This window comes from Hyla sarda, chromosome 8 (genome assembly GCF_029499605.1).
Source record: "Hyla sarda isolate aHylSar1 chromosome 8, aHylSar1.hap1, whole genome shotgun sequence".
In the NCBI taxonomy this organism is placed as follows: domain Eukaryota; kingdom Metazoa; phylum Chordata; class Amphibia; order Anura; family Hylidae; genus Hyla; species Hyla sarda.
Window position 1 is genome coordinate 80,995,725 of NC_079196.1, and position 72,089 is coordinate 81,067,813.

The following is a 72,089-nucleotide window of genomic DNA, read 5'->3' on the forward strand; positions in this document are numbered from 1 at the left end:
GAGTCTCAGCTTGTTTTTTGCAGAAAACATCCGCGAAGTCCATATAGGCCTTAGGGAGACCGGTTACTGGAGGAACCACAGAGTTACGGCAAGGGTTACTGGGAACCGGTTTTAGACAGTTCTTGGAACAAGAGGACCCCCAACTCTTGATCTCCCCAGTGGACCAATCCAGGGTTGGGGAATGAAGTTGAAGCCAGGGAAGTCCAAGGAGAATCTCCGAGGTGCAATTGGGGAGGACCAAAAGTTCAATCCTCTCATGATGAGATCCGATGCTCATAAGAAGGGGCTCCGTGCGGAAACGTATGGTACAGTCCAATCTTTCATTATTTACACAATTGATGTAGAGGGGTCTGGCGAGACTGGTCACTGGGATGTTGAACCTGTTGACGAGAGAGGCCAAAATAAAATTTCCTGCAGATCCAGAGTCCAAGAAGGCCACTGTAGAGAAGGAGAAGGCAGAGGCAGACATCCGCACAGGCACAGTAAGACGTGGAGAAGCAGAGTAGACATCAAGGACTGTCTCACCCTTGTGCGGAGTCAGCGTACGTCTTTCCAGGCGGGGAGGACGGATAGGACAATCCCTCAGGAAGTGTTCGGTACTAGCACAGTACAGGCAGAGGTTCTCCATACGGCGTCGTGTCCTCTCTTGAGGTGTCAGGCGAGACCGGTCGACCTGCATAGCCTCCACGGCGGGAGGCACAGGAACAGATTGCAGGGGACCAGAGGAGAGAGGAGCCGAGGAGACGAAACGCCTCGTGCGAACAGAGTCCATATCTTGGCGGAGTTCCTGACGCCTTTCAGAAAAACGCATGTCAATGCGAGTGGCTAGGTGAATAAGTTCATGTAGATTAGCAGGAATTTCTCGTGCGGCCAGAACATCTTTAATGTTGCTGGATAGGCCTTTTTTGAAGGTCGCGCAGAGGGCCTCATTATTCCAGGACAATTCTGAAGCAAGTGTACGGAATTGTACGGCATACTCGCCAACGGAAGAATTACCCTGGACCAGGTTCAACAGGGCAGTCTCAGCAGAAGAGGCTCGGGCAGGTTCCTCAAAGACACTTCGGATTTCCGAGAAGAAGGAGTGTACAGAGGCAGTGACGGGGTCATTGCGGTCCCAGAGCGGTGTGGCCCATGACAGGGCTTTTCCGGACAGAAGACTGACTACGAAAGCCACCTTAGACCTTTCAGTGGGAAACAGGTCCGACATCATCTCCAGATGCAGGGAACATTGGGAAAGAAAGCCACGGCAAAACTTAGAGTCCCCATCAAATTTATCCGGCAAGGATAAGCGTATCCCAGGAGCGGCCACTCGCTGCGGAGGAGGTGCAGGAGCTGGCGGAGGAGATGACTGCTGAAGCTGTGGTAGCAACTGTTGTAGCATAACGGTCAGTTGAGACAGCTGTTGGCCTTGTTGCGCTATCTGTTGTGACTGCTGGGCGACCACCGTGGTGAGGTCAGCGACAACTGGCAGAGGAACTTCAGCGGGATCCATGGCCGGATCTACTGTCACGATGCCGGCTGGCAGGTAGTGGACCCTCTGTGCCAGAGAGGGATTGGCGTGGACCGTGCTAGTGGACCGGTTCTAAGCCACTACTGGTTTTCACCAGAGCCCGCCGCAAAGCGGGATGGTCTTGCTGCGGCGGTAGTGACCAGGTCGTATCCACTAGCAACGGCTCACCTCTCTGGCTGCTGAAGATAGGCGCGGTACAAGGGAGTAGGCAGAAGCAAGGTCGGACGTAGCAGAAGGTCGGGGCAGGCAGCAAGGATCGTAGTCAGGGGCAACGGCAGAAGGTCTGGAAACACAGGCAAGGAACACACAAGGAACGCTTTCACTGGCACTAAGGCAACAAGATCCGGCAAGGGAGTGCAAGGGAAGTGAGGTAATATAGGGAAGTGCACAGGTGAAAACCCTAATTGGAACCACTGCGCCAATCAGCGGCGCAGTGGCCCTTTAAATCGCAGAGACCCGGCGCGCGCGCGCCCTAGGGAGCGGGGCCGCGCGCGCCGGGACAGAACAGACGGGGAGCGAGTCAGGTAGGGGAGCCGGGGTGCGCATCGCGAGCGGGCGCTACCCGCATCGCGAATCGCATCCCGGCTGGCAGCAGGATCGCAGCGCCCCGGGTCAGAGGACGTGACCGGAGCGCTGCAGCGGAGGGAGTGAAGCGAGCGCTCCGGGGAGGAGCGGGGACCCGGAGCGCTCGGCGTAACACCAGTTGTATAGATAACCAAAAATTTTTTATATAAATGGTCTCAGCAGTGCCCTTGCTAGAGACCAGTATTAAAAAACTAAATAATATAGCACTATTGTAAAAAGGGGTCTCCCCGAAACGCGTCTAGCTTTGTACCTACTTCACACAGACCACCTCTGGAACTATTAACCACTACCAACATTGGCAACAGCGGGACCACTGTTCAGGACGTACGCACGCTGCTGCGCATGCAAGCATCCCCTGCATCCACTCACCAACCTGCCTGTTTGTCGTGATTCCATCCGTAAGACCGAGCAATCATCTGTGCCCCACCGGAGGAGGTTCGGGACACACCGCGCAGACACATCTATCTATACACCACCCAGCCGAGCCAGCCTGCGACGAGGAGCCCAGCACACCAGGGGCTACCATCCCGACCCAAACGGAGCGGTGAGTGGTGCAGTAGCACCAACAATCATTACTTGCTACAGTATCTCTGGATCCATAATTGTTACAATATTTCCTGGATTACAACACCTATTGCTACTGTTATTCTAATTACTACTGTTATTCTAAGACTGCCGATAATTGCTACTGTTATTCTATGCTAAGACTGCCGATAATACAAATCAGATTACAGAAACGGCTGGATGTGACCAAATATAATCCAAGTAATACAGAAGTGGCTGCTATAAACTATTATTTTATCTTACATCATTGTTTTAATATTATTTAGTTTTTTAATACTGGTCTCTAGCAAGGGCCCTGCTGAGACCATTTATATAGGCACCTTGGTTGGGAAACACTGGCCTGGGGTAACAATGAAGCATCACACATCCACAATAAAGCAATTTAGATTTTTTTTTCCTGGTATACAAAGTTACCAAAAATACACAATTCTGGACTTTGGTATCTGTTTTTTAACTTTACGCCATTAACGTTATGGAGGAGATTTATCAAAACCTGTCTAAAGGAAAAGTTGCTGAGTTGCCCATAGCAACCAATCAGATCGCTTCCTTCATTTATGAAAAGTCCTCTGAAAAATGAAAGAAGCAATCTGATTGGTTGCTATGGGCAACTCAGCAACTTTTCCTTTAGACAGGGTTTGATAAATCTCCCCTTATATGTTAATAGTTTGGACATTTATGCACGTGGTGATAGCTAGAGATGTTGCGACTTGTTCGCCGGCAAACTTAGCATAATCACGTTCGCATCGCCGGGCGAACATATGTGAAGTTCGATTCGCCGCCTATACTTTAACATTGCGGTAAACTTTGACCCTGTGATTCAGAGTCAGCAGACACATTACAGCCAATCAGCAGCAGTCCCGCCCTTCCAGACCCTCCTACCTCCTGCACGGACGCCATTTTCCCTTCATTCAGCATGCTGCAGGCTTAGGAAGTGGAGGGTCAGAGAAGCTGCTCCTGCTGTATAGGGAAAGCGATAGCTAGGTTGCTGCTAGGTGGTGTATTCAGGGTCCACTTTACTCCTAAAGCACTAGTCTAACATCTGCTTTAAGGACAGCACCCAAAAAAGCCCTTTTTAGGGCTCAAATATCAGTCCGTGTGTCTTCAACAGCTGGAGGCAGCCTGGTTGGGAGGGAACCGCTGGTTAAAAGGGGTACTCCAGTGTAAAACTTAATTTCCTTCAAGCAACTAACTACAGTATTAAAAGGGCTATAAGTTCAGTCCGTGTGTCTTGCAACTGCTGGAGGCACCCTGGTTGGGGACCTCTGCTTAAAAGGGGAACTCCGCTGGCAACCTTTTTTGCTCATTGTCACACTAGTGCAAATCACATTTGGTGTGACAGTTGTTCAAATAAAAAAAAGGGGGGCTCTAACTATGTGCTGCCTAATATGGGGGAATCTATGTGCTGTCTAAAGGGGGGATGTAACTATGTGATGCCTAAAGGGGGCTCTAACTATGTGCTGCCTAACATGGGGGAATCTATGTGCTGCCTAAAGGGGGGATCTAACTATGTGATACCTAAAGGGGGATCTAACTATGTGCTGCCTAAAGGGGGCTCCATGTGCTGCCTAAAGGGAGGCTTTACCAATGTGCTGCCTAAAGGGGGGCTCTAACTATGTGCTGCCTAATATGGGGGAATCTATGTGCTTCCTAAAGGGGGGATCTAACTATGTGATGCCTAAAGGGGGGCTCTATGTGCTGCCTAAAGGGGGCTAAAGCACGTTATTCCAAAGAATTTAGGAATAATAGGTTATTTATGCCCTTTATGGATTAAAACCAGACTCTGAATCAACGATGTAATTTTCCATGGGAGTTTTGCCCTGGATCCCCCTCCAGCATGCCACAGTCCAGGTATTAGTCCCCTGGAAACAACTTTTAAATCACTATTGTGGCCAGAAAGAGTCCCTGTGGGTTTTAAAATTCGCCTGCCCATTGAAGTCAGTGGCGGTTCGCCCGGTTCACCAGTTCGCGAACATTTGCGGAAGTTCGCGTTCGCCGTTCGTGAACTGAACATTTTATGTTCGCGACATCACTAGTGATAACACATATGTTTATTTTTGTTTACATTGATTTATCTATAAAATGGGAAAAGGGGGTGATTCTAACTTTTTTTTAGAGAGGATTATACACATTTATCACCTGTACCTTCTCAATCTGACCCCCCCTCTGATCCCCCCTGTGCCAGGACAACTTTATCTAGGTGGGATGACTGATGTGTGGGAGGGAGAAAAGTGACCCCACATTTTATTTAGATTTAGTTTTATTTTACTACTTTAAAAAAAAAATGTTTTAACCCCTTAAGGACATGGCCCATTTTGGTACTCTAGTGGCAAACATTTTTTTATTTTTTCATATCAACTGGCTCCAGAAAGTTAAACAGATTTGTAAATTACTTCTATTAAAAAATCTTAACCCGTCCAGTACTTATTAGCTGCTGTATACTACAGAGGAAGTTGAGTTGTTCTTTCCAGTCTGACTACAGTGCTCTCTGCTGACACCTCTGTCTGTGTCAGGAACTGTCCAGAGCAGGAGAAAATCCCCATAGCAAACCTCTTCTGCTTCGGACAGTTCCTGATCTGGACAAAGGTGTCAGCAGAGAGCAGTGTGGTCAGACAGAAAAGAACCATACAACTTCCTCTGTAGTATACAGCAGCTGATAAGTACTGAAAGGGTTATGATTTTTAAATAGATTTTTAAAAATCTGTATAACTTTCTGGCACTAGTTGATTTGAAAAAAATAGTTTTCCACCGGAGTATCCTTTTTTTCTCCCTATCCTTTTAAAATTCATAACTCATTTATTTTTTCACCTACAGACCCATATGAGGGCTTGTTGGTTACATGACAAATTGTACGTTTAATGGCATCTTTCATTTTACTGTAAGATGTACCATGAAACCAAAAAATGAATATTTGTGGGCTTGAATTTATAAACTGCAATTTTGTCACACCAAACTCCAAAAAATGGCTGGACAAAATTATTGGCATTATTAACTTAATATTTGGTTGCACACTGTTTGGAAAAAATAACTGAAATCAGTCGCTATAACCATCAATAAGCTTCTTACACCTCTCAGCCGGAATGTTAGACCACTCTTTCTTCGCAAACTGCTCCAGGTCTCTCTTATTGGAAGGCGCCTTTTCTCAACAGCAATTTTAAGATCTCTCCACAGGTGTTCAATGGGATTTAGATCTGGACTCATTGCTGGCCACTTCAGAACTCTCCAGCGTTTTGTTGCCAACCATTTCTGGGGGCTTTTTGACGTATGTTTGGTAATCCTCAGATTTCATGATGCCTTGCACACATTCAAGGCACCAAGTGCCAGAGGCGGCAAAAGAACCCCAAAACATCACTGAACCTCCACCATATTTCAGTGTAGGTACTGTGTTCTTTTCTTTGTTCTTTTCTTTTTGATAAACAGTAGAATGATGTGTGGTGTCCCGGTACAGGAACTTGTCCTGTCCCCTCCTTAAGTCCCTTCAGGAAGAGTCCCTTGGGTCCATAGGGCTCTCCTGCAGGGCTCCCCCCTTGTTGCCTCATATAAATGTAATGTATTTGCATTGTGTACATATTGTCTGTATTTATAAAGTTGTATAGTTTGTATACCATGTATAGAAACTACCTTTGTCATGTGATATAGCCAGAGTTCCATGGGCACAGGAACCCTAGGCATTAGGAACCAATTGGCTTTAGTCCAGCCCCCTAGTATTTAAGGGGCTGTAGTCTCTCAGTTAGCTCTTGTTCCTGTACTCTCTTAGTTCCTGCTTCTCATCCTGTACACTGAAGCAGCATAAATTCCTGCACAATTGCATCTAGGCCAAAGCCTAAGGAACAGCAGCCACTTCTAAAACATGAGTTACAATTCTCTCTACAAATCCAGTGACTACTACTCAGCTAAGTAATATATATAGGTATCCTGTGTCCCGATTGCCTCTGAAGGAACTGCATAATTGTAAAGACTGTTCCCTAAGCATTTCAAGTAAAAGTTCCAGTTTATTCAGAATCCTTGCTGTGGACATTCCTTTATTACAAAACCACTTTTGGGTTGGTTGACAGCGGTAACCATACCGGAATAACCACATCCTGGCGTCACGAACACTAAGGGGTTAACAACATCTTTCCCCCAGGGTTAATACCACCAGACCCTGCTACATACTGCAACACCCCAGACACCACAGATGTGCTTTACCAAAAAGCTCTATCTTGGTCTCATCTGTCCACAAGACATTTTCCCAGAAGGATTTTTGCTTTCTCAAGTTCATTTTGGCAAAATGTAGTCTTGGTTTTTTTATGTCTCTGTGTCAGCAGTGGGGTCCTCCTGGGTCTCCTGCCATAGCGTTTCATTTCATTTAAATGTCGATGGATAGTTCGCACTGACACTGATGCTCCCTGAGCCTGCAGGACAGCTTGAATATCTTTGGAACTTGTTTGAGGCTGCTTATCCACCATCCGGACTATCCTGCGTTGACACCTTTCATAAATTTTTCTCTTCCGTCCACGCCCAGGAAGATTAGCTACAGTGCCATGGGTTGAAAACTTCTTGATAATGTTGCGCACTATGGAAAAGGGAAAATCTAGATCTCTGGAGATGGACTTGTAACCTTGAGATTGTTGATATTTTTCCCCAATTTGGGTTCTCAGGTCCTCAGACAGTTCTGTTCTCCTCTTTCTGTTGTCCCTGCTTAGTGTGGAACACACAGACACACAATGCAAAGATTAAGTGAACTTCTCTCCCTTTTATCTGCTTTTGGGTGTGATTTTTATATTGTCCACACCTGTTACTTGCTCCAGGTGAGTTTAAAGGAGCATCACATGCTTAAAACAATCTTATTTATCCACAATTTTGAAAGGGTGCCAATAATTTTGTCCAGCCCATTTTTGGAGTTTGACATTATGTCCAATTTTTTTTTTCTTCCTTTTTTTGTTTAATATACACACAAAGGGAATAAACATGTGTATAGCAAAACGTGTCACTGCAATCCTTTTCCTGAGAGGAGGAAGAGAGAGAGAGAGAGAGAGAGAGAGAGGGAGAGAGAGAGAGAGGGGGGGGGGGAGAGAGAGAGAGAGAATATAGTGGGACACAATCATGAAGTGGAACGAAATGTATTAGATATTTCAAACTTTGTTAACAAATAAAAAACTGAAAAATTGTGTGTTCCAAATTTTTCAGCCCCTTTACTTTCAGTGCAGCAAACTCTCACCAGAAGTTCAGTGAGGATTAGAGATGAGAGAATCGAATCTGATGAACCTGAATTTGTTACGGATTTCAGGGAAAATTCGATTCTGATCGAATACGAACTTTGTCGCAATTCGATCGCACGGATCGCTTTATTAAACTCCATTTTCCTGCGTTCTAGGCTTTTAGACCTAAGATGGCGGCGCCACATGTCAGTACATGGGGCAAGGCACCATGGGAGGGCGGGAAGCTGGCGCGGGAATCAAGGTAGGCGGGCTGACCCTGAATCACATGTCAGATGCAGCCTATCAGTGTTCACTGACCCCTGTGATGTCACAGCCCTATATAATCGGCGGCCCTCTTCCCTCTGGTCATATCTTCTCCACACAAGATAGGGAAAGGAAGTGATTGCACGTCTGTGTGCTGATCGCATACAACGGCGTTATTCAGCATCCGACCGCTACGAGTAGCGGTGACATCAGCATAAGGGAAAGACACAGGGCACAGTGTGGCTGCAGTTCTGACCGAGAATGATTCTAGCAAAACCTCGTATTCTCCTTACTCCATATAGCAGGCATAGAGGTGCTGCATAGCAGTCACCTACGTCATAGATCTCACAGCTGTTTTACCTGTATGGAGCATCTAATCTCTTTTTTCAGCCCAATTGAGTTTTTTCTGTTGCTCCACAAATCTGATTCTCACAATTGTGTGACAGAGTGCAATTTAGGGTTTAATCCCTGTAAAAAAAAAAAAATTCTGTGGTGCTGCCCAGTTGGGTCCTGCTGCTGTTCAGAAATAAGTCATATTAGTGTGGACTTTAGTGCCTTTTTACCATTTTTTCACCTGTTACTCTGTCTCTGTGCTAAATTCAGTGTTATACAAATACGCTTTTTCAGTGGCCTTATCATTGCAAAGGGCCTACATGCAAGCAAATAGCATGCCATATACTACCTTTTTTTCTGTCTCTGTGCTAAATTCTGTGTTATATCACACGTTACACACCTGCCGGTGTATGAAAGAAAAAAAAAGTTTTTCCTGCGTATAAATACGCTTTTTCAGTGGCCTTATCATTGCAAAGGGCCTACAAACAAGCAAATAGCGTACCATATACCACCTTTTTTTCTATCTCTGTGCTAAATTCTGTGTTATACCACACGTTATACACCTGCCAGTGTATGAAAGAAAAAAGAAAGGTTTTCCTGCGTACAAATACGCTTAACAGTGCGCTCATCATTGCAAAGGGCAACCAAGTAGTGTACTATTTAGTACCTGTATTTCTGTCTCCGTGCTAAATTCAGTGCTATTCCACACATTAGTATACACCTGCTGGTGTATTTAAAAAAAAAAAAAAAAAAATAGTGTTTCTACGCAGAAATAGTGTTTCTACTTTGAAAGGACAGCCGTAAGTAATCGCTTGCTGCTGTTCTATACCCTCATAAACGCACTAAGTATGTCAGGCAGGGAAGTGCCAGGACGTGCACAGAGAAGGGGCAGAGGCCTACATACGTCAGGCAGAGTTGGCAGCAGACTTGGGGCGAGTGGCAGCAGGAGTCGCAGCAATAGGCCTGAGCTCCAGTTAACACCCAGCGGTCGTGTCGTCGACCCATCTCTCCTCGTCAATTGGTTTGCACACTCATCCCCATCATCACAAGCGACATCTGACAACCCCAGTCAAGACTCGGTGGGTTCCTCAGACAGAACCCTCAGTTGGCATGGCCCGGGAGCAGTCCCTGTAATCCCATTGCCTTTGTCCTATGCTGTTCCCTCTCCCAAAGAAGTATCTCATGCTTTGGGTTCAGCTCCACTATTTAGTGAGGACGATGTAATAGAGGACAGTCAGCATCTAATGGGCAGCCATGAATGAGGAGACATACGTCCCTTGCTCCGCAAGGCGGGCAAGTAGTGATGAGGAGAGTGACGTGGGAGGCGGTGTTTCAATTGTTCAGGGTCCTGAGGCAGACACTGTTGTGGAACACGAGGAGGACATCAGTGACGTGCACACATCTTTTGATGATGATGAAGCCGATCGCAATTGGGAGCCGGGTGCAGAAGCCGGGGCTTCATCATCATCAGGAGAAGAGATTTGCTCTTTGTCTATGAAGCAGCAAGGCGGTAGCACGGTTGGCAATCAGCGTGGTGGTGGCAGTAGTGGAAATTCAGGAGTTGATGTTTGGGATGTGAGGTCGGGGTATGAGTTTGGGATGTGAGGTCGGGGTATGAGTTTGGGATGTGAGGTCGGGATATGAGGTCGGGATATGAGGTCGGGATGTGAGTTTGGGATGTGAGGTCGGGATATTAAGTTGGGATGCGAGGTCGGGATATGAGAATTAGATATGAGGTTGGGATGTGAGGTTGGGAATATCAGTTTTAAAAGTAGTAAAACAGAATATAAAGCACAAAGGTCACGTCTGTCATTCTGCACAAAGCGTAACACCCAAACCCACTAAAAGGTATAGAAAGACCCCGTAATGCAGTCCTCCTCAACCTATGGCTCTTGATCTGTTGCACAACCACAACTCCCAGCATGCCCATTTAGCGAGTTGTACTTTTTTCAGGAGATCAATGCCCTAGTGCAATTTTCCTAATCAGTATTCCCTCCAGCTGTTGCAAGACTACAACTCGCAGCGTGCCAGGACAGCCGAAGGCATGCTGTGAGTAGTAGTTATGCAACAGCTGGAGGTACGCAGGTTGGGAAAACACAGCTTTAGCGAGTAACTACTGAACGCGCAGAAGCATTACAACATCACGTGTTTGCGTTCCACGCTGTCGGCCAATAGGATGCAGCTTTCTTCTAACCAATCACGAAGAGACAGTCGTGACGTACCCTAACCCGGAAGCGGAAGTCGCGCGTTGGCGGTGCAGCACTGAGGCCCTGGGGGCCCACAGGGAAAATGCCAGTTGCCGTGATGGCGGAAAACCCGGTATCCTACCAAAGGCTCCTAGAGCAGTATGAGGAGCAGGAACTAGAGGTGGGCGCCGTCCGCGATCTCCTCCCCGTACAAGAAGCTGTTAGGTCGGCTTAGTATGTGTGAGCGCTGCTGTCTGTGTATAGGCTCCATGTGCCCGGCACACCGCTCCCCTCTGTATACTGGGCGGATGCACGGCACGAGGTTATCAGGCTGGTGGTCATGTACCGTGGTTCTAGAGCTCTTTATGAATATTGAGTTGACAGAAGACGTGTCCTTCCGCTGGTGTAATATAGTCCCTTAACACTGGCTGGATACAGCTCTGTAAATGTCTTAAAGGGGAACTGACAGCAGCAATGGCGGCGGACCTGGATAAGTAGTCATGGGGGAGGGTCCCTGCCAGCCCTGAGTGACACATTGTTTTGTATACACAGATAAGAAGAGGGGTGTCACTCAGGGCCGGTCTGTCAGTGAGGAGCCAAAGGGACCCCATGACTACTTGCCTGGGTACCGGTGGCTTTTTACACACTAAGATTTTTCTGAAATGGCCAAGCAGTGTAAAAGAGGTGACGCTGGTGACAAGTTCTCTGTAAAGAAGCACTCCAGGAATTAGTTTTGCTTACAAAGTGCAGCCTAAGCTATTAGAAAATAATGTAGAGGTTCTTGTGTAAGCCTTGTGCCTACCTGTTTTAGCAGAGGTGGCAGGCATGGGTTTTCAGCCATACTAATTACTCTTTCATGACTGAAATTATTTTTAGGTGCAGCTTACGTTTCCCATGCATCCTCTGGCTCTGGGTGTGTTGTGTTTGATCCCTGCACCTGGTCATCTCAAATGGCTGCTAGTGCTGAAGTTCTGCCAAGACACCCATAAGTGGGTTCCTGTCTGGCTACGTTCACATTGCTGTCTGTCTCCAGCAGTGTGAAGTCCATTATTTTAGGATAGAGCAAAGCTGGAGAAAAAATAGTGCTTGCACTGTCTTTTTATCCGCCATTTTTGTCCACAAATAATGGCTACCATTGAACACAATGTGGTACGGTATGCTTCTGCAAAATACAAAAAATAAATAAAAAGAGGGAGTTTGATGGCCGAATTTGCCGCCAGTGTGAAAGGGGCCTATGACATATCAAAAATATTCTTAAATGTTGGTACATTCATATCTCATATTGTGAATCCAGCAGCTGAATTTTGCAGGAGAATTTCTAGGTTATGTGGGCTGATAATCAATATAGGGGGAGGGAGGGGGGGGGGGGTGCAGATAAAAACTACAGATCACAGCACAAATAATAAACCCTCTTACAGCCCCATATATGAAAGAATGAGAAAGTTATAGGGGGTCAGAATAGGAACATTTTAAACAAACTACTTTTGTTAAGAAAGGTTTGCCTTCACTTTAATGGTGCATTTCCACCTGGAGTATACGCAGGGTATTTCATGCTGAGCAAAATTTGCGGCAGCAGTGGGAAATACACTGCATATTCCTGGCTCACTATACATACAGATCTTTCCGGCAGCAGCCCTATGTGTGCAGTGAGTTTTGGAGGTGGAGCCGTGCATCAGTTACACCGGCACATGGCTCCGCCTCTAAAACTCACTGCACACACAGGGCTGCCGCTGGAAAGATCTGTATGTATAGTGAGCCAGGAATATGCAGTGTATTTCCCACTGCTGCTGCTAATTTTGCGCAGTGTGAAATACCCTGCGTATACTCCAGGTGGGAACTCACCCTTAAAGCAATAAAATAATAGAAAACATGGGTATTGTTTTAATTGTATTGACCCACAAAATAGAGATCACATTCCAGTTTTTCCTAAAAGTGCATTGAAACCCCTTCCAGAAGCTGAAAATTTTCTGCGTACTCGAGGTCAAAATGGGCTGTTTCCTTTGAGGGTTAAACAGGAAGATAATCAAAAACTTTACACCTAAGATGGGGGCAGCATTGTGCGAAAGGAGTGTGGCCTCCCACTGCACAGTGTACTGCATTTTACTCCTTCTAGATCTTGCAGTTGATTCCCCCAGTCCCCCTCATGTTCAGACACTTAGTGGGTAAGTGTTTTAGAAAAATCTGTGACTCGGCTTTTGGAAGCTGTGCAGATTTTTCAGTAAGGTGTGGGAATTCCTATTGAAGTCACTGGGTGGTTGTTTTGCAGAACCATACAGATTCTGCCTCCAAATTACTGGGATTTTATCTGTATAAACATTCCAGTGTTTCCCAACCAGTGTGCCTTCAGCTGGTGCACAACTACAACTCCCAGCTTGCCATACTAGGAGTTGTAGTTTTCCAAAGCTGGGGGCACACTGGTCTGACAACACTGCCTTGAAGTGATACCTTGTGAGAAGATGATACATTAGCCTTTGTCTGGGATTTTTTTTCCAGAATCTCCATCACTTCCTTTTGCATTCTGTGGACTTTCCTTAGAGCGGTTTTCATCCATCAAGCCATTTTATCTCTTAGGGAGCTGGAAACATAAACTTGCAGAATACAGGCAAACTGTGGTAGATCTTTGCACCTCTGTGTAGTAGTGAATCCTGTAAACTGATTATGACGATATAACTACTTTGTGAAGATCTCTTATTAACCCCCACATTGTCTTTCTCTAGGCCCCAGGAGGTGTTGCTACTTCCCAAGTATACAGTCAACTTTTAGTCCTATACTTGTTGCATAATGACATGTAAGTATGTGTTTTTTATTTTTTTATTTTAGTGATGTTTCTGAGACTTCCTTTTTTGCAGTCATTTCAGGAAAGTTTTCCCACGAGATTCAGTGGCAACTTCATAAAGCCACCCAATGCCACTGGTGCTGTAAAAGCTACCCCATTCCATGATGCTGCTAGACATTATAGTCTATGAGCCTATCCTAGGAACAAAGGAGAACACCACATAGATTGTTTACAGTGGTCATACATGTAGCCTAAACTTTATTTATGGAACACACTACTTTACATCATGTATACTATACTACAGTGGTCTTAAGCTACTGGGAAACTACAGCTCCCAGCATGCAAAGTATTAGTCCAGACCAACTGTGCTGGAGATCTGTGGGTAGGATCTCAACATGTAACGGCCACGCGCAGAAGAGGGAGAGTATAAATATTAGGGGACGTGAATCAGGGGTTGTCTGGGAAGAAGAACCAGTGCACCTTGGGGCTAGCGAATGCCCAGAGTATACAAAGAGTCTAATTTACATGTTAGGATTCTAACTTATAAATTCTTAACAGCAGCACCTAGGAAAGTAAGGTAAACCACGATTTTGATCATTTCCTTTTAAGAATAATTCAGGACTTTCACTGGCATCACTAGGATTGAGTTCTCAAAATAGACTTATCAGATTATTGGTTGAGTTGGTTTTGTTAGTTGGTCATAGTAATAAGTGGTACTGTGAGGGTGGTACATTCATCTGAACGTGTTGTTGCACTTCCATGACTGAGGTTTACAAACAGCAATTATCCATTATTGTGTCTCTGAATATGAGACTTGTGCTTAGACATTACACATGAGCCCAGATTTCTCAAGGATCCTGAAACCAAAATGGTCTGGTTTTGCCCATAACAACCAATCACTAATCATTTTTCATATCTTAACGAGTTCTGGTAAAATTAAAGCTGAGCTGTGTTGGTTGCTGTGGACAAAACCAAACCATTTTTTAAGGCAGATTAACACATTTGTGCCTTGGTATACTTTATACTTAGTGCTTCTAAAACAGTTTCTTTGTTTCTTTTTTTTTTTTTTTTTAGGAATAATGCTCGCTATTTATGGAAGAGAATCCCTGCTGCTGTTAAATCTGTAAGTTTTATGTTTGCTTTCATTTCTGTTAAAGGGATACTCAGGGGAACTGAACTTATTAGACACTTATCCCTCATCCAACGGATAGGGGGTAAATGTCTGATCGCGAGGCTCCGACCGCTGGTGCCCCCCGTAATCTCCTGTATTTGGCCTGTCCTACTTACCCTTCCTCTGCGCGCTGTAGTTCTCGCCTTCCTGGACATGGGCAAATGATGGCTTCCTAAGCCAATCACTGGGCGAAACAATGTCCTGCTTCAGGCAGTGATTGGCTGAGTGGCTGTCACTTGCCTACATCCAGGGAGGCGAGGGCCAGAGCGCTCCGAGGATGGGTAAGTAGAATGGGCCCATACAGGCTATTGTGGGGGCCTCAGTGGTCAAACCTCCCACGGTCACACACGTGTCCCCCCGGATAAGTGTCTGATAAGTCCCCAGAGTACGTCTTTAATAAAAGTCACCACTTGACAAGACTTGTGTTTTCTGAAGTACCCCTTCTTCAGAGTCTTACAGAATTACTCCTCTATTTGCCTACTGTTAAAGATTCCCTTATGGTTTATGCTTTACCTGTAACTTTCGGAAAAACAAGTGTGATTTTCCTGATGCAATGTTCATACAGTGTATTTTTCACGCTTAAGGTATGTTTATACGTACATAATTGGCAGCAGATATTGTTTGCAGAATTTCCACAGCATAAAACCAGCAGCAGATTGTGTACGTGTGAACGTACCTTTATTCTGCGACACAATATTCATGAAAGCAGTGTGTAATAGAGTCGGGGATGTGGAAATCCTATTGCCTGCCTGACTCCCTGGACGTGACTCCCTGGACTCGAGCCCGCTCCATACACGGCAGCCCACAGCTGACTTTATTAGCTGGGACGCAGCTAATAGCCCGGCATACGGTGATCGCAGCGGACAGCTATTAACCCTTTAGATCGCCGCTGTCAAATTTGACAGCGCCTCTAAATGGATCTTAGAACCATCCCTGGTGGTCTAGTGATGTGGATTGCCCCCTGCAGTGCAATTGTGAGAGGCGATCCACTGTGGAAGTAGCCAATTCATCCATTGCTTCACCGTGGATCTGCAGTAGATTGAGCCAACCTTGAGCAGGCTCAACCAAATGAACACAGATCAATGAAGGTCAATAGAACTCCAAGGTGAGTGGCGGAAAAAAAAGAAAATCCCTGGTGGTGTCCGCGTTGAGGACGTCACTCGTCATTGTGCAGCGCACAGCAACAGCACAGGAGGCCGCAGGAGCCAGAAGTAGCGCGGACCCAGGGAACAGGTAATTAGAACACCAGAGATGGGGGAGGAGATGGGGCAGCGGCGGCAGTATGTGGCCAGAGGATGGGGGAGGCAATGGGGCAGCGTCGGCATGTGGCCAGAGGATGGGGGAGGCAATAGGGCAGCGGCGCATGTGGCCAGAGGATGGGGAGGCAATGCGGCGATGGCATGTGGCCAGAGGATAGGCAGGGGGATCGGGCAGTGGCGGTGGTTGGACTCAGGACCCCAGGACAGGCAGGGGGAGAGAAGCGGGTGGCTGCGGCGGTCTCTGGCACCACAAAAGCCGCTGCAGTTAATTGATTTAAAGCGCCGGCATTATCGGCAAGGTAATTACCGATAACTTAGAAAATCGGGAATATTGGCCGATAATCGGTCGATCCCTACATTGTAGTGCGCATGCAGTGCACTTGACGTCCACACATGGGGTATGTCCATACTCAGAAGAAATGGGGTTTCAAATTTTCTCCTATTACCCCTTGTAAAAATAAAAAGTTTGGGGAAAAAACAGCATTTTAGTGGAATAAAAAAAATTCATTTACGCATCCAACTTTAACAAAAAGTTGTCAAACCCCTGTGGAGTGTTAAGGCTCACTGTACCCCTTATGTTCCTTGAGGGGTGTAGTTTCCAAAATAGTATGCCATGTGGGGTATTTTTTGCTGTTCTGGCACCATAGGGGCTTCCTAAATGTGACATGTCCCCCAAAAACAATCTCAGAAAAACTTTCTCTCCAAATTCCCATTGTTGCTCCTTCCCTTCTGAGCCCTCTGAGCCTTCATTTCTGTTTATTAAGTCCCCCGTGCTGCCAGAACAGTGGACCCCCCCACATGGGACCCTATTTTGGAAACTACACCCCTCACAGAATTTAACCCCTACAGGACCCATGACGTAATGGTACGTCCCGACACCCTGGGTCTTAAGGACCAGGGACGTACATTTACGTCATGGGCAGTTTTAGTCCCCGCCGTGTGCCGGGCGGAGATCGGAGCGGGATGCCTGCTGAAATCATTCAGCAGGCATCCCGTGCAAATGCCCAGGGGGGTCATCAGACCCCCCCATGTCGGCGATCGCGGCAAATCGCAAGTGAATTCACACTTGCAATTTGCGCGATTCCGAGTCATTACGGGTCTATAGTGACCCGGTGACCCGGAATGTAAGGGGGATCGCGGGTGTCTAAGACACCCACGATCCCCCTGAAGCGATAGGAGTGAGGTGGCAGGGTTGCCACCCCTGCTATTGGTGGTCTAGACGCGACCACCAATAGCAGATCGGGGGCGGGAGGGTTTACTTTCGTTTTCCCCGTCCTGCCCACCCACAATAGGCGGGGCAGGACGGGGAAAGTGACGGGGACCGGCGTCGAAGGTCCACTTACCGATCCGGGCGGGCGTCGGAGGCTGCAGGCGACGGAGATCTGCGGGCGGCGATGACGTGCGGCTGGATCCGACGGAAGCCGGTGAGTTGCCTAGCAACATCTGGAGGGTACAGTTTGAGACCATTATACAGTGGTCTCTAACTGTAGCCCTCCAGATGTTGCAAAACTACAACTCCCAGCATGCCCAGACAGCTGTTTGGGCATGCTGGAATATGTAGTTTTGCAACAGCTGGAGGGCTACAGTTTGAGACCACTATATAGTGGTCCCTAAACTGTAGCCCTCCAGATCTTGCAAAACTACAACTCCTAGCATGCTCAAACAACTGTTTGCTGTCAGGGCATGCTGGGAATTGTAGTTTTGCAACAGCTGGAGGTCCACAGTTTGGAGATCACTTTGCAGTGTTCTCTAAAACTGTAGCCCTCCAGATGTTGCAAAACTGCAAATCCCAGCATGTCCAAACAGCAATCAGCTGTCTCGGCATGCTGGGAGTTGTAGTTGCGTACCTCCAGCTATTGCATAACTACATCTCCCACCATGCCCTTTGGTGATCAGTATATGCTGGGAGTTGTAGTTTTGCAACAGCTGGAGGCACACTGGTTAGAAAATACTGAGTTAGGTAACAGAACCTAACTGAAGGTTTTCCAACCAGTGTGTCTCCAACTGTTGCAAAAGTACAACTCCCAGCATGCACGGTCTGTCAGTACATGCTGGGAGTTGTAGTTTTGAAACAGCTGGAGGTTTGCCCCCCAGGTGAACGTACAGGGTACATTCACACGGGCAGGCTTACAGTAAGTTTCCTGCTTCAAGTTTGGGCTGCGGCAAATTTTTCGCGCAGCTCAAGCTTCTAGCAAGAAACTCACCATAACCCGCCAGTGCGAATGTACCCTAAAAACACAACACTAACACCTAATAAAGAGTAAAACACTACATATACACCCCCTTACACTGTCCCCCCAATAAAAATGAAAACCGTATTGTATGGCAGTGTTTCCAAAACGGAGCCTCCAGATGTTGCAAAACAACAACTCCCAGCATTTCCGGACAGCCACTGACTGTCCAGGCATGCTGGGAGTTTAGCAACAGCTGGAGGCACCCTGTTTGGGAATCACTGGCATAGAATACCCCTATGTCCACCCCTGTGCAATCCCTAATTTAATCCTCAAATGCGCATGGCGCTCTCACTTCGGAGCCCTGTCGTATTTCAAGGAAACAGTTTAGGGCCACATATGGGGTATCTCCGTACTCGGGAGAAATTGCACTACAAATTTTGGGGGGCTTTTTCTCCTTTTACCCCTTATGAAAAGGAAAAGTTGGGGCTACACCAGCTTGTTAGTGTAAAAAAATTTACACTAACATGCCGGTGTTGCCCTTTACTTTTTATTTTCACAAGCGTTAAAAGGAAAAAAAGACCCCCAAAATTTGTAACACAATTTCTCCTGAGTACAGAAATACCCCATATGTGGGCGTAAAATGCTCTGCGGGCGCACAACATGGCTCAGGAGTGAGAGCGCACCATGTACATTTGAGGTCTAAATTGGTGATTTGCACAGGGGTGGCAGATTTTACAGCGGTTCTGACATAAACCCCCCCCAAAAAAATACCCACATGTGACCCAATTTTGGAAACTACACCCCTCACGGAATGTAATAAGCGGTACAGTGAGCATTTACGCCCCACAGGTGTCTGACAGATTTTTGGAACAGTGGTCCGTGAAAATGTAAAATTTTATTTTTCATTTGCACAGCCCACTGTTCCAAAGATCTGTCAAACGCCAGTGGGGTGTAAATACTCACTGCACCCCTTATAAAATTCTGTGAGGGGTGTAGTTTCCAAAATAGGGTCACATGTGGGGGGGTTCCACTGTTCTGGCACCACGGGGGGCTTTGTAAACGCACATGGTCCCTGACTTCCATTCCAAACAATTTTTTTCCCAAAAGCTCAATGGCGCTCCTTCTCTTCTGAGCATTGTAGTGCGCCAGCAGAGCACTTGACGTCCACACATGGGGTATTTCCATACTCAGAAGAGATGGGGTTACAAATTTTGGGGGGTCTTTTCTGCTATTAACCCTTGCAAAAATGTGAAATTTGGGGGGAAACACACATTTTTGTGAAAATCTTTTATTTTATTTTTATTTTTTTTTAACATATGCAAAAGTCGTGAAACCCCTGTGGGGTGTTAAGGCTCACTTTATTCCTTGTTACGTTCCTCAAGGGGTCTAGTTTCCAAATTGGTATGGCATGTGTTTTTTTTTTTTTTTTTTTTGCTGTTCTGGCACCATAGGGGCTTCCTAAATGCAACATGCCCCCCAAAAACCATTTCAGAAAAACGTACTCTCCAAAATCCCCTTGTCGCTCCTTCGCTTCTGAGCCCTCTACTGCGCTCCCCGAACAATTTACATAGACATATGAGGTATGTCCTTACTCGAGAGAAATTGGGCTACAAATATAAGTATACATTTTCTCCTTTTACCCCTTGTAAAAATAAAAAAATTGGGTCTACAAGAACATGCGAGTGTAAAAAATGAAGATTGTGAATTTTCTCCTTCACTTTGCTGCTTTTCCTGTGAAACACCTAAAGGGTTAAAATGCTGACTGAATGTCATTTTGAATACTTTGGGGGGTGCAGTTTTTATAATGGGGTCATTTGTGGTGTATTTCTAATATGAAGACCCTTCAAATCCACTTCAAACCTGAACTGGTCCCTGAAAAATATTGAGTTTGAAAATTTTGTGAAAATTGGAAAATTGCTGCTGAACTTTGAAGCCCTCTGGTGTCTTCCAAAAGTAAAAACTCGTCAATTTTATGATGCAAACATAAAGTAGACATATTGTATATGTGAATCAAATTTTTTTTTATTTGGAATATCCATTTTCCTTACAAGCAGAGAGCTTCAAAGTTAGAAAAATGCAAATTTTTCAAATTTTTCATAAAATTTTGGGATTTTTCACCAAGAAAGGATGCAAGATACCATAAAATTTTACCACTATGTTAAAGTAGAATATGTCACGAAAAAACAATCTCTGAATCAGAATGATAACTAAAAGCATTCCAGAGTTATTAATGTTTAAAGTGACAGTGGTCAGATGTGCAAAAAACGCTCTGGTCCTGAGGTGTAAAATGGCCTGGTCCTTAAAGGGTTAAAGGGGTATTCCAGACAAAACCTTTTTTTTTTATATATCAACTGGCTCCGGAAAGTTAAACAGATTTGTAAATTACTTCTATTAAAAAATCTTAATCCTTGCAATAGTTATTAACTTCTGAAGTTTTCTGTCTAACTGCTCAATGATGATGTCAGGTCCCGGGAGCTGTGCATGATGGGAGAATATCCCCATAGGAACTGCATAGCTCCCGGGACGTGAGTCATCAGAGAGCAGTTAGACAGAAAACAACAACTTAACTTCAGAAGCTAATAACTATTGGAAGGATTAAGATTTTTTAATAGAAGTAATTTACAAATCTGTTTAACTTTCCGGACTCAGTTGATATATAAAAAAAAGTTTTGGCCTGGAATACCCCTTTAATAAGGGGTGCAGTGAGTATTTACACCCCACTGGCGTTTGACACATCTTTGGAACAGTGGGCTGTGCAAATAAAAAAAATTACATTTTTCATTTTCACGGACCACTGTTCCAAAAATCTGACACCTGTGGGGCGTAAATGCTCACTGTACCCCTTATTACATTACGTGAGGGGTGTAGTTTCCAAAATGCGGTCACATGTGGTGGGGGGTCCATTGTTCTGGCACTATGGGGGCTTTGTAAACACACGTGGCCTTCAATTCTGGACAAATTTTCTCTTCAAAAGCCCAATGGCGCTCCTTCTCTTCTGAGCATTGTAGTTCTCCCGCAGAGCACTTTACATCCACATATGGGGTATGTACTTACTCAGAAGAAATGGGGTTACAAATTTTGGGGGGCTTTTTTCCTATTTTCCCTTGTGAAAATGAATATTTTTGGGTAACACCAGCTTTTTAGTGAAATTTTTAATTTTTTTTCATTTTTCCATCCAACTTTGAGGAATTTTCATTAAACACCTTTGGGGTGTTAAGGCGCACTATACCCCTTGTTACGTTCCGTGAGGTGTTTAGTTTTCAAAATGGGGTCACATGTGGGTGTATTTTTTTTTTTTTTTTTTTTGCGTTTATGTCAGAACCGCTGTAAAATCAGCCACCCCTGTGCAAATCACCAATTTAGGCCTCAAATGTACATTATGCACTCTCACTCCTGAGCCTTGTTGTGCTCCCGCAGAGCATTTTACGCCCATATGGGGTATTTCTATACTCAGGAGAAATTGCGTTACAAATTTTGGGGGTCTTTTTTTCCTTTTAACGCTTGTGAAAATAAAAAGTATGGGGCAACACCAGCATGTTAGTGTAACATTTTTTATGTTTTTTACACTAACAAGCTGGTGTAGCCCCCAAATTTTCCTTTTCATAAGGGGTAAAAGGAGAAAAAGCCCCCCAAAATTTGTAGTGCAATTTCTCCCGAGTACGGAGAGACCCCATATGTGGCCCTAAACTGTTTCCTTGAAATACGACAGGGCTCCGAAGTGAGAGCGCCATGCGCATTTGAGGACTACATTGGGGATTGCATAGGGGTATTCTATGCCAGTGATTCCCAAACAGGGTGCCTCCAGCTGTTGCTAAATTTCCAGCATGCCTGGACAGTCGGTGGCTGTCCAGAAATGCTGGGAGTTGTTGTTTTGCAACAGCTGGAGGCTCCATTTTGGAACCACTGCCGTACAATATGTTTTTCATTTTTATTGGGGGCACAGTGTAAGGGGGTCTATATGTAGTGTTTTACCCTTTATTATGTGGTAGTGTAGTGTCTTTAGGGTACATTCGCACTGGCGTGTTACGGTGAGTTTCCCCCTAGGAGTCTGTGCTGCAGCGAAAAATTTGCCGCAGCCCAAACTTGAAGCAGAAAACTTACTGTAAACCTGCCTGTGTGAATGTACCCTGTTCGTTCACATGGGGGGGGCAAACCTCCAGTTCTGTTACCTAACTCTCAATTTTCCAACCAGTGTGCCTCCAGCTGTTGCAAAACTACAACTCCCAGCATGTACTGATCGCCGAAGGGCATGCTGGAAGATGTAGTTATGCAACAGCTGGAGGTACGCAACTATAACTCCTAGCATGCCGAGACAGCTGTTTGGGCATGCTGGGATTTGCAGTTTTGCAACATCTGGAGGGCCACAGTGATCTCCAAACTGTGGCCCTCCAGATGTTGCAAAACTACAAATCCCAGTATGCCCAGACAGCGAACAGCTGTGTGGGCATGCTAGTAGTTGTAGTTTTGCAAGATCTGGAGGTATACAGTTTAGAGACCACTGTATAGTGGTCTCAAACTGTAGCCCTCCAGCTGTTGCAAAACTACATATTCCAGCATGCCCAAACAGCTGTCTGGGCATGCTGGGAGTTGTAGTTTTGCAACATCTGGAGGGCTACAGTTAGAGACCACTGTATAGTGGTCTCAAACTGTACCCTCCAGATGTTGCTAGGCAACTCACTGGCTTCCATAGGATCCAGCCGCATGACATCGTCACCCGCCGATCTCCGTCGTTCCGGCGCCCGGTCCTCTGTCGTTTCCCCGTTCTGCCCCGCCTATTGTGGGTGGGCAGGACTGGGGAAAATGAAAGTTAACCCCCCCTGCCCCCGATCTGCTATTGGTCGTCGCTTCTGGGGACCAATAGCAGGGATAGGAGGGGTGGCACCTTCAGGGGGATCGTAGGTGTCTTAGGCAACCGCGATCCCCCTTATATTCCGGGTCACCATAGACCCAGAATCGCGCAAGTGTGAATTCACTTGCGATTTGCCGTGATCCCCGACATGGGGGGGGGGGGGGGGTCTGCTGACCCCCCCCCTGGGCGTTTGCATGGGGTGCCTGCTTAATGATTTCAGCAGGCATCCCGGTCCGATCCGCGCGCGGCAGGGGCCGGAATTCTCCATGACGTCAAGGATCCTTAAGTACCAGGGTGTTATGTCGTACACGTACGTCAAGGGTCCTTAAAGGGTTAGGTGCAATAGATCAACACTCACATAGGGGGAGGTTTATCAAAACATGTCAAGAGGAAAAGCTGATCATAACAACCAATCAGATCGCTTCTTTCTTTTTTTAACAAGGCCTCTGCAAAATGAAAGAAGGGATCTGATTGGTTGCTTTTGGCAACTGGGCAACTTTTCCTTTGCACAGGTTTTGATAAATCTCCCCCTATGTGAGAGTTGCTCTATTGCACTTAAAGGGGTAGTCCGGTGGAAAACCCTCTCCTTCTCTGGACAGTTCCCGACATGGACAGAGGTGTCAGCAGAGAGCACTGTGGTCAGACAGAAAAGAACTGTACAACTTCCTCTGGATCATACAGCAGCTAAGTACTGGAGGGATTAACATTTTAGATAGAAGTAATTTACAAATCTGTTTAACTTTTTTGGCTCCACAAGAGTATCCCTTTAATGGCATATATGGAAACATGGCACTTGCAGGAGCATTACAGCTTTTCACAATACTGATCACCTGGGATCTGTTAGATCGGACTTCCATGGTCCATGTTTGTCACACACAGCTCATGTAAGTATCCACTGTACTCAGTGGTCCATTCAGTGAAGCTTAGTACAGTATTAGTTATTAGAGATGAGTGAACTTACAGTAAATTCGATTCGTCACAAACTTCTCGGCTCGGCAGTTGATGACTTATCCTGCATAAATTAGTTCAGCTTTCAGGTGCTCCGGTGGCTGGAAAAGGTGGATACAGTCCTAGGAAAGAGTCTCCAGCCACCGGAGCACCTGAAAGCTGAACTAATTTATGCAGGATAAGTCATCAACTGCTGAGCCGAGAAGTTTGTGACAAATCGAATTTACTGTAAGTTTGCTCATTTCTATTAGTGATTCATGGTGAAGTTAAACACCTGTATGTAATTTATTAAACATATGAAAGTTAACATTTCTTATATATATCCGGTTTAATGTTTCTAGACCATTTTACTTGCTGGTTTATTACTACTTTTCTCCATAACACATTCACTGACATGTTGATTTGTGGCCATTTTGCTCTTTAGTCCAGTCCAGAGATTGGTTGGATCTGGGAGGTAGGACAGCGGATCTGGCAGAGAGATTTCCCAGGAATCTATTCTTCAATAGCTGCCCATCAGTGGACTGAAAACATACAGCCTATCATGGAGGCTGTCCGAGGTAAGGAAACGTTGGAACATAGTTATCAGTAAATCTGTCCACAGTTCTGTCGCACAGTCTTTAATTTAACAATGGGGTCTATTTCTGTATAATTGTACCCTAATATTATTTGGTGTCAAATTAATCTAACAATCATGTTTACAGGGTCACAGAGTTTTCAAAAAATATTTGACCTGTCCTAGGGACATGTCAGAGGTTTTGATCTGTGGGATCCCAACCGATTACTAGAACGAGGCGGGAGAACACTGCACCAATTGCATTCTCTCCCGGCTCATAAGGTAGCTCTGTGGGACTGTCGTAGGTCGCATGCACAAAGAGCAGCACTCTCCTGCATGCTTCTCCCTGCTAGTTCTAGGGTAGTCGGGTCTTACCACTCAATTAGTCAAAACTTTTGACTTTAAAGGGAAAAAAAACTGTACTTTTTAATTCTGTGCATATATATTTGACTTTGCATTTATGGCATTTGCCAGCAGAGGGAGACAAAGTCCATATATTGCTGCTTAGTCTTTACAAATAGTTGCAGCACAAGTACAGTACTGCCTTTTGTGATTAATATTAAAGCATTTCAGTTCTTCCAGCTTTTTGTGAAAAATACCTTTTCCCCCCCCTTTTGTTAGATACAACACGGCAGCGTGCATTTAACCTGGTATCACAAGCGTACACGTCAATTTCAGCTGATGATTTTGCAGCTTTTGTTGGACTTCCTGTGGAAGAGGCTGTTAAAGGTGAGTTCTGTAGCAATAACTCTAGTTATGTTCTTTAATATAAGGTAGCCTGCAACATATCCTATGGGGAAGATACATTTACATGGCTCACAGTAAATGTACTCACTACGGGAGAGATTTATCAAAACCTGTGCCTATAGCAACCAATCAGTTTTCGTTTAATTTTTAAAAAGACCTCTACAAATTGAAAGAGGCGATCTGCACAGATTTTGATAAATCTCCCCCTACCTGCTTGTACCAAGATGTTCTCTTCCATTATGCATATAAGAGTGGTTAGGTACAGCCTTCATTTAGCTATCACTTGGGAATTTCCTGCCAGACTAAATCCATAGACGGCAATGTCTGCAGAGTGTATACCACCAAAAGATTGAACAAGTTTATTCTTTTCAAGGAAAATAACTAAGCATTTGGGTGGCTCACACTATAATATTATATATTATACCCTTAGTGCCAAATAGTAATACAAGCAAGAAAAAACTGGAACCAGACCTCAAGGTGTAGAACACAATGTGACTCCAAGTCAATGACACTTCTGTGAAATCACACTGTCCACTCAGGAAGCAACACTGATTGACAATCAATTGCACATGCTGTTGTGCAAATGGAACAGACAACAGGTGGAAATTATAGGCAATTAGAAAGACACCCTCAATAAAGGAGTGGTTCTGCAGGTGGTGCCCACAGACCACTTCTCAGTTCCTATGCTTCCTGACTGATGTTTTGGTCACTTTTGAAAGCTGGCGGTGCTTTCACTCTAGTGGTAGCATGAGACGGAGTCTACAACCCATACAAGTGGCTCAGGTAGTGCAGCTCATCCAGGATGGCACATCAATGCGAGCTGTGGCGAGAAGTTTTGCAGTGCTGGTCAGCGTAGTGTCCAGAGCATGGAGGAGCTACCAGGAGACAGGCCAGTACATCAGGAGACGTGGAGGAGGCCACAACAACCCAGCAGCAGGACCGCTACCTCCACCTTTGTGCAAGGAGGAGCACTGCCAAGGCCATGCAAAATGACCTCCAGCAGGCCACAAATGTGCATGTGTCCACTCAAACGGTCAGAAACAGACTCCATGAGGGTGGTGTTGGGGCCCGATGTCCACAGGTGGGCGTTCGTTATGCTTACAGCCCAACACCGTGCAGGATGTTTGGCATTTGCCAGAGAACACAAAGATTGGCAAATTCGCCACTGGTGCCCTGTGCTCTTCACAGATTAAAGCAGGTGCACACGGAGCACATGTGACACTTGTGAGAGAGTCTGGAGATGCCGTGGAGAACATTCTGCTGCCTGCAACATCCTCCAGCATGACCGGTTTGGCGATGGGTCAGTAATGGTGTGGGGTAGCATTTCTTTGGGGGGCCGAACAGCCCTCCATGTGCTTGGCAGAGATAGCCTGACTGCCATTAGGTACCGAGATGAGATCCTCAGACCCCTTGTGAGACCATATGCTGGTGCAGTTGGCCCTGGGTTCCTCCTAATGCAAGACAATGCTAGACCTCATGTGGCTGGAGTGTGTCAGCAGTTCCTGCAAGAGGAAGGCATTGATGCTATGGACTGGCCCGCCTGTTCCCCAGACCTGAATCCAATTGAGCACATCTGGGACATCATGTCTCGCTCCATCCACCAACGCCACGTTGCACCACAGACTGTCCAGGAGTTGGCAGATGCTTTAGTCCAGGTCTGGGAGGACATCCCTCAGGAGACCATCCGCCACCTCATCAGGAGCATGCCCAGGCATTGTAGGGAGGTCATAGGGGCACGTGGAGGCCACACACACTACCGAGCCTCATTGTGACTTGTTTTAAGGACATTACATCATAGTTGGATCAGCCTGTAGTGTGGTTTTCCACTTTCATTTTGAGTGTGACTCCATATCCAAACCTCCATGGGTTGATAAATTTGATTTCCATTGATAATTTTTGTGTGATTTTGTTGTCAGCACATTCAACTATGTGAAGACGAAAGTATTTCATACGATTAGTTCATTCATTCAGATGTAGGATGTGTCATCTTAGTGTTCCCTTTATTTTTTTTGAGCAGTGTATATAATAAATTGATTGAAGACTGGAGATACAGCTGGTTTTACAATTAAACAAAAACTTTATTACAAATACTGTACTGACATCTGAGCAGGGCCCTTGCTACAGATTCAGTAATGGAATAAAAATATATATTAAAATACGCTAGAATGACAATTTACTATAAAAGTTCTATTTAAAATGTTAGGGTATTAGGATACTGTATATATGTATCATAGAATATTGTGCCGACCTCGTGCTGTGAAAGTAGTTTAGGCGCATATCACATCAGTGGTACCCAAGTCGGGGGTTGCAGTGCTTACCAGAATAGTCATATAGCATATTAAAAAAGTATTTAGCAGTAATGTAGCTTATAACAATGGCCAGACGTGTTTTGAGGGCTCCTCTTTTTTCAGTGGCTAGGTATGAAAAAGGGGGGACCCCCGAAACGCGTTTGGCCATTGTTATAAGTTACATTACCGCTTAATACTTTTTAAATATTCTATATGACTATTCTGGCAAGCGCTGCAACCCCCTGACTTGGATACCACAGTGAGGTGTGATATGCGCCTAAACTACTTTCACATCACGAGGATGCCGCTACAGAGTGCTCCAAGTAGCTCCCAGGAGTAGTTCACATCATCTGTCATTGGAACTTTATCCCGACATCGAGCCAGACGCAGTTCCCTGCCACCCGACAAGCAAGAGAGCCGGCGTCCTGCTGCAGTTTCGTTTGGAAGGCAAGTCCTACTGTACCATCTTACAACATCTAGAACACTGGTGACATCTATCTAAAAGGCAGAGTGCATCCCGTGCCAAGCCTGTGTCTAGATTCACATCGTACCATTTTATACTAGGATATATCAAGGACGTGCTAAGACTGTTAAGCTACATCCTTGCAATATACACAGTGTTTACAACGCAGCCTGTTGGACATTTTATCCTGTGAAGGCTACACAATATTCTATGATACGTACAGTCATGGCTGTAAATGTTGACACCCCTGAAGTATTTCTCACAGAAAAGGATTGCAGTAACACATGTTTTGCTATACACATGTTTATTCCCTTTGTGTGCATTGGAACTAAACCAAAAAAGGGGAAAAAAAGCAAATTAAACATAATGTCACACCAAACTCCAAAAATGGGATGGGTAAAATTATTGGCACCCTTAACTTAGTATTTGGGTTCACACCCTTTGGAAAAAAATAACTGAAGTCAGTTGCTTCCTATAACCATCAATAAGCTTCTTACACCTCTCAGTCGGAATGTTGGACCACTCTTCCTTTGCAAACTGCTCCAGGTCTCTCTTATTGGAAGGTGCCTTTTCCCAACAGCAATTTTAAGATCTCTTCACAGGTGTTCAATGGGATTTAGATCTGGACTCATTGCTGCCACTTCAGAACTCTCCAGCGCTTTGTTGCCATCCATTTCTGGGTGCTTTTTGACATATGTTTGGAGTCATTGTCCTGCTGGAAGACCCAAGATCTCCGACGCAAACCCAGCTTTCTGACACTGGGCTGTACAGTGCGACCCAAAATCCATTGGTAATCCTCAGATTTCATGATACCTTGCACACATTCAAAGCACCCAGTGCCAGAGGCAGCAAAACAACCCCAAAACATCATTGAACCTCCACCATATTTCACTGTAGGCACTGTGTTCTTTTCTTTGTAGGCCTCATTCCATTTTTGGTAAACAGTAGAATGATGTGCTTTACCAAAAATCTCTATCTTGGTCTCATCTGTCCACAAGACGTTTTCCCAGAAGGATTTTATCTTACTCAAGTTCATTTTGGCAAAATGTAGTCTTGCTTTTTTATGTCTCTGTGTCAGCAGTGGGGTCCTCCTGGGTCTCTTGCCATAGCGTTTCATTTAAATGTCGAAGGATAGTTTGCGCTGACACTGATGCTCCCTGAGCCAACAGGACAGCTTGAATATATTTGGAACTTGTTTGGGGCTGCTTATCCACCATCCGGACTATCCTGCGTTGACACCTTTCAGCAATTTTTCTCTTTCGTCCACTACCTGGGAGATAAGCTACAGTGCCATGGGTTGCAAACTTCTTGATAATGTTGCGCACTGCGGACAAAGGCAAATCTAGATCTCTGGAGATGAACTTGTAACCTTGAGATTATTTGTCCACCATTTTGGTTCTCAAGTCCTCAGACAGTTCCCTTCTCCTCTTTCTGTTGTCCATGCTTAGTGTGGCACACACAAACACACAATGCAAAGACTAAGTGAACTTCTCTCCTTTTTATCTGCTTTCAGGTGTGATTTTTATATTGCCCACCCCTTTTACTTGCCCCAGGTGAGTTTAAAGGAGAATCACATGCTTGAAACAATCTAAGTTATCCACAATTTTGAAAGTGTGCCAATAATTTTCTCCAGACCATTTTTGGAGTTTGGTGTGACATTATGTCCAATTTGCTTTTTTCCCTCAATTTTTTGGTTTAGTTCCAATACACACAAAGGGAATAAACATGTGTATAGGAAAACATGTGTTACTGCAATCCTTTTCTGTGAGAAATACTTAATTTTCTTGAAAAATTTCAGGGGTGCCAACATTTACGTCCATGAGTGTATATAAAGTATCCTAACACCCTAACATTTTAAGAAAGGACTTTTATAGTAAATTGTCATTCTAGCGTATTTTAATATATATTTTTGTTTCATTACTGAATCTTTAGCAAGGGCCCTGCTCAGATGTCAGTACAGTGTATGTAATACATTTTTTATTTGTAAAACCAGCTGTATCTCCAGTAATCAGTCAATTTATTAAATCTACACCTTGAGGTCTGGTCCCAGTTTTTCTTGCTTGTAAGTTTCTTTTGGCGGCGGAATTTCTGCGGCACATCTGCGCTGAAATTCCGTAGTGTGAACCAGGTTTTAAAGATTAAAATTAGTTTCTGCCTGCCTGAAAATAACATTAGGAGCAATGTAATACGTATATAACATACTAACCCACAACTAAAAATAAAAAAAACACTTAAAAAAAAATAAAAAAAAGTATTTTTTTATTATTATTATTATTATTATTATTATAAGGCTTAGGTTTTGTTTGCTATTAATGCTGTAATTTGTTAAAGGAGTACTCTGGCGCGCACTTTTTTCCTTTTTATCCCGTCCAGGCTGCAAAATACAAGAAAACGCACTTTCTCTTACCTGCCAACGAGCCCCCGGAGCTCCGGTATACTCCGGTACAGGTGTTCGGTCCCCGGGCTGTATTCTTCTTACTTCCTGTTAGCCCGGCACGTCACACGGAGCTTCAGCCTATCACCGGCCGAGGCGGGACATCACTGCAGCTGGTGATAGGCTGAAGCTCCGTGTGACGTACCGGGCTAACAGGAAGTAAGAAGAATACAGCCCGGGGACCGAACACCTGTACTGGAGCTCCGGGGGCTCGTTGGCAGGTAAGAGAAAGTGTGTTTTCTTTTATTTTGCAGCCCGGACGGGATAAAAGGAAAAAAGTGCGCGCCGGAGTACTCCTTTGATGGACTGGGGGCACCAACACAGTCATTGCATAGAGGTGGATGGTGTCCTGAACAGGCTCCTGTTACTTGCACTAGATGGAAGCCAAATGTATAAGTGGTAAGAAGAAAATCCTTTACTGCTATATTACACTGATTTTCTATTACATGCTGCAATATCAGACAGGGCTGTACAAAGAATCACTGGATCGTTTGTGTGGCCCTTCTGTCATTCTCCTATTACACAGGGCGATTTGCACCCGACAAAAGACAATGATGTGATCAGCTGATGGACGCTTATCACTGGCACTATTACGCAGCATGGTTGGCTTGCTCTGCTGATCATAGGGCCCTTAGTCACCCTGATGACTGATTTCTCCAGCCCTGTCTGTGTTGCAAAAACTGTTATGACTGTTGCAAAACTACAACTCCCAGCATGCCCGGACAGCCTTTGGCTGTCCGGGCATGCTGGTAGTTGTAGTTTTGCAACAGCTGGAGACACACTGCTTGGGAACCTCTGCTCTAGACTGTTACCTCAACACTGGTCTGATGTGTCGTAGCACTGGAGCAGGATAATGGGTTCCTTCCTCACTGTACTGATGGCCCGAGGTTTAGCCCAGATATTAGAACAGTTTGTTTGACCTTTTAACAACTGCAACACTCTGGTTATCTGAATTTATTTCCGTAGTACCACAGGGGTACAGTCTCCAATAGGTTTACATTAACCAAATCAAGTGCATATAGCCAAAGCTTCTATGTTACAATCTTGTCTGTTTTTCTTTCTGCGGTTTCCTCTGACAGGCGTTGTAGAGCAGGGTTGGCAAGCGGATTCCGCCACACGTATGGTAATGCCCAAGAAGCCTGGTAAGTGACAGTTTCATTTGCAGGATCTATTACCTTTTTCGTATTAGATGACATTAAACTTTAAAGGGGTATGCCACTTAAAAAATAAAAATAAAAAATAAAAATGTTTTCAAGAATTGGTGCCAGAAAGTTAAACAGATATGTAAATTACTTCTATTTAAAAAATCGTAATCCTTCCAGTACTTATCATCTACTGTATGCTCCACATGAAGTTCTTTTCTTTTTTAATTTCTTTTCTGTCTGACCACAGTGCTTTCTGCTGCCACCTCTGTCCATGTCAGGAACTGTCCAGAGCAGGAGAGGTTTGCTATGGGGATTTGCTTGTATTCTGGACAGTTCCTAAAATGGACAGAGGTGTCAGCAGAGAGCACTATGGTCAGACAGAATGGAAATTCAAAAAGAGAAAATAAATGCCTCTGGTGTATACAGCAGCTTAGAAGTACTTGACTGATTAAGATTTTTAAATAGACGTAATTTACAAATCTGTTTAAAGGGTACCTCTCATCAAATAAACTTTTGATATATATTAGATTAATGAATGTTGAATAACTTTCCAATAGCATGTTAATGAAAAATATGCTTTTTTCTATTGTATTTTTCCTGATCAGTCCTGTCAACAAGCATTTCTGACTCATGCTGGAGTCCTAAACACTCAGAGCTGCCAGCCTGCTGTGTTCACAGCCAAACAGGCTGTGAACAAAGCAGGCTGGCAGCTCGTAGTATTTAGGACTCCAGCATGAGTCTGAAATGCTTGCTGCCAGGACTGGTAGGGAGACCCCTAGTGGTCATTTCTTCAAAGTGGAAAATTAAATAGAAAGAAGCATATTTTTTAATAACATGCAATTGTAAAGTTATTCTGCATACATTAATCTATAATATATCAAAAGTTTTTTTTGATGAGAGGTACCCTTTAACTTTCTGGCACTAGTTGATTTAAAAAAAAAAAAAAAAAAAAAAATTTTCCAGTGGAGTACCCCTTTTAAAACTGATCCCATAGATCGGTGGTCTTCAACCTGCGGACCTCCAGATGTTTCAAAACTACAACTCCCAGCATGCCCGGACAGCCGATGGCTGTCCGGGCATGCTGGGAGTTGTAGTTTTGAAACATCTGGAGGTCCGCAGGTTGATGACCACCGATCTATGGGATCAGTTTTAAAAGGGGTACTCCACTGGAAAACTTTTTTTTCACAGTTTGTGATTTGATTTGTAACATTTGTTACGCATCCCACAATTCCCATCGTTGCCGATTCTCGCTTTTCCCTTGACTGCCTGCTTTGTGTAGTTAATAAAATCTTGGCAGACTGCTTTTATTTTAAAGAAAGGCATCTGCTCTCACAGTCACGAGGATTGAGGTTACATCCGCTACACCCTCCTAATTTCTATCCGTTCCTAAAAATAAAACCCCCTTTTCTCTTACTTCTCTGCCTTTAATTAATTATTTATTTATTGTTTTGCCTGAACATCTGGTTATAAGATGCTGCAGGTCTGGTGGAGGGTGGGTGATCTGCATGGTAACACAGTGTACATTTTGGGTAGAAGGTCAGTGACGGTTTGTTCTGCTTTCCACACAGATTCGGCTCCCCTGTCTCTGATCCCCAATGAGCAGCAGCTGGCTAGACTCACTGACTACGTGGCTTTCCTGGAGAACTAGCGCTCCCTCCCAGCCTGACATCAAGAATGCACAGAAACAAGACGGGACAGGGATTCTCCCAACTTCGTGGCCTGTTCTTCTGAATCCTTGCACTTTGCCATCTTTATACTCTTTACAAGCCAGGCAAATCTCAGCTGGGACTGAAAGAGTTTGAGAGAGATGGGTGCAGGCACCAACAGGCTGGCATACATTTTGGCTGGTGTGGCAAGTAACCATTTTACTGCCAGAAAGGCTTTGGTCTTGTGCATAATAACCTATAGCAGGTTGTTCTGGCGTAAAATAGTTTGAGAAGTTATTGACTGTGTTTCATTTTGATGTGAGTTAATAGATTTTGTTGCCTGTTTAGTTTAGGACTCTGCCTCAGAGATGGCTCCATGAGACATCCTCGTTTTGCTCTTTATGTGACTTTTTTTTTATTTTACATTTCCCCAGTCTTGCTAGTAGTGGAACATGTGAGCCACTCCTTTCTTCTAGTAACTGCAGACATACGGAATGCCTCCTAAGCCGTGTTCACTGGGGATTCTTGAACAGTCAGAAGATGCCATCCCAAAACTAGTAATCCCATGAAGCCACCTGTCAGAATCTAAAGTCATTCTACATTTGTATGAAAGGTGAACTAGAAAATCTGCAGAGGCAGTACAATGACACATTGTAACCACCTACGATTTCTGTTGATAAGATGGTCTACACCCGGCTTTTAAAGGGGCACTCAACTAGAAAACACTTTTATTTTAAAAGAAAGTGAAACAGATTTGTAATGATTTCTGTTAAAAAAAAAATCTTAATCCTTCTAGTACTTATCAGTTTCTCTATGCTCCACAGGAAGTTCTTTTCTTTTTGTAATTTCCTTTGTCTGACCACAGTGTTTTCTGCTGACATCTCTGTCCATTTTAGGAACTGTCCAGAGTTGGAGCAAATCCCCATAGCAAATCTCTCCTGCTCTGGACAGCTCCTAAAAAGGACAGAGGTGGCAGCAGAGAGCACTGTGGTCAGACAGAAAGGAAATTCAAAAAGAAGAGAACTTCCTGTGGATTATACAGCAGATGATAAGTACTGGAAGGATTAAGATTCTTTTAAAAAGTAATTTACAAATCTGTTTCACTTTCTGGCACCAGTTCATTTAAAAAAAAAAAATTCTAGTGGATTACCCCTTTTAAGGGCGTCATCATTGTAGAGCTGGTGCTTTAGAAATGGGTTACAATCAACCGAAGACCTATGTCCTGGGTCATCCACAGAGCTGTATATTATATTAACAGTTGGGTTGGGTGACTGATACCTCCAGATGCTGCATGGTTATCTTGTAGCCTAATATTAAAGTCTCTTAAAGAAGACCATTAAATATGTTTACTACACACGTGTAATTGTGCCTCGTCTTTTCTTTGCAGTATATTCTCTCTCTGTGATCAGTGCGACTGTGTAGTGTGTGTGTGTGTGTGTGTGTGTGTATATATATATATGTATATATATATATATATATATATATTTATATTATATAATTTTTTTTTTTTTTAAATAACACCAGCTTTTACTGATCCAAGACCTATTTGTGCGGTGATTTTTTGGATTTGATAGAGAGCTATAGAGAGAGATAGATAGAGAATGAATAGCAGCACACAAAAATTTTGAAAAAAAGTGCATTATTCCAGTACAAAAATCAGGAGAGCAACGTCTCCACGGCCTCTAGCCGCCATTATCAAGCCCCTTGATAATGGCGGCGAGAAGCTGCGGAAACGTTGCTCTCCTGATTTTTGCACTGGAATAATGCAATAAATCCATGTTTTTTTTCACAATTTGTGTGTGCTGCTATTCTCTGGAATACTAATGCAAGTAGAGCCCTAACCCAGGCACCCGTATAGTGTGCACCTACTGCAGTCTAATAAGAAGGTTGTGCTGCTTCTCTTGGTATTTATTTATATAGATATAAAGAGATTATTTTGTAACTTTTATGGAGTGTATGTTATTTACATTTTAATATTCAAATGGGCACAGCTGTTTAAAAAAAATGATATATAATTTCTATCTCTATTAGTAGAGATCTATCAAAAGCTTTGATCAGTTGGGGTCTGAACACTTCTGAGACTGAGAAGTTACTATAGAAAATCTATACCGGTGTTTCCCAACCAGGGTGCCTCCAGCTGTTGCAAAGCTACAACTCCCAGCATGCCCAGACAGCCAGAGGCTGTCTGGGCATGCTGGGAGTTGTAGTTTTGCAACAGCTGGTGGCACCCTGTTGGGAAACACTGCTCTATACAGTCACACTGAGCAAGCTAAGAGAATCAGTAGGACAAGTTGGGAGGAGTGCACACTAGCGCTTTCCCTCCCAGCTCTGTGTCATGTGACCGTGACAGTCTCACAATGTACGGCAATGGGACAATCTCTGTTACGTAGACACAGACCAGGGAGAGCAGCAAATGTCTGCTTATGCTCATTCTAGTGATCGGGACTTTCTAGAAATTCCTAACGTCAAAACACTGATCACATTATCTTGCTTACTTGAGCCAACTTAAGATATTAGATGTACACTCACTGGCCACTTTATTAGGTACATCTGTTCAATTGATTAACACAAAAAGTTGATCAGCCAATCACATGACAGCAACTCAATGCATTTAGGCATGTAGACATAGTAAAGACAACTTGTTGAAGTTCATACCAAGCAGCATAAAGGGGATTTAAGTGATTTTGTACATGGCATGGTTGTTGGCGCTGGCATGTTGATGTACTTGCATTTTTAAAAGCAACCATCTCTAGGGTTTACAGAGAATGGTGTAAAAAAGAGAAAATATCAAGTGACAACCAAGGTATCAAACTCATAATCATGACCATAAATAAGTTCATTGTACTCCAATGGCCTCCGCAGTCACTAAATCTCAATCCACTAGAGGGAAGAGTCGCATCATGGATGTGCAGCCAAAATCTGCAGCAACTACGTGATCCCATCATGTCCATATTAACCAAAAACTCTGAGGAAGGTTTCCAGCACCTTGTAGAAAGTATGCCATGAAGAATGAAGGTAATACTAGCAGGGTGTACCTAATAAAGTGGTCAGAGAGTATATTTTCTGCTATTCCAAGAATGGGATTGAATCACAGCACGTGGACTTATTTGGATATCATCTACCCTATTCTAAGTAATGTGAATATTTCTCGGTCGCTCTTCATTGGGGACACCGAACTGATGGGTATATGCTCCTGCCACTAGGAGGCGCTGACACTAGGAAAAAGAAAAGTCGGCTCCTCCCTGGCAGGATATACGCGCCCTCCTGCAGTGAGGTAACCAGTTTTTTCTAGTGTCACTTAGGAGGTGGACACACAGGTCTGGAGCTCCAGATCTGGTCTTTTTAAGTATTTTCTAGTTAGGGCTGTTTAGTTAGATTCTTTACTCCTTTTTATTTCCTTTTTCAGGCGGGGCGACAGGAGCATGGCGCTGCCTTTTTCCCCATATCCTCCATAAGGGGCACGGGACATTGATGGATGCACCGTCAACCCCTTCTCGCCAACGGCCAGCGCTTGGAGGTTATACCCTGGGTCCAGGTTCCCCACTGCCCCTGCTTGCACCGCTATCTGTAGCCTTGTATGACGCAGCGTGGCCATAAGCTGGTTGAATACGCCTGAGGTGAGTATAAGAAGCTGGCGTCTGCAGATGACTAGGTACCCCCCCCCCCCCTTCCTCTCCTCAAAAGAAAGGAGTCTTGGTCTTTTATTGGGGTCTTTATATGTGGGGGCTGTGTTTTTTCTGTACTGAGGGCAGCTGCCGGCACCTACAGCGGCTCCCTCCAGCGGGTGTGAGGGGAATATGACTACTCATCTCTGGCCCCTCCCCCCCCCCCCCCCCCCCCCCCCCTAACAGGGGACTCGGTCTTTTATCTTGGGCATTTTTTGTGTGGGGCCTTTTTCTCCGTACACTGAGGGCAGCCGCCGGCCCCTTGCAGCGGCTCCCTCAAGCGTGTTTGGGGAAATTATGGTTACTGTGCGCTGGGTGCGGGGGTCAGGCAGCACAGGACTCCACCTTACTTCTCCTCGTGCCCGCGCCTCATCTTTCACTTCATAGCGGGGTATCTCCCGCGGCCGGTCTCCTTCTCTTAGCGGAGCTTGGCTCCGCCCCTTCATCGGCGGGTCGGCGGCGCTCTATAGCAGAGCGGCTCCGCCGACCTCAATGAGCTGCGGCCCTGCGGGAAACCCCCGCCACCCGCCCGTTCCCTCATTGCTCACTTAGCAGTGAGCGGGCTAGCAGGTGGAGTTTAGCTCCGCCCCTTCCTCGGGCGGGTCGGCGGCGCTCTATAGCAGAGCAGCTCCGCCAACGTCCATGATCAGCGGGCCTGCGAGAACCCTGCTCCACCCGGCCTGTTTCCCTACTTATCCCCTGAGCAGTGAGCGGTTTAGCAGGCGTTTCAAGCGCAATGCTCCGGGGGCAGCCACATTATAGAGTGTCTGAGAGACGCCTACCGTCTCGCACACTCTTCAGTGTAAAGAAAAAAAAATGAATAAAATAGAATTTTTAACCTGTTGCCAGGGGTTCTTGCTCCCCCTTGTGGAAGTATCACGCTACTACAGCTTTAGTTGGCCATGTGTGAGCTGCTTCTATTTTTTCATGCAGCCTGGAGACGGCGTTTGCCGCTCTCTTGTGGCCAAAATTGGGATTGCACCTAAACTTCGCTTATGGATTGGCCGGTTGGCGAATTTTGCAGACCTGGAGTCTGCATTCAGGGCTGTTATCCTTGTTCAATCACCATGGTTGGAGACCTTATATATGCTTCCGTGAGCTCCTTATGGTATCCCTCTGGCACCCCTGTTTCTCCTTGGTTGCCACCGTCGGGGTGCAAACTTGCACTGCCGTAGCAGGTTGTAATACCAGGGATGTGTGGTCCCTTGAAACCTATCTGAGCTATATCCAACATGTCCTGACAGCCACTCCGGTCGCCTTGGGGTTTTTTCTTATCTGTCATGTCTGCCGGCCACCCATCCTGGGGTGTTCTTAGCATACTATTGCTCCCCTCTCCACAGGCTATGCATCTAGTGCTCCGGATCCTCTCACTCAGTGCTAGGTTCCGGGGCAATATCCCTGTGTGGACAGGGTTTACAACCTCGTGTCCGTGGGTACCTCTCTGCTGGTGCGAGGTGTCCGAAGGCAGAACCTTCTTTACTGGGAACCATACCAGTCAGTCAGACAGGGGTCTGCATGGTCTTCTCTGCCACCTGACATCCACCCGTCCCACTTCACTCGATTCCAGTACCTAACTGATGTGCGAGGTGTCCGATGACATGTCTAGTTTCTGCTCCGGACCTATACCAGTAAGCCAGACAGTGCTCTGCATGGTTTCCTCTGCCTTGCCCCACGGCTCACGGTGGTTGTGTCTGTGGCTGCAGTTCCGATACCCCACTGTTGGGTGCGGTATATGGAGAATTGACCCGATGCGTCTTCAGGAACCATACCAGTATCCAGTCAGTGGTCTGCACAGTATCCTCTGTCTCTCATCACGGCTGATGTATCTGTGGCGGCAGTTCCGATACCCCACTGCTGGGTGCAGTATATGGAGAACTGATTCAATGTGTCTTCAGGACCCATACCAGTAAGCCAGACAGTGGTCTGCATGGTTTACTTTGCCGTCTGTCACCTGTTTTACAACTGATGTATCTCTGCCTGCAGTTCCGCTAAACCCCCCCCCCCCCCCCCCGCCGCTGGGTGGGGTATGTGGAGAACTGCCCTGATGTGCCTTAAGGATTCTAAGGTTCGCTATCTCCTACGGACCCATCCAGGAAGCCAGACAGTAGTCTGCATGGTTTCCTTCATTGCCTGTCACGCAATTCACGGCTGACGCATCTATGACTGGAGTTCTGGTTCCTCACTGCTGAGTGAGTTGCCGATGTTATGATTAGTTGTTTTCTGTGGCTCACTGCCTGTAAGCCAGACAGAGGTCTGCATGGCTGCCTACACAGTCTGTCATACCTCAAACGGCTGCGGTGTCCGCGTGTGGAGTTCCAGTCTCTTCCTACTGGGCAAGGTACAGATGGGACGCATGGCTGTCTTCTGTGCGTCCATGCCAGTAGGCCAGACAGTGGTCTGCATGGTTGCCTACACCACCGGTCATACACCATAGTGCTGATGTATCTGCACCCGGGATTTTAGTTCCTTGCTAATGAGCGAGGTGCCGATGGTATGCATAGTTGTTTTCGGTGGAGCCATGCCAGTGGGCCAGACGGTGTCTGCATGGGGGCCTGTCTGTCATACTTCCAGCGATTGCTGTATGTGCGGCTTGAGTTCTGGTACCTCACTTCCTGGGTGAGGTGCTGATGGGAGGCATCGTTGTCTGCTTTGGATTCCAGTCGGCCACACTATGGTCGGCATGGTTTTCTACACCGCCTGTCCTACATCATACAGCTGGTGTATCGGCTTCGGCGGCCGGAATCCGGTACTTCACTGTTGAGCGAGGTGCCCATGAAGTGGCTCGGCTTCATGGTCCTATACCTGGTAGCCAGGTAATGGTCTGCAGGGTTTTCTGCACCACCTGTTACGTGTCGCTTGGCTGATGTCCCTGCGACTGGATTTCTGGTACCTCACTACTGTACGGGGTTTTGGATGAATTCACTCGCTGTTCCCTAGGGACCCTTGCCGGTAAGCCAGACAAATGTCTGCATATCTTCTTCTGCCGGCAGTCATACGGCAGTTGTTTTTGCGGCTGGAGTTCCTATACTCCACTGTTTGGCGTGGTATTTTGGACCTTTCCTAGCGTGTCTCACAGACGCTCTACTGGATGTCAGGGATGCTATCCGCTGGTTCCATCTCTCTCTCAGAGGGCGGGGTTTCTTGGCCTTTCCACCCTCGGGTCATCTATCTGGCATTCTCTCTCTGTGGACGTTAGTTCACCACTGTCATGGTAGTTTACATGTGAGTTGCTCCGTGTTTACTCGTGTCTTGTACAGTACGCTACAGACTGGTTATGGGGTTACCTGCTTGGCCAGGTCCCTCTCTGTATGCCTACTACTCTGTCTAAAGGCTGGTATCTCTCTCTCTCCACTGTTTCCGTGTGCGGGACCCGACGTGGCCACGGTCTCCTTGCCACGTGGCCAGACTGTCCGCTTGGTGTTCTAATCCACCTGGTCATCTTCCCCATTCAGCTGCTATGGCAGCTGTTGTTTGGTGTCTCTCTTCCAGGTGCGGTCTCGCGCTGTGTGTACATTTGGGTTCTGGGGACCTTTTTTCTTCTTGCGGCAACAGTAACCGCTCTGTTTTCCTTCTTGAGTTGCACTGTTGGTCGGCTGGGGCAGTTCTCCCTTTCTGCTGTTCCCTTGGAGGTCTGTGTTTTCTCACTGTCTGCAGTCTTGGTATGTCACTGTTTTTTCGTGGGGGCCCCAGGTCTGTGTTCCCACATATGCTGGGACCGCTTTGTCGGAGTAGAGCTCTCCTTCCTTTTGGCTTGGTTCGTTCCAGCGGTTCCGTGGCGGGTGGGCACCCCTGCTATGACATGGGGCCTGCGGGGGTGTCTGCCGGTTTGGAGTGCCTCAGGTGCCTACTGGTCACTGTCTGGAATGGCCCTCAGCACGTCTTGTATTTGTTGCCCAGCTTCAGTGGGTGGGGTTTCTGATCCTTCTTTGGTCACAAGGTGGCTCCTCCATGCGGCGAGGGCTGCCGCTGGAGCCTGGGGGTTTCGTTCACCCTGTCTTTGCTTTCACTGCTCCTCGGACCTGGGTGCTCGTCGTGGGTCTGTTTTTTAAGTTGTCGTTCGACCACCCTTGTTTTTCCCTCCTCTGAGGGGCCTATTTTATTTTGCTGAAGTGCATTCCTCAGGGTTTTCCTACCTAGGCTTGTGTGCTTCTGTCCATTTCACAGCCTGGTGCTCTCCCTAGTGGGGGCGTGTCCTTCTTACTTTGGTTTGTGTCGGTCGTACTGTATTGACACCACAGTTCTGGAGTACGCCTTCTTATGCCCAGACCCTGGGAGTCCCAAATAGGTCCTCATTGATTCTCCCTCCATTCCAGTTCTGTCGGGACCTTCTTAAGGCTGCTCTGGTCTTCCGGACGATTGTAATCTATCACTGTTGGTCCCCTTGTTGGGACACTGTCCTTTGACGCTGCGGTGTAACTTCTTTGCAGGCGGTTTTCCGATCCTTGAGTCTTGGCGATGGTCCAGATCTTGGACATTGTAGCGGCCCGGCCGCGACTCCTCCGCGATCCGTTCGTCGGGGTGGTATTCTGTTCTGCGCCCTTTCACTTCCTTTGGGCAGTTTTCGCCGAGAGAATTTTTTGCGGACATCTGTTCCCCTTTTCCTTGTTTCTTGTCTCTCTCTAGGGCCGGGGTGCCTTGGGTTTCTACAGAGGACGGATTTTCACTTCGCGTCCGAGTCCATCTCCTTGGACGGGAGATCTTCCGGGGCTCATGTTCTGGGCCTGGGGTGTCTCCGACCTGGGAGCTCGTCTGCTGGCCTTGCGGTCATATGAGTCCAGTCGGGGCTGTCTCTTTTTCACTGGTGGTTGTATTTTTCCCACCCTAGGGGACTGCTTTGGTATGTCCCATCAGTTCGGTGTCCCCCAATGAAGGGCGACCGAGAAAAGGAGATTTTTTTGTACTCACCGTAAAATCTCTTTCTCGTAGCTTTCATTGGGGGACACCGCACCCACCCATTTCTTCTGCGTTCTGTTTCTTGGGTTCTCTGGGATTCCTTCGGACGTAATTCCTCGTTGGTTTCTCCTACTGCTTTGTGGCAAAACTGGTTACCTCACTGCAGGAGGGCGGGTATATCCTGCCAGGGAGGAGCCGACTTTTCTTTTTCCTAGTGTCAGCGCCTCCTAGTGGCAGGAGCATATACCCATCAGTTCGGTGTCCCCCAATGAAAGCTACGAGAAAGATTTTACGGTGAGTAAAAAAAAATCTCCTTTTTGCTGTAGATTCTCAGCAGCTGATTTTGCAACCCATTGACTTAAATGTATTTCAAAATCCACTGAGGTAAAATCTGCAGCAAAACATGCACATGTGAACATACAAGAAGGCTGAGTTTACACTGGGGAATTTCTGCCAAAATATATTTCCAGACAGACATGCTGCAGACAGTGTGCAGCGCCAGAACATGCCGGCATTAGGACAGCTCAGGAATTCATTTCCAAGAGGATGCCGCAGAAAGAAGTCCTTTCTTTCTGCGGAGTCTGAAATCGCAATCTCCACGGTAGATGTTTCTGCTATGGAAGAGCTGCCATGTGCATGGTGCAGCAGAATCCCAATGAAACTGCTGCAATAGAATTTTTGAGCAGAATTTTTCTGCCTGATTCTGCTCGAAAATACTGCTGTGTGAACATACGCCTAAGGGCTTGATCATACGAGCAGATTTTTGTGCTGATTTTTCAACAGCTGATCTGCTGCTTTTTATTTTCTGCCTCTTATTTTATCCTTGACCTATCAGCAAAAAATTAGGAGCAGAAAATGAGGCAGCTTAAAATCGGCACAAAAATCCGCAGCAAAATCCACTTGTGTAAACAAACTGATTTATTTGTGGGTCTCCCGCTGTGTCTTAGAAAGGAAGCAGGCTCTCCTCAACTGTCTGCCGGAGTTTTTCGGCTGCAGAATTTCCGATGCAGAAAATCCGCTGCAAGCACCTATTAAAGAGTACCCCTCATGTTCTTGTTAAACTTTATAATCCTCCCAGTTCACTGCCCCATCATGATAAACCACCCCCTGCCTTTAAAAAAAAAAAAAATTCTAACTTGACATTGCTCTGTATTTTCTGCTCAGTCTGTCAGATTCACAGACTGTGAAGGGGTGTTACCCAGCAGGTGTAACATCATCTGAGCCATACAGGGGAGAACTTCCTCCCTCACTCTGCTACAGACAGCCCAGAGCAGTTCAGTGTGTGAGATGAGCTCTGATTGGCTAAGGCTGCACCCCCTGCCCCTCAGCATTTCCTCATTTTGGACTTCTGCTAGGCTAGCAGGAGTCCAAAAATGTGCAAGAGATAGTGGGCAAGAGATAATGTGCTCCAGGCAAGTAGGGAGACACCTAGTGGCAGCTTTTTAAGCACATATAAAACATCATATTTTTTTTTTTTTAAGTACATTAGAAAGATTTATTTATTTAAGGTGTGCAATATTAAAAATTAGTTTTAATGAGAGTGCCCACTTAAACTCAATAGGGTCTGGAGTGGATTTTCCGCAATGGAAATTTTTCTATGGAAAATCTGCTACGGAGAGCCCGCCCCCTTTCTAACACAGTGGGAAACCCGCAAATTAATCTGCTTGTGTGAATGAGCCCTAAGGGTGTATCTGCATATTTGATGCTGCAGACTTGAAGCTGTACTCATTCATTTAGTTTACCTTGAAAGCTGCACTTTCAAAGTGCCAGCAAATACGTTACATGTACACTCAGTCTATTTAAGACCAGACATGGGTGGGATTTTTTTTAAAGGGACTATTAATCTCACACTGGCATCTAGAAAATCTGACTATAGGAAGAGTTTTGTATTCACTCCATCTACTAGAAGATCTCCACAACAGAGTTCATATGGACAGGTCAGTAGTTAGTACACTGCTCAAAAAAAATAAAGGGAACACCAAGATAACACCTCCTAGATCTGAATGAATGAACTAATCGTATGAAATACTTTCATCTTTACAAAGTTGAATGTGCTGACAACAAAATCACACAAAAATGATCAATGGAAATCACGTTTATCAACCCATGGAGGTCTGGATATGGAGTCACACTCAAAATCAAAGTGGAAAACCACACTACAGGCTGATCCAACTTTGATGTAATGTCCTTTAAACAAGTCAAAATGAGGTTCAGTAGTGTGTGTGGCCTCTACGTGCCCGTATGACCTCCATACATGCTCCTGATGAGGTGGCGGATGGTCTCCTGAGGGATGTCCTCCCAGACCTGGACTAAAGCATCTGCCAACTCCTGGACAGCCTGTGGTGCAGCATGGCGTTGGTGGATGGAGCGAGACATGATGTCCCAGATGTGCTCAATTGGATTCAGGTCTGGGGAACGGGCAGGCCAGTCCAGTCTATAGCATCAATGCCTTCCTCTTGCAGGAACTGCTGACACACTCCAGCCACATGAGGTCTAGCATTGTCTTGCATTAGGAGGAACCCCGGGCAAACCGCACCATTATATGGTCTTACAAGGATCTCATCTCAGTACCAAATGGCAGTCAGGCTATCTCTGGCAATCACATGGAGGGCTGTGTGGCCCCCCAAAGAAATGCCACCCCACACCATTACTGACCCAGCGCCAAACCAGTCATGCTGGAGGATTTTGCAGGCAGCAGAAAGTTCTCCACCGCGTCTCCAGACTCGCTCATGTCTGTCACGTGCTCAGTGTGAACATGCTTTCATCTGTGAAGAGCACAGGGTGCCAGTGGCAAATTTGCTAATCTTGGTGTTCTCTGGCAAATGCTAAATGTCCTACACGGTGTTGAGCCGTAAGCACAACCCCCACCTGTGGACGTCGGGCCCTCATACCACCCTCATGGAGTCTGTTTCCGACCGTTTGAGTGGACACATGCACATTTGTGGCCTGCTGGAGGTCATTTTGCAGGGCTCTGCCAGTGCTCCTCCTTGCACAAAGGTTCAAGTAGTGGTCCTGCTGCTGTGATGTTGCCCTCCTACGGCCTCCTCTGTGTCTCCTTATGTACTGGCCTGTCTCCTGGTAGTGCCTCCATGCTCTGGACACTACGCTGACAGACACAGCAAACCTTCTTGCCACAGCTCACATTGATGTGCCATCCTGGATGAGCTGCACTACCTGAGCCACTTGTGTGGGTTGTAGACTCTGTCTCATGCTACCACTAGCGTGAAAACACCTCCAGCATTCAAAAGTGACCAAAACATCAGCCAGATAGCATAGGAACTGAGAAGTGGTCTGTTGGGCACCACCAGCAGAACCACTCCTTTATTGGGGTCTCTTGCTAATTGCCTATAATTCCCACTTGTTGTCTGTTCCATTTGCACAACAGCATGTGAAATTGATTGTCAGTCAGTGTTTCTTCCTGAGTGGACAGTGTGATTTCACAGAAGTGTGATTGACTTGGAGTCACATTGTGTTGTTTAAGTGTTCTCTTTATGTTTTTGAGCAGTGTAGATTTGCTCTGTAGCACTGCCATGTTTTCTAATACAAGGGCAATATCTACATCTGTGTTTGCTTGGGTCTCCTCCCATACTCCCAAAACATACTAAATAATTGATTGACTTCCTGTGAGATCAATCCTAATGTGTAGGGAATTGAACTATGAGCCTCATTGGTGACATATGTTAGTAATAGTAATCTTCGTACAGTGCTGTGGTGCTATGTAAGCCATAGAAATGATCATCTGAAATACCAACATTCAAGTGCTGCTTTTTTTGTCTGTTTATTTCTGTTCCCAAACCAGAGCGCCTGCAGCTGTTGCAAAACTACAACTTCCAGTTGCAAAGTTGTAGTTTTGCAACAGCTGGAGGCAACTTGGTTAGGAAACGCTGGTTTAGTCACTAGACCTTTTAGATAAATCAGCCTGGCTCACTGCGGAATTGCTGGAAAGGCCAGTCATTCCCTCAGTCTATCCACAATGCACCTACAGATTACAGTTTTATTTGGTTTTAGGACCATAACAGGTAAAATGGATGTTCCACTGAAGGCAGCAAACAACTTCCACTTTAAAGGAGTTAAATAAGATTAACCCCTTCAGGACGGAGCCCATTTTGGCCTTAAGGACCGGAGCGTTTTTTGCACATCTGACCACTGTCACTTTAAACATTAATAACTCTGGAATGCTTATAGTTATCATTCTGATTCCGAGATTGTTTTTTCGTGACATATTCTACTTTAACATAGTGGTAAATTTTTGTCAATACTTGCATCCTTTCTTGGTGAAAAATCCGTAAATTTGATGAAAAATTTGAAAATTTTGCATTTTTCTAACTTTGAAGCTCTCTGCTTGTAAGGAAAATGGATATTACGAATACATTTTTTTTTGGTTCACATAAACAATATGTCTACTTTATGTTTGCATCATAAAATTGATGTGTTTTTACTTTTGGAAGACACCAGAGGGCTTCAACGGTCAGCAGCAATTTTCCGATTTTTCACAAAATTTTCAAACTCAGTATTTTTCAGGGACCAGTTCAGGTTTGAAGTGGATTTGAAGGGTCTTCATATTAGAAATACCCCATAAATGACCCCATTATAAAAACTGCACCCCCAAAGTATTCAAAATGACATTCAGTAAGTGTTTTAATCCTTTAGGTGTTTCACACGAATAGCAGCAAAGTGAAGGAGAAAATTCACAATCTTCATTTTTTACACTCACATGTTCTTGTAGACCCAATTTTTGAATTTTTACAAGGGGTAAAAGGACAACATTTTTACTTGTATTTGTAGCCCAATTTCTCTCGAGTAAGGACATACCTCATATGTCTATGTAAAGTGTTCGGCGGGCGCAGTAGAGGGCTCAGAAGCGAAGGAGCGACAAGGGGATTTTGGAGAGTACGTTTTTCCGAAATGGTTTTTGGGGGGCATGTTGCATTAAGAAAGCCCTTATGGTGCCAGAACAGCAAAAAAAAAAACACATGGCATACCATTTTGGAAACTAGACCCCTCGGGGAATGTAACATGGGATAAAGTGAACCTTAATACCCCACAGGTGTTTCACGACTTTTGCAAATGTAAAAAAAAAAAAAAAAATGTTTACCTAAAATGCTTGTTTTCCCAATTTTTTTTTATTTTTAAAAAGGGTAATAGCAGAAAATACCCCTAAAAATTTGAAGCCCAATTTCTCCTGATTCAGAAAACACCCCATATGGGGGTGAAAAGTGCTCTGCTGGCGCACTACAGGTCTCGGAAGAGAAGGAGTCACATTTGGCTTTTTGAAAGCAAATTTTTCTCTGGGGGCATGCCGCATTTAGGAAGCCCCTATGGTGCCAGGACAGCAAAAAAAAACCCTCATGGCATTATATTTTGGAAACTAGACCCATCGGGGAACGTAACAAGGGGTTAAGTGAACCTTTATACACCACAGGTGTTTCACAACTTTTGCATATGTAAAAAAAAAAAAAAATTTTTACCTAAAATGCTTGTTTTCTCAAAAATTTTACATTTTTAAAAAGGGTAAAAGCAGAAAATACCCCCCAAAATTTGTAACACAATTTCTCCCGAGTACGGCGATACCCCATATGTGACCCTAAACTGTTGCCTTGAAATACGACAGGGCTCCAAAGTGAGAGCGCCATGCGCATTTGAGGCCTGAATTAGGGACTTGCATAGGGGTGGACATAGGGGAATTCTACGCCAGTGATTCCCAAAAAGGGTGCCTCCAGCTGTTGCAAAACTCCCAGCATGCCTGGACAGTCAACGGCTGTCCGACAATACTGGGAGTTGTTTTGCAACAGCTGGAGCTGCAAAGCGTACCAGACGTTTTTCATTTTTATTGGGGAGGGGAGGGGGGCTGTGTAGGGGTATGTGTATATGTAGTGTTTTTTACTTTTTATTTTATTTTTTGTGTTAGTGTAGTGTAGTGTTTTTAGGGTACAGTCGCACGGGCGGGGGTTCACAGTAGTTTCTCGCTGGCAGTTTGAGCTGCAGCAGAAAGTTTGCGGCAGCTCAAACTTGCAGTCAGATACTTACTGTAATCCTCCGCCCATGTGAGTGTACCCTGTACGTTCACATTGGGGGGGGGGGGGGACATCCAGCTGTTGCATAACTACAACTCCCAGCATGCCCGTTGGCTGTCGGTGACTGCTGAGAGTTGTAATTTTGCAACAACTGTAGGCACACTGGTTATTTATCACTGAGTTTGTGACCTAACTCAGTGTTTCACAACCAGTGTGCCTCCAGCTGTTGCAAAACTACAACTCCCAGCATGTACGGTGCATGGTGTACGGTGACTGCTGAGAGTTGTAGTTTGCAACAGCTGGAGGCACACCGGTCGTGAAACACTGAGTTAGGTAAAAAAAAACTCTGTTTCACAACCAGTGTGCCTTCAGCTGTTGCAAAACTACAACTCTCAGCAGTCACTGACAGCCAACGGGCATGCTGGGAGTTGTAGTTATGCAACCAGCAGATGCACCACTACAACTCCCAGCATGCACTTTAGCTGTTTGTGCAAGCTGGGAGTTATAGTTATACAACAGCTGAAGGTACACTTTTCCATAGAAAAAATGTGCCTCCAGCTGTTGCAAAACCATAAGTCCCAGCATGCCCATAAGGGAATGCTGGGAGTTGTGGTGGTCTGCCTCCTGCTGTTGCATAACTACAGCTCCCAGCATGCCCTTTTTGCATGCTGGGAGCTGTTGCTAAGCAACAGCAGGAGGCTGTCACTCACCTCCAACGATCCAGCTGCATGAGGTCAGTCCCGCCGCCGCCGCTGCTCCTGGGGCCCCGATCCCAGCAGGGATGCCGGGGATCGGGGTCCCCAGGACCCGGGGTGCACGTCCCGCACCCGCTCACGTCCTCCGGAAGAGGGGCGGAGCGGGTGCGGGAGTGACACCCGCAGCAGGCGCCCTGATTGGTCGACCGGTAATCCGGCCGACGAATCAGGGCGATCGTGAGGTGGCACCAGTGCCACCTCACCCCTGCAGGCTCTGGCTGTTCGGGGCCGTCAGAGACGGCCCCGAACAGCCAGTAATTCCGGGTCACTGGAGACCCGATTGACCCGGAATCGCCGCAGATCGCTGGACTGAATTGTCCAGCGATCTGCGGCGATCGCCGACATGGGGGGGCATAATGACCCCCCTGGGCGATATGCCGGGATGCCTGCTGAACGATTTCAGCAGGCATCCGGCTCCGGTCCCCAACCGGCTAGCGGTGGGGGCCGGAATTTCCACGGGTGTATGGATACGCCCTCGGTCTTTAAGGACTCGGGATGCAGGGCGTATCCATACGCCCTATGTCCTGAAGAGGTTAAAGGGGGACTCTGGTGAAAACCTTTTTTCTTTTAAATCAACTGGTGGCAGAAAGTTAAACATATTTGTAAATTACTTCTATTAAAAAATGTTAATCCTTCCAGTACTTATTAGCTGCTGAATGCTACAGAGGAAATTCCTTTCTTTTTGGAACACTGATGACATCACGAGCACAGTGCTTTCTGCTGACATCTCTGTCCATTTTAGCAACCATGCATAGCAGATGAATTCAAAGGGCAGCATGGTGGCTCAGTGGTTAGCACTGCTGCCTTGCAGTGCTGGGGACTTGGGTTCAAATCCCACTAAGGACAACAATAAATAAAGTGTTATTATTATTATAATAACATCAGCAGAGAGAACTGTGCTCATGATGTCATCAGAGAGCATTCCAAAAAGAAAAGAATTTCCTCTGTAGTATTCAGCAGCTAATAAGTACAGGAAGGATTAAGATTTTTTAATAGAAGTAATTTACAAATATGTTTAACTTTCTGCCACCAGTTGATTTAAAAGAAAAAAGGTTTTCACCGGAGTACCCCTTTAACCTCTTCAGGACATAGGGCATATGGATACGCCCTGCATCCCGAGTCCTTAAGGACCGAGGGCGTATCCATACGCCCGTGGGAATTCCGGCCCCCACCGCTAGCCGGTTGGGGACCGGAGCCGGATGCCTGCTGAAATCGTTCAGCAGGCATCCCGGCATATCGCCCAGGATAAGGTGTATGATCGCGGGGGTCCCACTGCGGGGACCTCCGCGATCTCCGTGCAGCACCCAGCGTTCTGAACATTATGCTTAGAATGCATGGTCTCGGCGGCCGTGGTTGCGCTGTCATGCCACGCCCCCTCATGATGTCACACCCCCTCCATTCATGTCTATGAGAGGGGACGCGGCGGCTGCCATGCCACCTCCCATAGAGATAAATGGAGGGGGCATGGAATGACGTCACGACCACGGCAGCTCAAACCCAGCGTACTGGGGATAAGATGTCTAGAGGCGGAGTGCCCTTTTAATGCATTTTGAAGGGCTCTTTAGTATGTGTTTATTAGGTTACTTACAGTGGCAACTTCTCTATAAAACGGATTGAAGAAGGTGAGAGAAGCAGCTGTTTTCTAGGGGCGGAGTACCCCTTTAAACTTGACTTTAATTCATCTTGGTTAAAATCATACAGGTAAAGTACCAGTGCAAGGTCACAGATTACAAATAACAAAAACACATCTTTTCTACGTGGACAACATTAAAGGGTTAATCCGGTGGAAAACTTTTTTTTTTTTAATCAACAGGTGCCAGAAAGTTAAACAAATTTGTAAATTACTTCTATTAAAAAAATCTTAATCCTTCCAGTACTTATTAGCTGCTGAATACTAAAGAGGAAATTCTTTTCTTTTTGGAACACAGAGCTCTCTGCTGACATCACGACCTCAGTGCTCTCTGCTGACATCTCTGTCCATTTTAAGAACTGTCCTGAGTAGGAGAAAATCCCCATAGCAAATATATGCTGCTCTGGACAGTTCCTAAAATGGACAGAGATGTCAGCAGAGAGCTCTGTGTTCCAAAAAGAAAAGAATTTCCTCTGTAGCATACAGCTGCTTATAAGTACTGGAAGGAATAAGATTTTTTTTAATAGAAGTAATTTACAAATCTGTTTAACTTTCTGGCACCAGTTGATTTAAAAAATAAAAAATAAAAAGTTTTCCACCGGAGTACCCCTTTAATTCCTTACTTTCCCTATGGTATTGGGGATCTAAGGCTACATTTATCTATGCTGGGCAGTGTGAACATAGCCTTATTATGAAAGGGTTACAATTTGTTCAACTGAAGTTTGGATTTTTATGGAAATTCTATGAGTCATGTTGTAGGTTACAGTTGAACGTTTTTTGGCCGGTTGTCCAGACTACTGATGTGGGTGAAAGATTTTGAGAATATGTGTATGGGAAAGGCACTAATGCGGGGGTGATTATGGTGAATAACCACAGAGAAGTGCCAGGGATCAACCTCTATTAAGAACTTCAATGTCATTTTAATTAGAATATATAATGGAATATCATTGTCACATAGAAATTATAGACCAGGCTTTGATCACTGTAAACTGATGACTCAGATTTTCTTCACTTGCACATTGTGAACGCTGTAATTTCGGATCCCATACAGGAAACATAGAGGAGAATTATTTTTCCAGAAGGACTGATCCTAACCATGATATAGAATTCACTCCTAATCCTTCGGTGTGCACCAAATGCCTTGTGACGGTTGAGAAAGAGTTATATTTAAAGGGGTACTCCCACCCTAGACATCTTATCCCCTATCCAAAGGATAGGGGATAAAATGTCTGATCTCGGGGGTCCTGCTGCTGGGGACCCCTGCAGTATTGCATGCGGCACCCTCCTGTTTTTTGTCCGGAAGCGCTGGAGGGTATGAGTCGCGACCACGGGAACCGAAGTCCGTGACGTCAGGACTCTGCCCCCGTGTGACGGCCGTCACACGGGGGCAGAGTCCTGACGTCACGGACTTCCGTTCCCGTAGTAGCGACTCAGACCCTCCAGCGCTTCCGGACAAAGAACAGGTAGGTGCCGCATGCAATACTGCGGGGGTCCCCAGCGGCGGGACCCCCGAGATCAGACAACTTATCTCTAGATGTCTAGGGAGGGAGTACCCCTTTAAGCACAAATACTTATGTGGCATACAGAAGTATCAACACAATAATTTCTGATTTAAAAAAAAAAATGACAAAAAGTTGATGTAAAAGATGCCTATCTCCCAAAACTACAACATTGGGCCATAAATGGTTCCATACAGGAAACATAGGGCTGAGATTTTTCTAGTAGAGCTGACATCCCCAAAACCACACCTAACAAGGTCACACGGCTGTCATGTAGATGCTTTTTTGATATGAGAAATACTATTTGAAATAGAAGGTAGGGGGGCTCAGATTTGTTTTTGCCCATTTTGTATTCAGGGTATATGAGCTGAATTTTGGCACAAAGCAAATGACTGACACGGACTGTTCATATGAATGAACCTACTTTCATGTGTCAAAAGAAGATGCTTAGCAAAATATCTTAGCTGATTTTATTTGGTGCAGGAACTTTATATGTTACCTTAGGGCAAATACTAGTAAAAACACCATTATTTTTGTCGCTTGTAAACTCGCTCTTTGAGTCATTTTAGCAGGCACGCACTGAACGTTAAAATCAGTCCCCGGAGCGTGTTCGCTCCGGGTCTGATTACTGTCGATCACAAGGCTCCGCCCCATGTGACGTCACGCTCCACCCCCTCAATGCAAGCCTATAGGAGGGGGCGTGACAGCTGTCACGCCCCCTCCCATAGGCTTGCATTGAAGTGGGCGGAGCCTTGACATCACAACGCTCCGGCCCCGTGATCGGCAGTAATCAGACCCGGAGCGAACACGCTCCGGGGACTGATTTTAACGGGATGCGGTGTGCAAGATCCCCAGCGGCGGGACCCCCGCGATCAGGCATCTTATCCCCTATCCTTTGGATTGGGGATAAGATGTCTAAGCGCCGGAGTACCCCTTTAAGGAGTTTATGCACTCTTTAAAAATTGTGTACAAATGGTTTAGTTGCACTAATATTAGTCATTTACCAATGTACTGTCTGTAGGTGAAATGCCTCTCTAAGTCAGTGTCATCTACAGCCACCATTTATACCCTGCTTGTGTGATCTCTTGTGCTCTGTAGTGGTTTTCTCCTCATCACTGTAGTAAAGGAGGTCATCCATCACATGATTTTTATCACTACTGATCCTTGACATTTTCCTTCCTGGAAGGAGCGTGTTTCACATGCTGGGCAGCAGATTGTGCCGATGGTGCAGTGTCAGTAGCAGAGCCGTATTGTGTGTACAGACAGTGAATTTTCTTTACAACTTGTCTGTTAGGCTGCATTCACACCACGTTTTTGTGTATCAGTTTTCTGTATCAGGTTTTTGATGAAAAACGGATTCCTCAAAACCTGACTAAACTGTATCAAAACGTGTGTACAAATTTTAACCCGTATACAGTTTAAAAAATGATGTCCGGTTGCATCTATTTTTAAAGAAAAAAACGTATACGTTTTTAACTTTTCACTCCATTATGAATAAAGTTTCACTTGTTTGATTGAAATTCCAAGAAAAAAAACTGTGCAAAGTCAAAAACCGTATGGTGAAAACCGGATGGAACCGTACGCACACACAGTTCTGTACAGTTCCCATTGTCTCCCATGTTTTAAAAAAAACGTTTACGGTTTAATACAGTTTTTCACCTGGACCAAAAACTGTGGTAGACTACGGTTTTGGGTACGAGTAAAAAACTGGACAAAACTGGACAGGATGCAAAACGGACCCAACTTGATGCATCTTTTGGCGTACGGTTTTCTCATCAGAAACGTATACGGGAACTGTATTGCAAAAACGTGGTGTGAATGCAGCCTTAATAATGCAATGTCTGTGAGAGAGGAGAGGAATTGTAACAACTATTGTATTTATATTTGTAGCCACTCATTGCAAGTATAACAAAAAAGAAAACCTGAAAGAAAAGAGGCACAGTGTTCTGAGGTATGGTGACATCATGAAAGCATTTCATAAGCTCCGAAAAAAACCTTTAAAGGGGTACTCCACTGGCCAGTGTTCGGAACTAAATGTCCGAACAGTGTTTTCAAGCTGTGGTGGTCGACCACACCCTCTCAATGCAAGTCTTTGGGAGGGGGCACGACGAATGTCATGCACCCTCCAATAGTCTTGCATTGAGGGGGCGTGGCCGTGACATCACGAGGGGAGTGGCCGACCACCGCAGTGTGAAAACAGTGTTCAGAACATTTAGTTCCAAATGCTGGCCAGTGGAGTACCCACTTAAAGGGGTACTCCACCCCTAGACATCTTATCCCCTATCCAAAGGATAGGGGATAAGATGTCTGATCACGGGGGTCCCTGCTTCTGGCACCCACCTGTTTCTGCTCCGGAAGCGTTGAAGGGTCTGGGTCCCGATCACCGGAACGGAAGTCTGTGACGTCATGACTCCACCCCCGTGTGATGTCACGCCCCGTCCCCTCAATGCAAGTCTATGGGAGGGGGCATGACGGCCGTCATGCCCCTCCCATAGACTTGCATTGAGGGGACGGGGCGTGATGTCACAGACTTCCGTTCCGGTGGTCGTGACCCAGACCCTCCAGCGCTTCCGGAGCAGAAACAGGTGGGTGCCGCATGCTATATTGCGGGGGTCTCCTGCGTCGGGACCCCCGTGATCAGACATCTTATCCCCTATCCTTTGGATAGGGGATAAGATGTCTGGGGGTGGAGTACCCCTTTAAGTGTAGATGTGTTCTGTTAATATTCCTCCACCCACTCCCCAATGCAATCTGTAAGCAGCTTGTCCCCTTAGATCCTGGACCCACGCAGGTGCTGTGTGTTTCAGTTTGGGAAACATCTGCATGATTATGTCCCTATGGATCCCAGTGATTTTAATCATTTCCACTAACCAGGAAACATGGCTTGTTTCTCACTATTGTCCAGAAATTACAGTAAAACCAGATGCAAGTTTCAAGCCCTATATATCATATGGACTAGAACATTTTTTACGTATCTGGCGTCAGTCAGGTGGCTTCATCACATCATTTCAGACTTCCATCCCCTCTGGAGCATTAAAAAAAATAAACTTTGCTTTAGTTCCACCCTTATGTTGTTACTATACAGTACAAATAGATAAACCAATGGCCCTCAAGGGACTATAGGAAAAGAACTATCATCTCTGCTAATGTGGCCGATCCATCAAAACTGTTTATAAATCTGGAGATTAAAGGTTTTGTTAATGAAAGAGTAAAAGCCCAAATTGCTGCTTTTTCACACATATTTGTTTAGCAAATGCAGCTGTAACATAAAGGTACCGTATTTTTCGCCCTATAGGACGCACCTGCGTATAAGACGCACCCACTTTTTAGGGGCAAAATCTAAAAAAAAGAAAGATTTTGAACCCAATAGTGGTCTTCAACCTGCGGACCTCCAGATGTTGCAAAACTACAACTCCCAGCATGCTGGGAGTTGTAGTTTTGCAACATCTAGAGGTCCGCAGATTGAAGACCACTGCATAGGAGGTAATACTCACGTGTCTGTGCCGCTCTGGACCCGTCACCGCTGCCCTGGATGTCGCTCCATCGCTGTCGCCGTGTCCCCGTCGCTCCGGAACGTCTCTGCTGCCGGCCGGGTATCCTCGCTCTCCGTCGCCGCCATCAGGTCGTTACGCACGTACGCGACGACGTGATGACAAGGAAGGAGAGCGCCGGCCATACAGGGGATCCCTGAACGGAGAAGACACCGAGGAGGCAGGTAAGGTCCCTCCCGGTGTCCTGTAAGCACTAACCTGGCTGTTCGGGACCGCCGCGGTGAGATCGCGGCGGTCCCCAACAGCCCGACTGAACAGCCGGGTTAGTGTCACTTTCCCTTCAGATGCGGCGGTCAGCTTTGATCGCCGCGTCTGAAGGGTTAATACAGGGCATCACCGTGATCGGTGATGTCCTGTATTAGCCGCGGGTCCCGGCTGTTGATGGCCGCAGGGACCGCCGCGATAGGGGTGTATTCGCCGTATAAGACGCACCGACTTTTCCCCACCAGTTTTGGGGAAGAAAAAGTGCGTCTTATACGGCGGAAAATACGGTAATAGTGTTAGAACAAGTCAGACACTTAAAGGGGTACTCCGGTGGAAAACATTTTTTATAGAACTTTATAAGTCAACTGGTGCCAGAAAGTTAAACAGATTTGTAAATTACTTCTATTAAAAAAATCTTTACCCTTCCTGTACTTTTTAGCAGCTGTATGCTACAGAGGAAATTCTGTTCTTTTTCAATTTCTTTTTTTTTTCTTGTCCAAGTGCTCTCTGCTGACACCTAATGCCCGTATCAGGAACTGTCCAGAGCAACATAGGTTTGCTATGGGGATTTTCTCCTGCTCTGGACAGTTCCTTATACGGACATCAGGACAAGACAAAAAAGAAATTGAAAAAGAACAGAATTTCCTCTGTAGCATACAGCTGCTAAAAGTACAGGAAGGGCAAAGATTTTTTAATAGAAGTAATTTACAAATCTGCTTAACTTTCTGGCACCAGTTGATTTAAAAAAAAAAAAGTTTTCCACAGGAGTACCCCTTTAAGTGTCAGACTTGTTCCAACACTATTACTTTTACATTACAGCTGCATTTGCTAAACAAATATGTGTGAAAAAGCAGCAATTTGGGCTTTTTCATTTCAAGATTTTTTAATAGAAGTACAGTGGTCCCTCAACATGGTAATCCGTTCCAAATGGACCATCGTTTGTTGAAACCATCGTATGTTGAGGGATCCGTGCAATGTAAAGTATAGGACAGTGGTCTACAACCTGCGGACCTCCAGATGTTGCAAAACTACAACACCCAGGATGCCCGGACAGCCAACGGCTGTCCGGGCATGCTGGGAGTTGTAGTTTTGCAACATCTGGAGGTCCGCAGGTTGAAGACCACTGGTATTGGAGGTTATACTCACGTCCCTGTCGCTCCGGACGTCACCGCTCGTCACCGCTGCCCGGGATGTCGCCTTCCATTACTGTCGCCGCATCCCCATGGTGTCCCCGACGCTCCGGCAAGGCCTCTGCTTCCCCGGCATCTTCGCTCTCCGCCACCGCCATCACGTCGCTACGCACGCCGCTCCTATTGGATGACGGGACGGCGTGTGCAGCAACATGATGACGACGATGGAGAGCGCCGAAGAGGACGTGCCGGAGCCCCAAGGACAGGTAAGAGACCATCACCGGAGCACACGGGGCACCGTAAACGGCTATCTGGTGTCAGCTGAAGCAGTCTGCGCTGCCGGATAGCCGTTTATGCGATGGCCCGACATACAAAAGCATCGTATGTTAATGCTGCCTTCTCTGAGAGGCCATCGTATGTTGAAATGATCGTAATTCGGGGCCATCGTAGGTCATGGGTCACTGTAAATTACAAATCTGTTTAACTTTCTGCCACCAGTTTATATAAAAAAAATAAAAAAATTAAAATAAAAAAGGTTTTCCACCGGAGTACCCCTTTAAGTGTTATATGTAGAATATGTTCATGCCTAAAAAAACAGCTTTCTGCTTGGTGAATAGTGTGAGACACCAGCCTTTGTCGTACCTTTTATCTGTGCTGTAGATCGTACCTGTACTGTATGTATCGTAGATTAGGTATACAGTACATCATTATTTGGGAGATTTATTTCCCACCTGCAAAAGTGACACCTGTTGAAGAGATGAGCTTTCTGCTTAGTGAATAGCGTGAGACACTAGCTTTTCCAACACCTTCGACTTGTGCTGTAGATCATACCATATGTATCTCAGATTAGGTATACATCATTATTTGGGAGGTCCATTTCTCACCTACATCTTTTAAAGGAGTACTCTGTCGAAAATGCACTTTTCCCCTATCCACAGAATAGGGGATAAGTAGGTGATTGCGGGAAGTCTGACCACTGGGGCCCTCCGGCATCTCCAGGACGGGAACCTGGCGCTCTCAGTGAGGAGTGCATGTTGTCTAGCGGCGCTGCAGCATGCGCTCCCCATTGAGTGCCGGGTCCCGTTCCGGTGATTGTGGGGGGCACCAGCAGTGTGACCCCCGTGATCAGCTACTTATCCCATATCATGTAGTTAGGGGATAAGTAAATATTTGCCGTAGATTTCCTTTAAAGGGGTACTCCGCTGCTCAGCGTTTGGAACAAACTGTCCTGAATGCTGGAGCCGGCGCCCCCTCAATGCAAGTCTATGGGAGGGGGCGTGACTCTGTCACGCCCCCTCCCATAGACTTGCATTGAGGGGGCGGGGCTGTGACGACATGAGCTCCCGATGCCGGCTCCAGCGTTCGGAACAGTTTGTTCCAAACGCTGAGCAGCAGAGTACTCCTTTAAGATCAAAAGAAAGCTCAGAACATGGTAAGAGGACACATTTTCTAGTTTTCTCATGGATTATTTCCCCCTTTCCTTGTTTTGTGCTAAGGCCTCGATTGTAATGTAATCGAATGTATGTAAAAACAGATCTCCAAAAGATGATGTAGGCTTTAGGACCCTATCACACAAAGTCATACCTACCTGTGTAATAGGGCATGTGCAGCTTACGAATGATAGAAACCAAGGGCCAGAGGTCATTTGGTCAACCGTTCCTGATCTACACTATGTAATAGGGCTCCTAGCCTTATATGTTGATAATTTAACTGCATATTCATTATCATTTTTCATCATTTCCTATTTATTATGTTTATAAATGACATTGTAAAACACTTATACAGTAGAATTCCAATATTTGCAGATGGCACTGTTTATAATAAAAAGCACAGAAAAGGATAACATAATATGACAGGGTGATTTTGGGAAACTGGAGACTTGGGCAGAGAAATAGCAAATTAAGTAAATTGTTGATAAATGTAAGGTTATGCACTTTGTCTAGGGAACAAAATGTACAATTATAGAAATGGAGTTTCCAATATTAGAGTATAGTAAACTATGCTGCCAAGAAGCTGCTTCCAAGGCCAATAAAGTCATGGGCATCAACACAGGCATATATGGAATAGTATTCGGCCCCCTTGAACTTTTCAACCTTTTGCCACATTTCAGGCTTCAAGCATAAAGATATAAAACTGTAATTTTTTGTGAAGAATCAACAACAAGTGGGACACAATTATGAAGTAGAACAAAATTTATTGGATATTTCAAACTCTTTTAACAAATAAAAAACTGAAAAATTGGGCGTGCAAAATTATTCAGCCCCCTTAAGTTAATACTTTGTAGGGCCACCTTTTGCTGCGATTACAGCTGTAAGTCGCTTGGGGTATGTCTCTATCAGTTTTGCACATCGAGAGACTGATATTTCTGCCCATTCCTCCTTGAACAACACCTCGAGCTCAGTGAGGTTGGATGGAGAGCGTTTGGGAACAGCAGTTTTCAGTTCTTTCCACAGATTCTGGATTGAATTCAGGCCTGGACTTTGACTTGGCCATTCTAACACCTGGATATGTTTATTTGTGAACCATTGCATTGTAGATTTTGCTTTATGTTTTGGATCATTGTCTTGTTGGAAGACAAATCTTCGTCCCAGTCTCAGGTCTTTTGCAGACTCCATCAGGTTTTCTTCCAGAAAGGTCCGGTATTTGGCTCCATCCATCTTCCCATCAATTTTAACCATCTTCCCTGTCCCTGCTGAAGAAAAGCAGGCCCAAACCATGATGCTGCCACCACCATGTTTGACAGTGGGGATGGTGTGTTCAGGGTGATGAGCTGTATTGCTTTTACGCCAAACATAACGTTTTGCATTGTTGCCAAAAAGTTCGATTTTGGTTTCATCTGACCAGTGCACCTTCTTCCACGTTTGGTGTGTCTCCCAGATGGCTTGTGGCAAACTTTAAACTACACTTTTTGTGGATATCTTTAAGAAATGGCTTTCTTCTTGCCACTCTTCCATAAAGGCCCGATTTGTGCAGTAAACTACTGATTGTTGTCCTATGGACAGAGTCTCCCACCTCCGCTGTAGATCTCTGCAGTTCATCCAGAGTGATCATGGGCCTCTTGGCTGCATCTCTGATCAGTCTTCTCCTGAGCTGAAAGTTTAGAGGGACGGCCAGGTCTTCGTAGATTTGCAGTGGTCTGATACTCCTTCCATTTCAATATTATCGCTTGCACAGTGCTCCTTGGGATGTTTAAAGCTTGGGAAATCTTTTTGTATCCAAATCCGGCTTTAAACTTCTCCACAACAGTATCTCGGACCTGCCTGGTGTGTTCCTTGTTCTTCATGATGCTCTCTGCGCTTTAAATGGACCTCTGAGACTATCACAATGCAGGTGCATTTATACGGAGACTTGATTACACACAGGTGGATTCTATTTATCATCATTAGTCATTTATGTCAACATTGGATCATTCAGAGATCCTCACTGAACTTCTGGAGAGAGTTTGCTGCACTAAAAGTAAAGGGGCTAAATAATTTTGCACGCCCAATTTTTCTGTTTTTTATTTGTTAAAAAAGTTTGAAATATCCATAAAATTTCGTTCCACTTCATGATTGTGTCCCACTTGTTGTTGATTGTTCACAAAAAATTACAGTTTTATATCTTTATGTTTGAAGCCTGAAATGTGGCAAAAGGTCGAAAAGTTCAAGGGGGACGAATACTTTCACTATGCTCTGTATAAAATATATCCAGACCTCAAGGACATCACCAGTAACACTGGTACATGATAGGAATCAATAAGGTAAGAGACCGTGCTTCAAATATATATACATTTTACTAAAATAGAAATAAAAAGTAATACACACACATATATATATATATATATATATATATATATATATATATATATATATACATATATATATATGTGTGTGTGTATAAATATATCCTGTGAAAGGGTAATAATATAAAAGTAATTTATTATTAAAATTATTATTATTATCCTTTCACAAGGGCCCTGTGTTAGGATATTTATACATACACACATATATACGTATATATATATATATATATATATATATATATATGTATAGATACGGTGTATATATATATATGTAATACTTTTTATTTCTATTTTAATAAAATTAATACAGTATGTATTTGAAGCACGGTCTCTTTTCTTTGTGATTCCTATCATGTACCAGTGTTACTGGTGATGTCCTTGAGGTTTGGATATATTTTGTATATATAGTCTAGCTTTTTAATGACACCCAGGGTATAGGTGAATATCCAATTTAACCTCGGATATAATATAATTGTGAGCTGCACTACAACTGGATTTTCCACTTGTTTCATAGATGGAATAGTGTTTACAATGTTGGCATTTGTATATAAAAAGGACCTAAGTTGAATTAAACTAGGCCCCATCCTCTAACATCTAGAGGAAAGAATGTTTCACCATCATCACAGATATAGAGATTCTTTACTGTAAGAGAAGTGAGACTATGGAACTCTCTGCCACAATGTTGCGATGGTTGATGGAACATGTTCAAGAATGGTCTTGATACCTTTGTTTAAAAATATAAAATTATAAGTTATAGGTTATATTCTAGACATAGGACATTGATCTAGGGATTTCCGGGAATCAGGAAGGAATTTCCTCAATAAGTGGCATTTGCTTAATTAGGTTTTTTTTTTTTTTTGCCTTTCTCTCTCTCAACACATAAGATATAGGTTGAACTTAACTTGATGGACCTCATTTTTCAATATTATCAACTGTGTATGTAACTATGTAACTTTAAAACATGCCCAGTTTTCTCCAGAAACAACACCACACTAGTCCATGGGTTGTGATTGTTTTTTCAGATCACCCCCCCCCCCACACACACACACACAAACACACACACACACACACACACACACAAAGGGTAAACTTTGCACAAACCACAATTTCCAAAACATGTAAGATAAAAGTTAAAACTATTATAAAATCAGCTTCTCTTTATCCTAAAAAGGTAATACAAAATAAATAGAAAGTCCCAATTTTTACATAATCAGTTCATTAAATCGTAGCCAAAACACACTTCTACTGGTGTCCCTAAACTTTAATTGATTTAAAGTAATTTGAGGGGCTGTAGTTTAGATTTTTTGATCAATTGAAATAAATGTTCTTCTGTCCAAGCTTCTGTGTCAAGCCTTGAGTTTTGACCACAGCTACTCCTTTCTGCATATGTTTTGCCGGTCTATGCATACTAAGACATTATCAGAAAAAAAACCACAGTGGGCCTTGACAATCAACAAAGCAACTCAAGCCACAGACCCCCTACCCATCTCCACCCTACTAGTTGCCTACCATCAATCATTCCCCTTTGGGACACTGTCAGGTCTGACATATCACAACCTTAAAACATATTAACAGATTTTTAGAACAGCACAAGTAATGCGTTTATCAACAGCAATATAAACTAAAGGACTTAAAAAGAGAGGTATTACTGGTGACGAGAGGTGAGTCAAGAAGTTAGCTTGATAATGTAAAATATTGAGGTTTTATTTATCTTTTACCACCCTGATACAGTCTACAATAGATTTACCCAATGGTTTCTTCTCAACTACCATCAAGGCCTTAAAGGGAGTCTGTCAAAGCAGTTTATTCCAATGACACTAACAAAACCAGCAGGTGGGGTTTAACCACCATTGATAACCATCCATTTTTTGGTTGTTGTGAACTACTGTGTTTTTAAGGCGATAAATCACATTTTACTGATATCTTAATAAGTCCCAAGGGTCCATTGGCAGGGCGTAATCTCCCTAAGTGCCTACAACCTTCCTTCCCTGTTCCAGACCCGCACCACCGCTTTGATTGACAGCCTGTATAAGTCATGTTGGACAGCACAGGGGCTATCAAGGGCTGCATGGAGCTGAAACGGGAAAGGGAGGTGGTATGCACTTGATTGGGCCGAACTAATCTCATTAGCATATTCGCAAAACATCAATGAACTCTTTACAAATACACAGGTTGACACCGACAAAGGTCAGATTATTAATGTTATTTAAAACCCTTATCAGTATAGTTGGTTTCATGGGCGATACAGCTCTGACAGACTCCCTTTAACTGATCCACAGTACTGGCAGAGGAGCTGTCCAGCGATTAAACAGTTTCGGACCAATATCACAAAGAATAACATTAATTCATTATGGCCCCCTGTGGGATATCTGGTTTTGGTCTCGACTAGTTAGATTGACTAACAGAATAAGATTGCAGGAACTGGTTGTGGTTGTGGGGTCGACTCCCACGGGTCTCTTCTCCCTGCCGAGGGCAGCGGCCTCCTGTCATTTCACAGAGTCAAGAACAGCTGGTTTCCAGTCCTCTCATGTAATGAAGAGGAGATGTATATACTACAGAGCCTTTGATTGTCCATTAATGAATAGCAAACGTTGTAGTTTAGAAGTACAGTACCATTTATGCCCAGACTTGTTTATAGCATACGGACTGTTCTGTCTACCAACAAAGACACATGGACAACAAAGCTCTAAGCAACTTGAAAGCATTTAGAATCCTATTTAACTCTGATTTAAGCTTATTTGGGATAAATGTAACACAAATACTGAAAATTACATTAGACCATAGGCCACACACACACACACACACATATATATATATATATATTACAGAAAGTGGAGGTCGTGGAGGAAGTAGTGCAACAGTCACAGATAGCTTTAGCATGCATATAAACCAAACAGGTCAATAGTTAGAGAACCTGAGGCATTGAACTTGCAGTCTAATATTCCAGCACCATTTTATAGAGCAGGGGGTGCTGAGCAGATTGACATAGTAGGGGAAATAAGTATTAAACATGTCAACACTTTTCTCACTAAATATATTTCCAAAGGTGCTATCACATGAACATTTTCACCAGATGTTGGCGACAACTCAAGCAATCCATACATACAAAGAAACCAAAACATATAAGCTCAGAAATCAAGTTATGTATAATTAAGTAAAATGACACAGGAAAAAAGTATTGAACACATGAAGAAAAAAAAGTGCAAAAGGGCATGGAAAGCCAAGACAACAGGTAAACTCTATCAGTAATTAAAGAGCAATCCAGTCTCTTGCAAATTAATATCAGCTGGTTCAGTCCCAACTGATGGCCTACAAAAAGGTCTTATTGCCAAGACACAGGCAAAGAGCTGTTTCAAGACCTTCTCAAAACATAATGGAGGAGATTTATCAAGGGATTTAGAGCTGTTTTTTTGTTTACAAAAATCGCACAAAAAGTCGCATGTGCGCCTAAGCAAATTTTTGTGCGACTTTTGGCTGTAAGCAAAAATGAACAAAAGAGCTTACTAAAGTAAATTTCAGTTTTCGCTTTGCAGTGGTCAGGGATTTATCAAGTGCGAAAGTCGCAACCGCCTCCAAAGCAGCGTAAATGTAAGCCAGCTCTGGGCTTTGGAAAGCGGGATTTAATATTTCCTGCTGGGAGTCGAGACCACGGCTCCGGCGGGAAATATGAAATCATAGCTGTACAAAGGAGCCTGGGCTGGCATCACTGTGCAGCCTCCGGGCTCCGTCTTACCCCCCCCCCCTCATCTCCCCCTTGTCATCTCTCGTGCTACCCCCCCGCTCATCCCACCCCCCCCCCCCCGGCCAGTCATCTCCCGCAACCCCCCCCCGACACACGCATACACATACTTATCTAGCCTCCGCCGCCGGTCCCCCCAGCTCATCTCCCCCCTGCCCGGTCATCTCCCGCAACCCCCAGCTTATCTTTCCTCTGCCGCTTATCTTTCCTCCACCGCTGGTCAACTTCATCTCTCGCTGCCTGTACATTTCCCACCCCGCCACTTGCTGTTACGGGACTACAACTCCCAGCATGCCCTTTCAGTGAGGACATGCTGGGAGTTGTAGTTGCAGCGGCAAGCCGGCCGGCTCCCCGGAAGATGAAACTACAGTGTAATCTTATATTTCCCGATTAGAGCTGTGATTTGCTGTTCGGTCTCAGCCAATCACAGCTCAGACTGGGAAGTATGATATTACAGTGTAGTTTCATATTCCGGGGAGCCAGCCGGCTTGCCGCTGCAACTACAACTCCCAGCATGTCCTCACTGAAAGGACATGCTGGGAGTTGTAGTCCTGTAACAGCAAGCGGCGGGGGAAAGATAAGCGGGGGGTTGCGGGAGATGACCGGGCAGTGGGAAGATGAGCTGGGTTGGGAGGTGTGCTGGGGGGGAAGATGAGCTGGGGGGGGGAAAATGAGCGTGGCCAACGTAGTCTCCCACATCATGGAATAAATCCTATTTTTGTTTGAAGCCTACTTGTGGTGTGCTGCCTATATTTTTATATATATATATATATATATATATATATATATATATGTGTGTGTGTGTGTGTGTATATATGTATATGTGTGTGTATTTTTCTATATTTTTCTATTTTTCTATACATTGAGGAACCAGTGGACCGAGGTTATATTTATATATATATATATATATATATATATATATTTATAGGATATATATATATAACGCACTTTTTTTTTTAACAGCTGCGACTAGAGGTGTGGTGACAAAGTGCTGTTCTGAAGTCATTTATTGGTTTTGGCTTATGTGTGCTAAAAAAAATGGTATTCAAAAGCCATTTATTGTTTTTCTTTATGTGAGCCAAATTTATCAACCCCCTGTGATAATATGATAAATATGTCATACATAAGCAAAACCAAAGCAAGAAAAAAATACCTACAGAACTCGCTTACCAAAGCAACGATGATAAATGTCCCCGAATGATGGTGTTGGTTACAGGCACATTTCTAAGCTTCTGAATGTTCCAGTGGGAATAGCTGGGGCCATTATACAGTACAAGTGGAAAGACAAGAATGTCACCATAACATTTCCCTGACCAGGTACTCCTCATCAGATTTCTGACAGAGGAGTGAAAAGAATAATCAGAAGAGTTGTCCAAGTGTCAAGGACCACTTGTGGAGAGCTGGAATTATCAGGGACTGTTGTCTCAAAGAAAACAGTACAGTGGTCCCTCAAGTTACAATATTAATTGGTTCCCGGATGACCATTGTATATTGAAACCATTGTATGTTGAGACCATAACTCTATGGAAACCTGGTAATTGGTTCTAAAAGCACCAAAATGTCATCCAAAAATAGGAAAAAGTGAGAATTAAAGAAAAATAAGTAGATAACTAATACAGATAAAGCAAATCCTTACATATAAAAGTAATAAGGATCTGCTGGGAGCTGTAAATCACTGTCTATGTCAGTGTTTCCCAAGCAGGGAGCCTCCAGCTCTTGCAAAACTACAACTCCCAGCATGCCCGGACAGCCAAAGGCTGTCCGGGCATGCTGGGAGTTGTAGTTTTGCAACAGCTGGGGGCTCCCTGCTTGGGAAGCACTGGTCTATGTAGAGGACAGGAGCTTATTCCGGGTCCTGTACAGTAAACAAAATGTCCTAAAAAAGTAACATGGAGCCGCCCTCACCTGGTGTCCAAAGAAGCAGGTAACCCTGGTACAGGTAAAGTGTACAGAACATGTAATACCTCCCTGTACTGTAGTGGGTGCTACCAGACATCAGTCAGTGCATACGCTTCAGTAATACTGGGGTTTTACCAGTAAATTGCCCATTCTGATTGGTCGGTTCTTCCGGCCATTGACGCGTTTCAAAGATCTGTACTGTCTGTGCATTGTATGTTGAGTCTGGTTTCAACTTACATTGGTCCAGAAAAGAAGATTGTATGTTGAAACTATTGTAAGTTGAGGGATCAGTGTATTAAATGAATCTGCTAAAGATTAAGGGAATTCAAAACTAAACATGGACATAAGGCTGAAGATATTTCATGCAATCCCTAAAATCTACCAAACTGTATGTTAATGAGAAATACATGTAATGTAAAATAGAGCACACAGATATCATGGTGGTCGCCCTGGGTAAATTATGAAATTTGGGCTTCGGGAGAATATTTCATTCTCATATGATTCTCATCTCCTTCCTTCTCTCCTGTCACTGTATTTGGCTCACTGTGTAGAAATACTTACTCACGCTCAGCCTTCTCTTCCTCTATGTGTAACTCTGAATCTCAAGCCAGGACAGTGCCTGATCCAAACCGCAAGACCATCGGCCACGGAAAGTGCGCAGCCAAGCCAAAAACGGTTACAGTCAGTTAACCGTTTGTGTTGTGATGTCCTAGTAGTCAGTAGATGACTCCAATAATATGTCCAAAAGGTGACAAATTGTGAAGTCTACTGCATGTTTTCAAACTACTACTTTAATAAATATCCACCATGTTGCCAAGGGTGGCATCTTGTACTCATTACTGGATGTACAATGTGTACAAAATACCAGTGGAATTCATGGAATCACCAACCTACAGTACATTTTTTTCAAAGTACTAAATTGTACATTGGGATTGGATGAAAAGCAAAACATAATAAATGTTACTTTCCAAAGACCATCATAACTGATTATTCAAAATGTGAAACCACAACCAGACCCAATTGGGACCCAATGGGCATGTAAAGAGGGTGAAACTAAAATTGTACAGGAGAGTGGATTTTGCCTACTGTCTCCTCCCCCCTTTAAAGACTGTAAAGTTGATACCATGTATTATACTGTGTGAGTGATGTAATGTTTTACTCTTTCTACCTTTATTTGCAGGTGGTGCGGCAGAATATTTTACTGTGTCTTTATTCTTTGTGCTCATATATTAGTATAATATCTGAGACAGAAGAAGGGACAGAAGGCACAGTCTAATAATATTCTGCCTGTAGTAATAATATATTCGCACAGTCTGATGTATGGACATTTATCAACGGGTTTAGTCAGGTTTTCTTTACTATTGTTGCAAAATTGTCGCAACTGCGACTACGCGATTTTTCGTGCGACATTTTGACTGGAAAGCGAGAAAAGCAAGTTTTCCAAAAATTAACTACGTAGTAATAATTTTAAAATGGACTACGGGTAGTCAGGTATTTATTAACTGCGACAGTCGCAACTGCGCAAAAAAAAGTCGCAACGGGGTTAAAAATTGACTAAATTTACTCCAGCTCAAACATGGAGCAGAAAAAGCTACTGCCAAAGTAAAAAAGGAAAAATTGGAAAATTATCAACAGGCTGAAACCAGTTGATAAATAAGTCACACATAAGCAAAAAAAAGTAAGGAAAAAATTACTAAAAAAAAGAATACATAAGCAAACATTGATAAATGTCCCTCATAGTGTCCAGTGTCCGTAGCTGGTAGTGTATATACTGCTGGGGTGCTAAGTTTTAGGAAAAATAGCAAGCAATCCAAATATATTAAAGAAAGGTGAACTTGCACTCACCGACCATGTAGTGGACTTAGATCCATGGAACCTCTGTGCAGCAGGGAGACTTTAGGATGGGAGCGCTCAGAGGCATATTAGTGTTTGCAGCAGTTACTGTGCAGTTTGACAATGTGGCAATGGGACACTTCTCTGTGGAAACACAGTGACTGTGAGGTAACAAAGCTAAGGCAAGCATGGGAAGCTGTAAGCTAGACTATGATTGGTTCTCTTGATGGCAGGTGACCATTCCAGGTTTGGGAGGGAAATGTGTTTAAACAGGGAGGTGCAGCCAACAGTAATGAATGTAATGGAGTGAATCTGCTGATTGGGCCTTGAAGTGACCACAATTGCCAACAGTGATAGAATAACAGCTAAGATAGCGGGCTTCTGGTACAAGAGAGGAAATCTATGTGAGTAGTATTGGTACGCAGGTGAGTTGCCAAGTGTTGCACCCTAAAGAAGTGCCTGCAGACTAGTTGCATTGTAGTGAGACTGCAAAGATATCCATGGTCCCAAGGGACAAAGACTGTAGAGAGTATTTCCCTGACACGAGATAGAAGATATTGCCACAAGAATACTCTAGCCTGCATCTATTTAATAAGCACAGTACACCTGAGTATATTGGTGATGTAACTGTTAAGCTTTTGCAGCCTCTTTAGGGAGCTGCCATGAACTGTGTACTAGTACATATGTTAATGAAATCCCCAAACCTGAAACACATGTACTGTTATTTGAACAGTAAGAGTTAAAAAAAAAAACTGGAAACAAAAAAAACACATTTTAATTGATTTGCATTTTAATAAATAAGTATTTGATCCCCTATCAATCAACAAGGTTTCTGGTTCCCGGGTGTCTTTTATACATGTAACAAGTTGAGATTAGGAGCACTTCCTTTAAGAGGGTGCTCCTAATCTCAGCTTTTTACCTGTATAAAAGACACCTGACCACAGAAGCAAAACGGTGAGGAATCAGCCCAGAACTACACAGGAGGATCTTGTTAATTATCTCAAGACAACAGGGACCAAAGTCACCAAGAAAACAACTGGTAACACACTACACCATGAAGGACTGCAACATCTGCAAAGTCCCCCTGCTCAAGAAAGCACTTTGCCTTATGGAGTTTCAATGATCATATGTTCATTAGCAAACTTTCACACGTTTCTTTTGTCTCTGGATCCTTGTGCCTGCTTGTACAGAGTTTCTATAGAGATACTTGCAGGGAGAAAAGGCTTAGTGGTCTAAGGGAAAGATTAGAGATAGTTAGTTAGGGTCTGTTCTTGTGTAGTCTCTTTGCAGTCTCTGCTGATCCTGGTCCTGTCAACTCACTTCCCATCCCATCTGCCTCTCAATCCCTCCCAGCTCCATAGACTTGTATTGGCAGTGTGGTGTCGGGAGAGTAATGGTGTCTAGGGTGTTGCGGTAATAGTGTAGGGTCTGGTTGTATTAACCCTTGAATGTCGTGACGGCCGGGTGCAGTTACCTCAATAGTAATGTTCCTACCGCCAACCTTCCCACAAACGGCAGGGAGAAATAGCGGAATGTCCACAGCAGATTTTATGAAGTAAACAGAAGAAACCTTACTTGCAGATTTTATGCAACGGTATTGAACATAACAGTCTTTTCAAGAGTGAACCGGGATACAGGTTCCTCACAGGTTTGCTGGGACTTGGTAGCAATGAGCTTTTGATGCTAGCCACTGTGATACTATTTTAGAATATCAGAGCTGATAGTAGTCACACAGGATTCAGTAGTTTGAGCTTTGAGTAACTCACGTTTTAGTGGCTGTAGGTTCATAGGCTTTGGGCCTAGATGAAGTGATGATGCTGATGAGATTTTTGTGCTGAGATGTGCTTGGCTTGATAATCCGGAACTAAGAGAGAGAATTTCGTGGCTGCAGCCCCTTATATATTAAGAGGGCTGGACTAAGCTCATTGGTCAGCAAACCTGTAAGTTATGAACCCAGTGAACTCTGGGTACATCACAAGACCTCCAAAGGTCCTTATGCATTTTATACATTACAACTGTGTATCATGTGACCACTAAGGTCCTATACATATATTTCCTATACATTAAATTAATATGTACACACTTTACTTAAAACGACTAGGGGTGAGCCCTACAGGAGAGCCCTATGGACATGGAGGGACTCCAGCTGCGGGGACCTTAGACAAGGGACAGTACCAGGTCCTGTACCGGGACACCACAGCAGCATGTAACCTAATCTCTCAGTGAGCCGCTACTCCTCAAGACAGAATTGAGTTGACAGACTTCTATTGAAGGAAAAATAAAAAGTTATGGATCTACAAAAGTAAATTTTTGTAAACTTTTTTTTTGGTTTTTAAATTAGTAAAAAAGTGTAAAATGTCACTTTAACAAAAATGTTATTTATACCATACAGTGAACACCATAAAAGAAATAAAACCCAACAATGGCTGGCAGAAATGTGTTTCTATTTTTATTCCACCCCTTTTTGTGCAGTAAATGGTTGACATTTAAAAATACTGCGTGTCCTGCAAAAAACAAGCTTTCATGCGGCTTTGTTGATTGAAAAAATAAACTTCATGGATCTTGGAAAAAAAGGGTTTAAAAAAAAAAAAAAAAAAAAACCCAATTTGCTTCAGCGGGAAGGGGTTATTCTTGTAGCTGACCGGAATATGTATTGTTAAATATTATATTTAAATTGTTTCGTATACAGTACACAGGCTCCCTCAATAATATGTTGTTGGTATTATCAATCTGTGTACATCCCTAGTAATAACCAGAAGTGATGAATGCATAGTTATTAGTCATGGGCTGTACGTAGCCTCCTAGGTGCCTAATGCAAGGTGCACATTCCTAAATAATACAACGTCAATGAAGCTTGCACAGCTTGCATACCTTGTAAGACAATTATTCACTTACTATTTAGTCTCTACATAGTGGAAATATATGCTACAAGCTGATTCTAAGCTGTGGTATTTTCAGTGTCTTGATGTCAATGTTTCCACTCTCCTCCCCGCTACTAATTGTCTTTTTTTAGAGCTTTTTTCCTTCTTGTGCAGTTATAAATGGCCATGTGCTCATACAGTAGTAGTTGCAGGGTGTGGTGGCAATGTCTGTTTGGCTTGACGTTCTGTCCAGTAGTCCCGAGCGTTGTTGCCAGCCGTAAAATGAGAAGCGCAGACATGAGTCTCTTTAGTCCAGTGCCAGAACCAGCAGTCTGGCTAATGCCCGAGGCTTCTGCTTTTACAGACCATTGTAAAATCAATTACACTGTGCAGTGAACGGCAAACAGCAATCGCTTTTTATGTATTTGGGATCTGCTATGCTTATATTTTGTTTTATTTCACTCTCATAAACAGAAACTCAGAGACTGATTCACTACAGCACTAGCTACGCTGATGGGAGAAATGGAAACCGCCATGAACACGATATAGGAATAAAGTCTATCGGGGAGGAGATTTATCAATGGCTTTTGTGTAGGTTTTGTCAAAATAATTGTCAAAAATTTTCGAGCAATTGTCTAGCTGTGCAAAAAAAAAAAAAGTGTGAAATTTCCTATGTTTTGCTCCAAAATTTTGAGCATTGCACAAAGAATTTCAGATTTTTTTTACATCATTTTTTTCTTTTGAAAACATTGATACATTACAACTATAGTGATTATATTATGCTGTACATCAATGACCAACTTTTTAAATAAATGAGGTTCTAGTGCGTGTGTGTTGGGGGTGTGGGGGGGGGGGGGGGCATAGAGTCAGACCATGAACAGGCCCCATAGTATTTGCATTCTACCTCTATGGTTGCCATGCCAATGCCCATGATGATGCTTCCTCTGCAGTGCCAGGGTACCTGAAGGATGGAGGCATCAAAAAGGCGGGGGGCTCAAGCACCCTTTCTACATAATGGGCCTCATTTACTAAGAGTGTCAAGTTTTTACTAGTGGAAAATGTTGTTTCAGACTTGCAGAATTCCTTTCTATTTTCTATGGTGAAAAATCGGAAAATTTTCTGACCAGCTTTTTCTAGGTGGAAATTTCCAGGCATTTATCCACAGGATTTTCTGTGAATTCAATAGTAAATCGGTTGGGCTGTGAAACCACGCCCCCTTTGTGACAGACCACACCCCTTTTCCGGATTTTCACAGTGGTGTGCAATGTCAGGTTTGTTGGATTTTCATAGCGCACACTGTCGCAGATTGGCGCAGACATGTCTCAGACACTCTGCGCCAAAATAACCAGACAAAAATTGGTCGGTTTTAGCTTAGTAAATGAGGGCCAATGTGTGTAAGGCTAGGTTCAGACTACAGAATTTCCGCCTGCAATTCTGCTTTGAAATTGCAGGCGGAAATTCCGCTTGCTAAAATGTATAGTGTAGTGAATTGTTTTCCGTTCACAAATTCACACTTCGGAATTTGTGAAGCGGAATTTGTGAATGGAAAATCTGCTTGGAAAT

The 72,089-nt window shown here is 44.6% G+C and overlaps 1 protein-coding gene across 2 annotated transcripts; it reads left to right on the forward strand.

The window, feature by feature from the left end:
* Positions 1-2,455: 2,455 nt before the first annotated feature.
* COPS8 (COP9 signalosome subunit 8) lies at positions 2,456-34,430 on the forward strand. 2 transcript variants are annotated; one of them, XM_056534989.1, is made up of 7 exons: positions 2,456-2,639; positions 13,337-13,407; positions 14,470-14,518; positions 24,221-24,353; positions 24,971-25,078; positions 31,361-31,423; positions 32,995-34,430. In XM_056534989.1, coding segments are annotated over exons 2-7 (435 nt in total). In that variant the 5' UTR covers positions 2,456-2,639; positions 13,337-13,405; the 3' UTR covers positions 33,075-34,430. The 2 variants fall into 2 exon arrangements, with proteins under 2 accessions (XP_056390964.1, XP_056390963.1); XM_056534988.1 differs by lacking the exon at positions 2,456-2,639 and adding an exon at positions 10,644-10,800.
* The last annotated feature ends 37,659 nt before the right edge of the window (positions 34,431-72,089 follow it).

Coding starts and splice junctions, on each gene's coding strand:
- COPS8 (XM_056534988.1), top strand. CDS start 10,723: ATGCCAGTTGCCGTGATGGCGGAAAACCCGGTATCCTACCAAAGGCTC. Junction 24,354..24,970: donor TATCATGGAGGCTGTCCGAG/GTAAGGAAACGT, acceptor CCCTTTTGTTAG/ATACAACACGGCAGCGTGCA. Junction 31,424..32,994: donor GGTAATGCCCAAGAAGCCTG/GTAAGTGACAGT, acceptor CTTTCCACACAG/ATTCGGCTCCCCTGTCTCTG.